Genomic DNA, 72,089 nt, shown 5'->3' on the forward strand with positions numbered 1-72,089 from the left:
CAACTAATTGGTGGCAGCCTGCCAGCCATCCCCCATCTCTCCCCATCTCTCTCTCTCTCTCTCTCTCTCTCTCTCTCTCTCTCTCTCTCTCTCTCTCTCTCTGTCTCTTTATTTCTCTTTATTTCTCACACACATATTTATTCCCTACATCTTACTCACACTCCCCCCCCTCCCCCCCCCCCCCCCCCTCATCTATTTTAACATAACATTTATGGTTGAATGATTCAATACTGGTTATCAAACCCATCATTGTAATCGCATCTCTAATTACGCTTAATTAAAACAGTCTAATGGCTGTTGCTGAGTCGGTTTTTGAAAGCGAATCAGCCGCTCTTCTCTCTCGCTAGAATTCCTCCCCTGACTTAGCATTCGGTATACTCACTCAACACCTCCGACAACCAATCAACTCAAAATTCTCTACCCAGCTCTTGTCAGGTCGTTAATTAAGCTCCCGAAGTGCCTAATGATTAAGATAACGCTGCAATCTAATGGTGAACAGGCTCTTTCCTCCCTCTTCTTTTTACAGCTTTCGATTATAGCACCCTTGAGGTGTTACTCAATCTTGATGAAATGCAGACAATTGGCAAATCAGTTGCTTTGAGCCGGGGCTTATTACCCTGCTGCATATTCATGAGTTGTTTGGGGAAGAGTGGGATGATTTTTAATCAAAGTCACAGAAAAGGATGACGGGAAAGTGCCGGCTGTGTTGAGGGGTGGTGGGCTCGCCACACCTATACCCGCCTCCCTCATCTCACCCAGCCTCTCACCACCCCACTGTGAATAACATGCATCATTCATTGGATTTAGCTCACATTTGCGTGGATGCAGCTGGCAGTGGAAGGTGTGTGTGTGTGTGTGTCTCTGTGTGTGTGTCAATGTGTGAGGGCTTGCTTCAAGGGGCCTTGGACAAATGGAGGTGCCACATGGTCGGACCAGATGTTCTGGTTTCTTATGTGCATAGCTCATCAAAAGCAACAACCGGTGCCACTATTGGGCCCCCGCTATCCAGTAAGGCCAGCCAACCCATCTGCGTCCTGGCTGCCAGGCCCAATGCATTGTGGGTCCTGGCTATTTCTGTTCTGCGTTCGCAGTTTCCAACCCGTTTTGTATCTGAAGAGAGAGGAGTGTTGTCAGTGCATCGACATCAGCAATAGCCTTCCTGCAGGACTGTAGTAATCATTCAAATGGAATGGAACACAATGGAAGATACAGTCTGTATTTATCTGTGGCTCTCAGGTTGTAACAGAATATGTGACGAACAGACAATCAAGGTACACCAGCTCACAGTTGACAAACAGGTTATTATATATGCATATAAAGTGGCAATGGTTAACCAAAATCAAATTTGAATCCAGCCCACTATTCCTTGGAATTACATCCACATTGGAAGTGTTGTAGTTGCCCAACCTAAACCATAGTTTATTTCATAAACCAACGATCTAACCCTAAAGTTACCGTAGATTCCATGTCCAGATATTGTGGAAAGCAATAATTTAAAAAAAAGATGTTGGATAAAAAAAAAGTAATTAAACATAATCCAGTGTTTGTCTGGCAATCGGGTTGGTGCTGCTCTTTACAATAAATATTCAACCACATAATCCAGTGATGACTTCGAACTGCACTTTGGAAATTATTTTGTTTTCACATTTTAGTATCAGGTGGCAAAATATAATGTTTTGTAATTCCACAATAAACGATTAGACAAAAAGACAAACTGATAAAACCTGCTCCGCACGATTCGACACAGTCTGTTTACACGAGTAATTTAGAGCTTAATTACACTGATCAGATGTGTGATTCCCTTACTGTCTGTACTCAGGTGCTTGCATATTTATCTAAGTTGTGTTCAGATAATAAGAAGGTGTAGGTGAAATCATTTTGTCCCATTTCTGTACAACTCATGACCATGTCTTTTGTAACTTGGTTTGATGGTTGGTTAGTGTTTGTATATTTTGTAACGTGTGTCTTGTAACTCACACAGTCAACTCTGTGACATTTAGATCAGGTGGATGATGCGTGTATATGGTTTGTATATGGTTGTTTTGTCATTTGCATTGGGCTGCTGTATTCTGGGCTGTGGCCCAAACCATAGCTTGAGACCTGCAGCAGATTTCATGGACAATGTTTCAACGATTAACCATTTGTTTGAATTTCAATGTGGCGACTGTGGCTCAGACGGTAAAGCGGGTAGTCCCTTATTCAGAAGATCGGCGGTTTCGATCCCCGGCTCCTCTAATCCATGTCAATGTGTCCTTGGGCAAGACTTAACCCCAAATTGCCCCCAGAAGCTGTGCCTACGGTGTGTGAATGGGTATGAATGATTAGATAGTCCTGATGGGCAGGTGGCACCCTGCCATCAGTGTATGAATGGATGTGAATGGGGTAATGACATGTAGTGTAAAAGCGCTTTGAGTAGTCAGAAGACTAGACAGGCACTATACAAGTCCATTCACCATTTACCAATGCACTTCCAACATTATTTGTAAAAAAAACATTTAGTAGAATATATTTATTATGGACAACATTTTTCATATTTGCGATAACGGCTATCTTTAAAATCTATGAAAGAACTCTGTGGATGATTGATTTGCTTTGTTACTTTTAAGCCTGTTTTTTTTTTTTTTACACTTGCTGTAATACAAGTTACATTAGAGCATCCTGAGTAGTTAGTCTACAAGCAATCATTGAACTCCAGTACAGGACAAATCCTTTTGTGTCCTGTGAAATTGAAGGACACAAAATCACAGCACAGGGCAGTTGGCAACACAAATCACAAGCAGAACAGGACAAAAGATAAAGTGATTTTCAATACACTGTTGGAAAAAAAACCCGGATGAGCGTCCATGCGTGGGTGTGTGAGAGGTAGTCTGACCTTCACACATCTCTGAAAGTATGAAATACTGGAGAATGACTTTTCACTTCCTTGGGCTATTAGAGTCCTTAAAATTCTCTCCAACTCTCCAACCCTTCACCTACTGCGAAAAAAAAGTATGTTGCACAGACAAGTGCATAAATCATACTAATATCTTCCAATAAATGTTGCACTTCAGGCTTCGTTTCAGCAAATTGCTGATGGCGATCATGCCCATGCTTGCAATTGTTATCCTCTGTTAGTCCTCACTAAACTGCTGCTCCTCCTTTTGCCTCCTTTCTCCTTGTTTCACTCAGCTCATGTGTCTCATTATGGAGTCAGAGCACAACTGTTATTATGTGCGCTGTCTTGCTATCATTAGCACTGGTGGATGTTAGCTTCACTTGGGTAAGCCCATCCATAACCGCATTTATTATTGTTGCCCAGTGAGCTGCAGTATTATGATGACTAATTGCAAGGGCCTAATCGTTGTTAGCCTGAGCTACTTGGGTGGCTTGAAATAGTTGGAGAGGATGTTTCAATACTGAGAATTTTGATATGTGGAGGATGTGCTGCAAAGTGCACAGGTATAGACACCTGCGTCTCTGCGGGTTTGCCCTTACAAGGAATTTGAGGACAAGGAAAAGTACTCCTAGTGAGGACATTCTTCTGGTTCTCACTTCATTCAAGTCTTTGGATTCAGGCTTCGGCTCAAGATTTTATAAGTTAGGATCTTGTTAACATGGTTTTTGAGATTCAGGTAAATTTAGAGTTTAAGTTCTTTACTACGTGGAGTAAACTAGATTGGCACCAAAATCATCTTTTTGTATCTGTATATAGTTCTGACCCATATACATTCTATTATCAAATACATTAAACTGAGACTTTGTAAGTTTTAGCGAACAGTGGCCACAAATTACAAATTAGGGACAATACATATATGGCAGTATCTGTCTAATGTACATAGTAATGAATTTAGCATAAGCTGACATTAGCCACCAAACACTAGTATAGCTGTAGCTGCCAAACTCCTGAGTGTATGGGATTGAAAACAGTAACTTCTTAGATGTAATAAAACCCTCAAAGTTACATTGACTTTTATAATAATGAAAATTAGCAAAAATTCTGCCTTGAAACATAACCATGCTAAACAGTATTAGTGATTACTGGTTTTGATCATATCTATCTCTCACCTGTGGTCTTCCTATCGGCTTGCATTCTTATGAGTGTGTCAGCAGATTATTTATCCTTCGTAATCGTTCCTCTTTATCCGTCTCTGTGTTCCTTCCTCACGCATAATCAGCAATTCAGAACCTGTCGAATATTTGCCCCTCAACACAAGCAGATTATTTACTGTTTTTGTAAGCAAGCAGCTCTCAAGCTCACATATAAATCATTAACACACAACTAAACCACTTGTAAACCCATCAGATGCAGCCACGAAGAAATCAGAATCCGTGTGAAAAAGAGAAGGCATGAATTATTCACTTTTCTCCCCATAATAGGATTTCAATATGTCAGCTGTTTGCTGTTTGTTTTTTTGCATGAAGTGAATTCATTGATCCATTTTTCTTTGATAACTCATTCCCTTTATTCTTTTGATGTGGTGCCACTGTCACTCCTGTCACCCACTCTCTCTTTTCTCTATCCACTGGCAGTCTTTTCTCTTCTCTCTGTTTGTGTGTCTGTCTCTCTCCCTTTCTCTTCCTCTCTCTTCCTCCAAAGATCAGAGGAAAAAGATAAAACAGGCATCCCCAACACCAGCATCTTGTCATGCTTTCCCATTCAGTTTACATCAAAAGCACAAGTGTACTACATCATATTACAGATGATCTCCTACAGACTTCGGATGTGCTTTTTTTCTATGATAAAAGCTTTCCGGAATGGCAAACATAACACCACCGAATATATCCAAAAGCAAACTCCGCTTTTAACAGTTTAACTTTGTTCTTTGCAGTTTTATACTTGTTGTTGATACACTAGGAGTAAGAACAGGTTTTAGGTCTGATAAAAGTGTATTTAAATATTGATGAGGAAAGTGTGTTTGTGTAGCTCACAAAGAGCCAAGATGGTGTTTAGGGCCAAGGCTTTGTCTTCAGCCTCTGCTCCCACAAGCCAAAGGATTTTGTTTCACACCGAGGGAGGAAACGTCAGCCTGAGGATGGAGTTAGAGAAAGAGTGTGTGTGTGTGTGTGTGTGTGTGTGTGTGTGTGTGTGTGTGTGTGTGTGTGTGTGTGTGTATATAGTCGGGTATTACGTATAACCAGTTTGAGAGATTAATTTACTCTTCAGTCTATATGTATTGCTCTGGCTTGCTTATGTTACCAGCCTGCCCTTAATAACTATTTACACAGAAGACTTGTAGAGCAGATACTAACCCATCAATCGTAGCCAAGGAGGATGTGGTCCGCGTTGCCTCGACTGACATCTGCCTACAGCAGTTGGCAGACCTTTTCACCTTGCTGTGTGTCTTTGCCCTGTTGATACAGCTTGTTCTCAGTCAGAGTTCAGCTCGAGGGAGAGATGAGTTGTCTGTTTTAAAATCCTATAAAGACCTGGACTAAGACTCTGTGTTTACCGAGTAAAATAAAAATCAACAAGGAAGGACTGATTGTATTTATTTAAGTTTTTTGTGTATCAACATTAGGATGTTAAGTGAAGAAAACAGGAGAGAAGTGCCACTGAGACATCTAATAACAACATGCGTTTCTTAATACAGAGTGCGCCAACTTAAAACTTGTGTCCTTAGGAGTTCAAACTCCTGAGAACAGGCAGATACAAACTCTCTGTTTGAGACCAACATTCTTGCTGATGATACCAACTCAGACGGGTTTTACACGAATCAGCGTAACTGTCTACACCAGTTGGGTGACAAATACAACCCAATGGTCTCCTAAAGTAGCATGTTTAGCTTCTTTCAATCACGTCGTGAGATGACGTGGTCCTTGCTGAAATGTATATTTACAAAAACAAGATTGTAAACTAAATGTTATGTGTTATACCACATGTATTATACACCACACAGCTAGTTTCTTTTAGATATATATATCTACACTTTTTTGTTGAAATGTGGCAAGATGCGTAAGAGGCAGCGTTATTGAAAATAAGTATAAAAATAACCAAAAACATCAAATAATAATAACTTTATTTATATAGCACTTTTAAAAACAGAGACAAAGTGCTTTGACAGACAAAGCAACAAAAGTAAGGCAATAAAACAACAACAGAAAGCTCACTGAGACAGTTGATACGATAGAAATAAACTAAGAAATAAATAAAATAAAATAATTTAGTAAAATCAACAAATATAAATAAAATGGAAAAGCGACGACATCACATAAAAGCCAGTCTGTAAAATGTGTTTTAAGAAGTGATTTAAAAGAGATTAGTGTTATACTGATATGTGTATGTTTAATATATTACGGAGACACCAGTGTCAATGCTTGATAGATAGGGTTTACTGAGATAGCAACTGTTTTTTGGGATGACCATGGTCACGTTAACTGGCAGGGCATCAGATTTTGAAGTACAGACAAAATCCCAAATTGAGAAAAGCCCCTCGAGAGAAATTTGTGATTTTTGATATTGGGCTCTATATAGTATAACTTGACTTGAAAGGCCTAATGTGATGCTGCCTTTTCTACAAAGCCTCTTAAACCTTAGGTGGCAGTGTTAACTACAGCTGAATGAACTGATCCACACTCTCACACCAAAGACTCCAAATAATATAAACCTTCAGGGTTTCTCACAAATCAAACTGTGGGCTGAAAATGTAAGCATGCAGCTGATTAAAAAAAGAAAACAAACCGGGCATAATGCAATCTTAATGACATCATTATATGTTTGCATTTACGTATCAAAGCTGAAAAGAAACAATTTGAAAAAAATCCATTAACCCATTCCGGCCTCAGTGCCTCAGAGAAAACATAAATAACTAAAACATCTTCCATGCAGTCGTCATTATGAGGTTGAAAGAGGCTCCTCATACAAAGAGAACGTTATTAATGCTTCAGTAACACTGAATGGTGAATTGTAAACAGTTTGTTCTCCTAAAGGGAGCTCTGGGTGCTATAAAAGTATTTTCATTATTTATTTTAAACTGTGTGGTAATACATTAGAATTTAGTTTAAAAAGTGATAATCAGTGCTGCCTCTACTTCAAATGTAATTAGTTATGCTGAAATCACAGATTCGTATACAATACATATCCATAAACACCTATAGTTGTCTGTTACCTGTGTTGCATTCCCTGGTGCTGAAGCAAGGCCTCAGAGGGAAGATAAGCTCCGTGCTACGCTATTAATCCTGGCCCTGTTTTTTCCCTGTTGTCAAAGCTCCCATGTTTGAACAATGCTGTTGTCTTCTCTGTGTTTGCTCATTTAGGAACAAACATTTGCCCGAGCGCACTGCTGCTGCCGCAAACAAGCTCTCCTAGGAAGTGTTATTAATAGGATAATTAAGCAGACGGTAATGAGCTGGATTATGCCTAATTATGACAAGATTTGTTTTGGCATTTTGTCTTGTGAGGAGCCAGTGAAGTGGTAAAGTCTACCTTGGAGTTCATTATGCTGATGTGAGTGCACCTGAGTGCACAGGACAGGCATCAGGCACCCAGGTGGGGGAGTGGGGGCACGTGTGCCAGTACAGATAGCAGGGCGGCGGACATCGGTGCTGTCTGACCGCCTCCCTAACTGGCTGGTTGGCAGTGCAACAAGGTTTGACCCCTGAGGTGCAGCCAGGCCAAGAGACCTCCGTGTGCCAAGTGCTAACCTGCAGCCGTCAGAGAGTCTTTTCAAACCTGCTAATAGTTGGTCATGTCGTTTTGGGAAACTTTCCCAAGATACAGACGCTCAAATGTATGGCTCCTTATGAAGAAAGATGGAATGTTTTGTGTGAGCAATTCAGATTTTCTGCTTTATTGTAAAAACATTACACATGACATTTATTGGAAAATGTGCAATACTTCTTCTATACTGCTGATGGTTGTGTTGTTGTGACATTGATTAACAATGTTACTACTTGAATTGTTGTATTCAAGTTATTCAATTTGTACGGTTATCACATTAGTAATTAGAAAAGTTATGCCCCCTTATGAAGTAATGAAACTGCTGTAATGCTATTTTATTATATCAGTGTGTGACATTAACATGTTAATTAAGTAAATACAAATAAAATGTGCATGTGAGGTAAAAACCCCACTACTTCTTCTGAAAGAGAAGAATAGCTATGAATATAAACAAGGATGCATTTTATTATATTAAGAAGAATATACCTATGAAAAGCCATCAGCTTTTCTTTGTATTATTATGTTTTTAATTCACACTGATAATGAACTTTACTAAATCCGCTTTCTGCTTTGCGTTAAATATAGTGAGTGTACGTCACACTGAATGTTTGTACTGATGTCTGCAGCCACACGGGAGAGATACTGACAACCGACCACGCACAGCTGTTGTGTGACAGTACGTTCTCCCTCACACCTAAATACCTTGAGCTTATTGTAAATCTGGATAAGCAGTGTGTTAATCTGACACTCTTTTTGATGCACCAGATGTGTTAAATGCAGTCTGAGAATTATGGGACCCGGCGCTGCCTGTGCTTCCAGCTTTGCTTGAAAATGTACATTTTATAGTTTACATACTTTGAATGAATTCAAAGCAGAACATCTGCAGTGGCTGTAGTTGTGTACTGATTATTGATCTCAGATAACTTTAGCCTACCCTCCATAAGGGTTGTCACTTATCAACAAATTGTGGGAAAAGATGAATTATTCAAAAATTAACGGTTTATTTGATTTCCTTCTTTTACATTTACAGTATGAACACAACAGGTCATTATAAGTAGTGCCTTGTTTGATCAGGTTTGATTGACAGTGGCCTGACTATATAAACAATCAACCTCACAATTGTCTTGACATTTTGATTAAAATATTGCCACTAGCATCTGATCAGTTCACATGAAAGTTGTGTGTCTTGTGTTGCTCATAGTAAAAAAAGTAGATTGAGAAAATGTCGTGAGGCAACTGAAAGCACAAGTTACGTTTAGAGAACGAACGCGTTATATAAGAAACTATTCTTGACTATTGCTGGCAGATGGGTTGTGAACAGCATTCTCCGGTGTCATTGTTTGTGTGCCCAACCATCCACCTTGACCTGCTCCACACATGGCTTCATGGTGTCACAACAACTAAAAGCTACTTCCACCTTTGCTCTGTGAGGACAATCGTTGTTTGCATCACCACAAGTGGTTGAGTGTCAGGGAACATACATTGATGCACACACAAAAGCAACGCAGTCATTTCTTTCCAGTGAGGACTGTCTCACAAAGGAAGACCGTGAACTGTAATCTGCCGGGCTGAGCTGAAACATTTTCAAACCTTTTTTTCATATAGTGCAGAGCTGTAAAACTGGGATGATATCTTGGTAAACGGACATCGCAACAGACACACTGCTTAGCTCATAATTGTATGTGATAAACAACACTAATTTAAACCTTTTGTATGATAGATTTCTGTATTCTGAAATACCTCCACTGACAGCAGGATGACAGTGCATCGTCAATCAAATGTATTAGAGCCGAGTGTCTTAATGCTTTATAAAAGGGTTTAGGCTTAACAGGGCCTATGCAGCGCTTATGAAATTGTGCCGGTGTGGAGGAAAAAGGAGTGTTAATGCATTTGCATTTACAACCCAGACAACACTCTCTATCACACACACACACTGCAATGCACACATCTTCTATTAAAGCGCTCCATTCGCTCCTGCAGCTTTCGATAAGAAAGCTAAGTCTGGGATTTAGAGCTTTAGCTTATCATCATCTTTACGAAGCTTTCTCTGGAAAGTGCAGTAAACATGGGCCAGCAATCTGCATAGAATTTACAGGGAATGAAGGGGGAGTAGGAGGGGGGGGAGCGCGTTGACAATAAATACATTTGTCTGAAAGCCCGACTGCTCAGAAACAGGTGGATTTACATTCCTCAGAAATCAAAGCCGGCTCGGTGGGTAAAACCTGGTACTGCTGTGGTATTTCTGGACTGGCGAGCACATTGTGTGTGTGTGTGTGTGTGTGTGTGTGTGTGTGTGTGTGTGTGTGTGTGTGTGTGTGTGTGTGTGTGTGTGTCTGTTCGAGAGTGGAGGGAGGGGGTACACATTCATACTGCACACAATACACAGTTAATTCTTCAACACACACACACACACACATAGAGAGAGAGCTCAGTTCTGTAACAGGGGACTTTTCATTTACTCAAGGAAAAAAAAAAAAAAAGATGAGATTATGGAGAAAGCTCATTTCCTGCTAAACTTGGACTCTGGTTTCCCAAATAAAATTGCTTTTATTCTTCACAACATGTGTTCCCGGAGATTAAGGCCCTGTAATCTTGCAAAGGCTTAATAAGACTCAGTATGCGGAGTGCAGGCTAAAACAGAAAATGTGGAACGAGCCTCGCTTAGCTCTGTTCTACCCAATGACTTTAATCCTGTTTATTAAATTATAAAGAACCTTAAAGGATAAAGATAAAGAATATTGAGTCGAGGATTTAAATGATTCAGGGTTATTTGATTCCCCTGTCTTAGTGCAAGTTATTTGATAGCACTGGATCATGTTTAAAGATGGCAGCAGGCAAGAGCTGTGACAGACTTTGTTTTTACAAATGGAGCTCACTCCCCTCTCAGTACAAACCTGCATTAAGTGTGGACTCAACCTTGGCGGGGTTCTGTTTCTTGGGTATTAAAGTGTAAAGTGTTTCCCACATGCTAGTGATCCTGAGTGTCACTGATCCCTGTGACAACTTATAGAGGGTGACATAAGAAGAAAAAGTATTACACGCTGAGATGTTTTCGCTCGACAAGAAAGCATCTGAAACACTAAAACAAGACAACGTTGACCCATCGCATACAGTGTTGTCGCTGACTTGTTTACAATATATCCCTAAGATGTATGCAACAATAACTGTCAGAGCCAGATATAAGAAGATTACCTTTAAGCTGTGAGAGTTAATGGCCAAGAGAGGGAGTCTATGCAAACTATGTGGACTTGTGAACATGTCACTGAGAAGTTCTTCTGAGCTACTGGGCTAAGAGGATTGCAGGCCGCTAATCCAAATCAAAAGACATACCATGTGAATTATTACATACTGAGACAGATTATTTTACCCTCAGATTAAGGATTCATGCCAGCCAAATCTTCTCATGTCTTGCATGCCTGATGAGGAATGGAATATGCACATTTGGAAAATCGGCAAGCCTCTCTAAATGTTTTTGTTGAGGTCATCGCATTTAGAGTGATCACTCCGATACCCATAATATCTCCTTGATCTCTCTCTCACGCACGCACGCACACACACACACACACACACACACACACACACACACACACACACACACATACACACACACACACACACAGTATACAGTACATATATATATATATATATATATATATATATATATATAGAGAGAGAGATATATACAGTATATCTCTATATATGTACATATATAGTCTGCTTACAGTGTTCATTTTAGGGTTTGACAACATATGGAATATATATATAGATCGATATATTCCATCTTTATGATGTGTACAGTTTCAGGCCTGTTGAAAATGTTGAAGCTGTGGCTTTGTAGCTTATTCGCACAAGTGATGTTACTGTATTTTAAACAGCACAATCGCTGTTTTAGGCTATAGCCTAACTACACTGTATTTATATTAATAACACTCGGACACTTCCTGTATATAGTGACCGAGGGCTAACATGTTTTGTGATGTTAACACATTGTCCCTGATGTTTTCCACATTTTCACTTCAGTTGAATGAAACCACACATGGTGGTCATCTGTTGGATGGGACCATTCTGTAAATTTCCATCTTCACAACCCATTTAACCCCCCACTGTATAATCTGAATAATGCAAAATAAAAATGTTGCTGCTATGACAACTATGGAGATATGAGACTTCCACCCGACAGTATCATAGTTCTATGAATGATTCAGTATACGAAAGAGTGAATATTTTTGGCACTTTGTGGAGAGGGAAGTAATCCCCCCCGGATGATTCATTCTGTCTCTAACTTTGTGGACCACAAGAGTCAGCAGAAGATTGAATAAACAGATGCAGTGCAGGCAGAGACGGTGCTCTCACTACATGCTGGATATTCTCTGTCCAGGGTCTGGACTGAGAATTTGTCATCCAGAGCTAGCAGATCGTGTCCTCTTTGTTCCCAGTCAACCCCTTGTCAGTGGCGTCCTACAATGCGGATGAAAGCGCCTACAGACATGCAGCCCGTCTGTGAGTGATTAACAGCTGAGAGGATTTTCTTTAGCTGCAGAGGCACAATTCAAGGTCCTCTGTGAGTGTACAGTCCCAGATCCAGCCTTTGTTTACAGGATGTCAGGTCAACTAGTCATTATTTAGTGTGTTCTGCTCATTCACTGTTGATCATAGACCCCTGCAGAGGCGTTCTCACACGTGATTTTGAACTCGCATAGATTTATGCAGACACGCACACAAATACACACGCTGAAGCACTCTCCAGCAAAGAGGTGGAAGTTGAGTGACAGTTCAATTCTTTTTCCTTTCTGCAAAAAAAGCTCTGCACTCACACTGAGCCGTCATACTTAACAAGAGCAGTGAGGGGGAAAAGTAGAGGAGATTTTTGAAGATGCCAAAAGGGAATCAAGGGAAAAGTGTGATTTCTGACCCGGGATTGGGGTAATACAGCTTGATGAATGAAAGTCAAATTGAACGTGATCTTTTTGTATATCCAAACCATGATATGTGAAGAGAGGATGTGTTACTACGGCTTTAAAGTAAGTGGTTTTGGGATCTCCTTGTCACCTTGAGATGTAAGGCATACACGCTGCAGAAAAACCTCAGAAAGACAAAGAGAACCCAGAAGATGCAAAGTACTTTGTCAGTTTTAATGCCCAGTTTTATTCCCCATTTGAGTGAGTGTATTTTGCCGTATCAGAAAGTGAAACGGAAATAAAACAATGGTTCCTTGTGCCAAGTACTTTAGATGTAGTGCTCCCACGGTAACTATCCCTTGTTGAAATTATACAAGACGCCTCTTTTTCATCCTGCTTCTACGTGTCTGTCACTATGACACATGAGGTCTACTTATCAACGTCATAATCAATTATGTCCTTGGGAATTCTTTGTGACACTGGAAATAATAAATAAACTGCATGACCTGCTGTCAGTCACCTGAGAGTGATTTCCCCACGTGGGACCATGTACAGCTGTCCAATGAAGAAGTTACCTGTCAGTTCGTATGACTTTATGTTTACAGTTCCTGGTTCGTTTGTAATAAGTCGGAGTTCTAGTCAAAATGGACTAGAACTAAAAGGCGACACATTTTCTTCTTTGGTTCAGACTTAATCAAACTACAGATATAAAAGCAACCGACATTTGACTTATCTGCTATCAAGATCAGTAAAATAGGCAAATGTTTTGTTGTACTCATTGTCTAAATTGCCAGGAGAACAGATGGTGGAATTCACTAACTGACAGAAGAGAGGAGCATAACAGTAATAAACTGGTTGACTTCCACCTGTTGAATGGCATCAAACGAGCAAATAAATATTACATTCAAATCTAGTCTAACTTCCCTATTTTTTTACTTTTCTGGCACCTGCTGTTCGGAAAATAAACGTGGGTTATAAAGATATTATTCTATCCCAGTTTATCTTATCATCTCAGTGCTCTTTACATGAAAACATTCCCACCGCATCCCTGCTGCCTCAAAAATGTGCATTCATACACACATGATCTGCTCTTGTTCACCTATATAAACAAACCACAAACTACAATTATCAGCTCTCTGACACAGTGCAAACAGAGTTTTTGTGTTAGAATTCACTACAGCGGCACATCATAAACTCAGTGTTTCCTTTCATGAACATAAACAATAACCAATTCAAATATCGCCAGGACACAGTGCTATTTGAGCTTTCCAAACATCATTTGCATCCTCTACTTTAACACTGGCAGTTACAACAGGTCCAACAGTCACTCTCATATACACACACGTTCTGTATATATGCACACACCACCCCGACACTAACGAACACAGACTTGCCTGCCAAATTATCTACTGCCATTACTGTTTCTATAAGAGGAACTCAAACATGCTTATCTTAATCCATTGAGCATGTGTGCGTGCGTGCGTGCCTGCGGTCGGTCTAATTCAAGTCCATTGTTGTTTTTTTCAGACCCCATGATGCTCAGTTATGACGTCATACTTGTTTGATCACCGACAGGGCAAATGCAAACAAAGTGCTTTGAATGCAAAATAATAAAAAAAAAGGTGCTGCTGGTCTTCTCGGTGCAAAGATAGCAGATGACAGATGGCTGCTAGTAGATTTTCACATAAACGGCCACTAAATACAGCAGGATGTAGCTGACACTGTTACAGGAACAGACGGGGAATTTTGAAAATAAACATTTCACAGCTACATCCTCACGCACACACACACACACACACACACAGACATGAGCAAACAAGCAGGAACCCCAGGCTTTGAAAGCACACTGACAAGGGCAGTGTCTCTCAGCATGAACACAGACCTACACAATGCCCCCACTAGCAGTCACTCATGTCAGCCATTTCTGTTACTGGCTCAATTTTTTTGTCTTTGGTTTCCATGGTACCCACATAGGCCTGTCAATCATGGACAATTTCCTCAGTGGGTGCTAGATGGCAGAACTGCTTTCTAACACTCTCTCTCTATCTGTGTGTGTGTGTGTGTGTGTGTGTGTGTGTGTGTGTGTGTGTGTGTGTGTGTGTGTGTGTGTGTGTGTGTGTGTGTGTGTGTGTTTGTGCAGTTCTGGTATTGTTCAGTGTGGGTGGGTGTTGAGTGGTCATGTCATGCATTATTGCTCATTTTGGTGGCAGCTCCATGTATATGGCACGGTGATAGAAGTCATATAAGAAAGCTCACGGGGGAAAACTGCTGTGACCAGAGTCAGTATAATGTACGTAGCACATGTTATAGACAACTTTACAGTGCATGTGTGCTTTATGTTGATATTCTTAAAAACTGGGTGTGAGATTCTTTGTGCATGTTATGGTTTAATTTCAGTCAATTAGGGTTAGGCAATGTCTACCAAATTGGAAAATGACGATGTCCACAGCGATGCATCGCAACAGACAGTGTTATAGATGTTGCTACAGGAGCTGCATCCGCCATTACGAATAAAAGGATGTCTGTATTCTTATCAATTGTGACGTTCTGTCGCTAGCGCCCTTGCAACTGAACACCCTTGGCGTGGAGGGGGGAGGCACTTTTAAATCACGTTGGGCTCAGTGGTCGATGACTCTACAATAAGTGGGCAGTAGTGGCATGAAGGTTAGAGAAGCAAGCTTGCAGAAAACATCTGGATCAACTTCTCCCTCAGTACCACCACCGAGGTGCCCATGAGCAAGGAACTTAACCCTCAGCTTCTCCAGTGGAGCTGTGCACTGGCCAACAGATCTGACTGTGGTTGGTTTCTTATATTGATATTGTCAGGCGAAAGCTTTTGCCTCAAAATCTCTTTTCAGTATCACAGAAAGTCAATCGATTTTTGAAAGTATAAAAAATTCAACATCTGGTAAACATGAAGCTCATGTTTGAAGATGAAGTCCTCATAGATTTAATCATCCTGCTTCCTCATGACAGCAAAGAGCAATATGCTTGGAGTTCATGTTTAGTCTGTAGGTTTGGGATATTTGCATTTCATAATCATTCTAATTCACTTTTTTGTGCCAACAAACTGTTTGTGACTGAACCCATGTCACATTCTGTTATACATCACTGTTTATTAGAGAATGGTTTGTTTTTTGAAGAAAGTATTAAACATTAATGCTTGATTTACACATGGGAATATAGCAATAATGTATCTCCAGGGAAAGATCCAAATCATTTGAGATTGAATGCTTATATTTAAACCAATGACCTATTGTTTGTTAAGGAACGTTTTCATTGACATTAAGGTTATTTTTATTCTACGACAGTGCAGGACTTTGGCCGTGGTTTTCTTCTCAAAGGGATTTCCAAGATAGTTTTGTCGATAGAGAAGGGAGGAAGGAAAGGGACGAGGGTTGTCTTCGCGATAAGTCATCATAGGACGAGTGAGATGGCAGGTGGCTTTAGATGGCATGAGTGTAGAGTCAGCAATGTTTTCCTAGGGACTCCTCACTGCGGTGACCTAATGCAGGCTGGCATGTAGGCTGGGTTTACCTGACTGGGCAGGGATTCAAGGGATGTGAACATTGTGGAGAGTGGATCCAGCTGATCATTTTCAAGACAAGCGTTTTTTGGGGGTATGTTTATGCCTGCTTTTAAATAATAACACCCATATTATTAACAAACTGTAGTGTTAACTAATTAAACTATTCTGCAAATTAATAAAAGTTCAAAAAGCAAAATTGCAATATATCCGTCTCCCAAACACCAGAATATATTGTCCAATATTAAGGATTCTGCTTTATGTCCATGGTGGGTGCAACATGTCCATCACATGAAAACATAAATGTTTTTTAACCTTGATTTTCAATTTGCTACATTTGGTACACATCCGAGATCGTTAGTTGTAAGCAGGAACTTACACACAACACATAATGCACAAGTATTGTGTCTGTCTTACACTTGAACTACTGACATATATTGTGCAGTCAGAATCAGAAACTTAAAAAAGGTATTTTTAAAATGAAAGACTCTTTCGTAACAATGCATAAAAAACAGGACAGGACGTGTCAGACTGTACTTAACACATATATAATCTGCTGAAGTCTGATTCAATGGAAACTCTCCATTGATGGCTCTGACCAACACATTGTGTGGTGGCCCCGCTCTGGTCTCACTTAGTTTAATCATGGTGCCTGTCCGTGCTGCTTAATTACCAGGACCAGCGTGGTGCCCACAAGGTGCCTGAGGTGAAACCGGCATGGAGCGGTGGTCGACAGCCAGGCACAGGGATTTTGGCCATGACGCTTTCTCTGTTTCATTCCAAAGTCTTTGTTTATGTAAAAACAGTAGTGAGCCCTTTACCCCTAGATAACTCCCTACTGAGAGGATAGAGATACACACACACACACACACACACACACACAGCCTGGGAACGGGCTCTGGGCCAGGGCCAGCTCAGTCCAGGGATAAAGAGATTGAGGCACAGAGACAAGAGGCTTGACTACAAACCATTTAACCTTTGCCAGAAGGTCTTCACTTGTTTGCTCTGAATTTGAATACCGGGGAATAAAAGTGTGTATGCAATGAAGCAACAAATATTCACAATATCATTCAGAATGGAAGAAGAGGGCTGCAAAAATGAAACTATTCAGTTATTCAAACAGTAGAAATGAGATAAGATGAAATGACAATCGCCAGTTAGGTGGCGAGAGCTGATGCTGCTCCCTATTGAGAAGAAAGGAGTGAAATTGAGACATTTTTGCACTCTCAAATTATAACTGCTATATTTTTTAACCCTCACTTTAATGAAACTATGTTTGTTCAGTTGTGGTGTACAGTTGTGGTGTACAGTTGTGGTGTACAGTGCCAAGGCAGCTTCAAAACGGTTCAAGACAGGCTTCACATCAGACAATTTCCCTTCTTCTCCACTCAGTCAGTGAACAATCGTTTTGTGTTAAAGAAGACATTGTTAACTTGCTTTTTAAAATGTATTTCGAGCCATACTTCCTGACGAGCACAATGGGTGTCAGGAATCATCGGACGGACACATTCAAAGCCGTTACTGCTTAAAGCAGAGGGGACGCATTCAGCACCTTGGACAGTGCCCCAGTGCAGAAAGGGTGCACTAGTTTCTCCTGGTCCACTTCATCTAAAGAACCAACAAATTATTGTTTAACTGTTTTCTATACTTTCTAACTTCCGTTTATGTTGCATGTCAGAATCATTGGTATGGAAGCAGGTGTTCTGCTTATGGCACCAGCTGCAAAACATGTGCTCAGCAAGTCTTAAGGGAATTGTGCAACACTGATTTTCTGATGGATTATTAATTGTATTAGCAAGAGAGTACGACAATTGTCAATAACTTCCTCTCTGGTAAAGGCTTAATACCAGAAAGTGGGATGGACTGATTGGTATTGAGAAGTGTTTGTGGATATTACTGTGTTTAACACACTAAAAACATGTCCCCCATTAACTTAATGCCACCAAAAATAATTATGTAAGTTTGATAGCTATCCACACCATATTTTCAACATATTGTTGGTGGTGATAGATAATTACACAGTTAATTGATTGATTGATTTTCTCTTTGGGATAAGAACAAGCATATAGCCAAATATTTTTCCAATTTCCTCACAATAAGTATCTTGTCTAGGAAGAGGGCCATTTCCACTTATTTATTAAAGGTCTATTTCATTCACTGCAGTCATATCTGTATTAGGCATATCACTGTCCAATAAAACTTCCTTGTTTCTGGGTCAGTACTGAGAACCAGAGTTAAATTACTGTAGACGTGGTTCAGTTATACAGCAGGTTTTTAAATGAGTCGGTAAATGCGGCATTGAGGTCAGAGACAAACAGAAGTGTCTGCTCACCAACATCACAGTTTGAATAATGGGTGACGTGACCACAATGAACTGAACAAAATAGATATTGACTGTGCGGAAAAATATGCTTAAAGACAAATAATAATTTTCAGAAAGCTGCATTATTTGGTTCTGTCAGGTGAACAGCTTTTAACATTGTGATTTCTGAATTACCGATACTTAAACGCCTCCCTTTTGCTAGAAAAGTACTGATGAGCCTTTAGTGAGAGATGAATCTCTGTTCAGCTCTTTAAAATGCATCCATGCATTACAAATTATATCAGCAGGTAGAGTTTAATTTACAAGTTCCACAGGCTGTAATAATTCAGTTCAATTTCTCTTTAACTCAACATGTGTATGTGAATGATGATGAGAGAGATCCACAATTTGTTTTCTGCTCACTGGTGGCAGTTGTGATCTTAGCAGCTTTAGAGGATTTCACTAATTGATGTAAACGCACTGAAGCCTCGGCTTTCAGTTTCCAATAAAGAACAACATACTCCATCTCATTACTGCTGAGCATTTACATTAAAGCATACATCTATCATAAAAGGAGTGAGTCAGCGAGCAGTGGAAGGTGTTTTCGGGGGGTTTGAAGTTTGCTGATGTTTCCCAATCTAGTTAAACTCACTGAGGGACAGAACCATATTTTTAAAGACCTGTGAGGTACATTAGTATAGTATATCTACTACTGTCCACAGTGTGACTTATTGTTGAGTCACACGTGGTATCACAGCAGTTGGAAGATAAATATATTATATTAGGTCATAATATTTATGACCTATGGGTCTTCAAAAACAATCAAATCTATGAAACTATAGAAATAACAAATACATTTTGTCATTATTACATTATTGTTGCAGGTGGTCTAGCTACTCCATATCTTTATTAGCTTGCTTAAACACCATCTTTTTATAGCTCACTTCTATCTGGTTTTAAACTTCTGGTTTCCAATTTGAAAGTGGAACTCTTGTCTTGGCAGTACTGCGTACCTGCCACCCTTTCTTCACCTCCTCATCTCCCACCACGTTACACTACACCCAGCTAATCTGGGGCCGACGCTTCGGTCTCTCTAGTCCTCTAACAGCACCGTGTTTGATACCTCAGGGATATGCAGCACAACTCGACCTCCCGTACTTCTCAGACATGACAAAGCTAGTCCATGTGGCCTCCAGTCTACCCCCTAATCTGCCTATATAATTACAAATACCTCTCCTCTCAGACGCCGCAGCAGTCTACCAGCCAATACACTTAAAGCTGGAGGTGGTTGGTGGCAGAAACCCGATCAGGAGACCTCTCAGTGTTTCCCTATCAGAGACTAAAGACTTGAACAGTGCAGGGTCACACATACACACACAACAGTACATTCTTTCTCCCAGATAGATTCAAATAGACAAACACAATTCTAACAACCAAACAAAGGATGAAGAGGAAGGAGTTAAAATAATGAATAATTCTATTCAACAGCACACCGACAGTTTTGATGATGATTGTCGCCAGTGCTGATTGACCGATAAATTCATGCAAATCAAAACCTTTTTCTGACTACCATTTAAATTGCTGTTTATCTCTCCCACTGGGATGGAGTGATGGGAGGAGGGTTCCCAATCACCCACCCATCCATGCTTGAAGCCTCTGGAGGGAAGAGAAAAAGAGGGGGAGGCTTAAGTAAACAGAAGAGAACAAATGAGCTCTGTGACGGCTCAGCAAGCACTGCCTCCCTCCTTGCCTGTCTGAATGCCCGTCCTTTGTTGATGGCTGAATAGGGGGCTAAATATCCCTTGAAATCAGAGCCAGAGCCTCCTCTCTGGATGCTATATTCTGAGGCTAAAGCCATTCATATGCAAATAGTAACTGGGTTAGGATTGGTTCTACCCCGATGGTTGGTGTGCTATAATGGACATCACATTTGGGGTCAGAGGATCAGTGATGGGGCAGTATTTGGGCTTCTCATCTGGCTTTTGGAGTCTTTGGGTTTTCAGCGCTGTGTGCTTATTCACGCTGCTTTGACAAGATCTCTGTTCTTTTTTATATATATTTTTTGAAGCGAGGACACCAGATGGTGTTCCATGAACTGGTGTTTAGCATGGCACAAAGAGAGGTTTGGGGTGAGAGCAATGTTTAGTTACAATTCATTGAAGGATTAGTGTGTGTGTGTGTGTGTGTGTGTGTGTGTTTGATGAGGACACATCTATGTGTGTGTGGCTTGGCAACCCATTCATTAGGACCTAAATCACCAACTAATACCCTCTGAATTCCCTAAATGGGTTCGGTCCCAGCACAAGCGGACAATCTGTGGTGACTTTGGTCTTGACATTGTTAAAAGCCAGCAGTCCTTTACACTGAACACACGCATACGCTTAAATACACCCTCTCAATAGTTGGAATTACACCTACTGTACCACCTTATTCTGAAGCCATTTTCACTCCGAGGTGACTCCCATCCAAGCCAGCTTTTTCAGGTGGTTTTCATGAAGTTGTCTGGCAACATGACCATGGCAATGAGCCATCACAGAGAGATCAACATTTCTGCTGCACAACACAACTATATCTATATCTATATCTATATCTATAACTATATCGAGGACGATTGTGGCTAAGTGGATAGCAGGGCCGTCTTTCAATCAGAGGGTCGGCGGTTCGAACCCCGGCTCCGGCTCTGCTAATCGCATGTCGATGTGTCCTTGAGCAAGACACTTAACCCCAAATTCGCTCCCGTAGTTGTGCCTACGGTGTAGATAGACTCTGAATTGTAAGTCGCTTTGGATAAAAGCGTCTGCTAAATGACTGTAATGTATATCTGGTAAAACCTGTCATCATTTTGGGGAAATTCTCTTTTTTCTTTCCACACTGCAACCCAATACTAGTGATTTCAGATTCATCAGCTCTGAAAATGAAAGGAAAAGCACCATTTTTGGGTGTGATAAAAACCGTCTGCCTGCTTGTGTGTTGGCACAAGGCCAAACAAGAGAAGAACAATGTCTTAGCCTTCTCAAAGTCTTCAAAAAGCATAAAAAGTAGCAAACAATACCACAACTTTAGGCAGTCAACTCAGATCCAACCCCTACAGTCACTGCGACACACATCTAACACACCTTTTGAATATGCCACTGTACTTAAGCTGCTCTGCTGGCTGTGCTGCTACACTGCTTACCTGAAAGCTATGCTGACACTTGCTGCTGCTGCTCTCATAACATTTCAAAAGCCCCGCCTCCACCCTAGCATTCACCTATAGGGAAAACATTATGATCCCTCCACCATCCATGCTGGGCTGAACATGGTGCTTCTTTGTGGGGAGTGAAGAAGTCAAAGCGTAGGAAGCAGCATGTGACTTAGTACCACAGAACATTTTATTTGTGCGCCATCCTCTATACGAATACGAATATGAATTGCATATTTATGAATACATTTTAAAAGACATCAGTGCTTACATGTGTTTAACTTAAGGTTAAAATCGTATGTAAATGTGTGCCGCCAAATATCACTGCTGGACATATTCTATATTTACATAATAATCTATTCTACTCGAGTTGTCTGAGTTAATTGACTTCATCCACTACTTGGACACACGCTGCAAACTGTCCACTAATGTCTTTCTTTAGTTCGTGGAGTATGTTCTGGAAAGATAATTCTGCCCAAGCAAAAAGTCATTATCGTGCAATAAAGAATTGTCAGCACAGTGTGAACTAACATCTCTTGAGCTGCAGTTGCAAATGTTATAAAAGCAACTCATCCGTCACACAGAGAATAATGAATAAAACAGGAAGAAATGGATTAAAAATGATGTCTAACATCAAGCCAAAGATCATCAATTCAGCTGTCTCAGAAAGAAGAGAAGACAAAAACATGTTTTTTTTCATACACTGTATTAAAATTGCAGCAATCTGTCAATCCAAGGTTCTTTGTAAATGGGGAGACGTATAATATCTTCAGATTGGTTGTAGTCATGGGGAAAAGAAGACCCTTAAAATGTTCTGCAGCCTTGAAGAATCCTTGACTGACACTCAACAGTTTACTTAAGAGCAGCCGGAACATTAGCTTTTGTCTGTGGCAGAAATGAGGGCAATTACTTGTGCCTCTTATGGTGCTCACTGCCGTCTGTGATCTCGTTGTGGAGAAGCTGAAAGGAAAATACAAGGGGTTGCTTAGGTACATCTGCACTCTGTCAAGATATCAAGCAGAGAGTTTTTTGGTTTGGTCGAGGTAGAATAACAGGGGTCATTGGGTTCCTCACCTGAGACACATAGACACTCATCTCACTGTAATGTACTTTCTGAGGCTTTGATGGAAAGCTTTTCCATAATCTTGTGTTGTCTAACTGTAATGGACGAGGCTGCAACAGAATGTTTTTAGATTTTTACGTCGATTGAAACTGGAACTGTTTCTCAACCTTTCCTCTGTGTATGTAGAATATCTGCAGCATGTATTGAATCATGGCTGGACTGGGAAGTGTCTTGACAACAGAAAGGTTGACTTATTAGAAAGCCAATTATTTGATTCATAGCTGTGGAATTCATAGGGAAAGGTTGAGAGGTTTCAAAGAGTTAGGTATGATATCATATTGGGCCTCAGCTCTGCTTCTCAAAAACATCTTGTGAGCCTTGTACCTACCAACAAACCAACCATTTCTTCAAAAATATTGTGATCGTAAAAAATACCTTGTAATAAGATGATATGTTTTCTTGTGCAGCACAATAACTCCAGTAGAAATGACCAAGTCTCCCTTTGTTAGTGTGAGGACTCGATTCTAGTGTTAATAATTACAACCATTTTCCATTGCATAGATGTCTTAACAGTTGTGTGTGTGAGTGTGTGATCATCATGCTCTCAGATTGTGAATAATTACTGTAATACCAGACGCACATAACATTTATATATAAAACATCTCAGGTTGTTGCTATTTCTGATGCATCTTCTTAATTAGAGCTGAGTGGCAGATTTGAATTTATTTGCATTTTGAGTGGAGGAAAAAGGGGCTCCGAGATAAATATGTGTTAACATAAGACGACAGCAGACTCTTTCACACAACACACACAATTTACTGTTGAATGGAATTCAATTTGTTCTGTGATTTAACTGCATACACGCTGACATTACATGCACACTATAAATACTAAGTAATCTATGTTACAAAGAATATTCAGTGTCAGGGTTGCTGTTATATACCCATTGCTATAACATAGTGACGACCTACTTCACAAAGAGCACAAACAAACCATATGTTTACCACTGGTTGGACGGATGGTTCAAATGAAGGGAAAGCTGTGTTTACTGTAACATCAGTGCATGAAATGTAAATTGTTTAAAGATCTTACATGTATGCTGTATGGCTCATTAGTATGTATACATTTATGAGTTTTAAGGGAGTTGCACTGTTTATCTCACTAATTAAACTGTAGTGTCCTATGAGCAAATCTAATCTCTCATCCAAGCACGGCAGCTGTAATGAATAAGCATCTATATGCTTAGCAGTCTCTTTTTGAATAATTAATTTCTATGAATCCATTTTGTCTGGTGCACTACATGCTCTGTACTGTTTTTAACGAGGCCCGTCGGGTCTGATGAAGGAAATCTTAATGCTCCAGCATAATATTTTAGACTGTAGTGTACTTTCAACTTTGTGGCAACAGTCAAGAGAAGACCACCTGCTCTCTCAACATGGGAATGCCCTCGTTCACAACATTACATTTACATTTACAAAGCCAGCTTCATCAAGAAATGTCTGTAGTAAATATTGGAAATGCAAGGTTATTAGAAAGCCAATTATTTGATTCATAGCTGTGGAATTCATAGGGAAAGGCTGAGAGGTTTGTCAAGTGATTTGTGTGTGTTGAGTATTTGAACCCGAACACACATACATGATTGCTGTCTTTTGACACACACACACACACACACACACACACACCGAAAACCTCTTTTTCACGCTTCCTGAGGACAAAAGCTGTGCAGTGAGGTGAGACTGCAAGAGGAAAAGCATTTATCCTAGAGGAGTAGTGCTGATGACCCTCCCTGCTGGCTCTCTTTCTCCCTCAGGGATAACACAGGAAGCTTTTGTGTCAGCTGGACGGATCCTAGGAGGGGGGGGATGGGGGGGGGGGGGGGGGTGGATGGGGGTTTGCCGGGTTAGCGGCGGGCGGACTGCTGTCACACCACACACAGCTTTTTCAGGACACAGGCTGTACTTTTGACATGTGTCTACTGACATTACCCATGATGCCGCCCCACCTCCCCCTCTCCCCTGGCTAGGGTTGTCTCCTGGCCTCACAGGGGTAATGGTGTGTGAGACAGGTCGAGAGAGGGAGAGGGAAAATGCTGCGTCTGTGTGACAGAGAGAGAAACTCGGACAGAGAAAAGGGGCAGATAGAGAGAGAAGAAGAGCTTGCGCTTCGGCAGCTTTTGCCACAACTATCGTCTGATTTTAGTGATTACAAATGTGCTAATGCCCAGATTCCTCTGAGAAGAATTATGTCTGTATGCGTGACTCTTTTCAGGCTTATTTCCCCTCACATCTCCTTGATTTTTAACACGGACTGAAGGCATGCATGTTTTTTGCTTTTGCAGACACTTCCATAATACTGTGCATCAACAGCAATTAATCTGAGCTGTGACGTAATTACAACTCGGAAACTTGTAATTGCAGTAACTTTAATACAACGTGAATGCAGCGTCACTCAAGCTCTTTCCTGGTTTGTGTTGATCTCTGCTTAGGCTGTGCCTTGTCACTGATTCTGATTATCACGGGCAGTACCTTGAGGCATAGGCGAGTAGTGTCCAGTCTCTCCTTTTCGACAGTATATCTGCTGGCTAATCGGACTGTAATTGCAGCATGAGCTTTGGTGGTTTACAGAAACATTGGATGAAGGTCAGAAACTCCGAGGAACAGAGTACTGCTTCTCCTTTGTGTCAAAAGCCTCCAGCTGTGGTTGCTCAAGCATCTGATCAGGACGTCTCTCGGTTGTCTCCCTGTGGAGGCATTCAGGGCACGTCCAACATGTCTGCGTCTGGGTTTACATGTGTAGTTGTGTGTATGTGTACACAAACACACCTTTCAGTCAAGGGAGATCTCCAAGCGAATGCTAACTTGAAGCTCAAAATACAAAACCTCAACGGAGAGTTCGCCTTTTATCTGATGAAAATTCTTTAGAAGTGTTGTGCCTGTGTTCTTTATAGCTCATCAGTAGTGAGTAACTACAATAGTCGTGTGTCTGAGTATATTTCTACTGATTCACACCATCATGTATTTGTAGATCGTGTTGGATAGATGTTTTTTATTGCTATGACTAATTGAAAATAGATATAGATACTCCATCCAGACATTTACAAAACATACCAGTATTAATCACCAGTGACAGAGTTGGCTGATTATTTGATTAAATACAGTTTTCTTAAAATAAACAGTGTTTTTTTTTTTCACCACTGCTTTAAGCCTGTGTTGGTTGGAGCCTCCCTCCTCCTCTCTGCTGCCACACTGAATGGGCAGTTTCCCCTTTCGCCTCTCGCTTTGCATAAAGCCCATAGAAATCCCAGGAACAGGCTCACACTCATTTGCCTGTCACATTAACTTGGCACCTTACTTTCCTCTGGCTCTTTTAACCACTGTGACCCACCCAAACAAATGACCTGTTCATACAGCACAAAGCCCTGTCAGGCTTCCGGCTTCATTTCACCTCTCCCTCTCCTCGATGACCTCTTTTAACCTTCCCTTCCTCTTCTTTTTTCCGCCATTGTTTTCTTTTCGAAGTTACTTAACGAACTACTTAACTTAAAACTTAAACGTTTTGATATAAGGAACTTCCTTCAAATTCAAGTTGGTTTAAAAAACACAAAAAATATCTCATTCATATCAAAAACAATTATAATCATTTATTTTTTATTTGTTAAATCTTCTGTCTCACTTTTTACAAAATAAGACAACAATGCTACAATATACTACAACTTTGTTTGACATTTTAATGGAATACTATTTCATGACTTCTCATGAGATACTGTCTGTGATGTGTTGATGACATACTATACTATAAATGTTTTATGACATTTATCAACAAAATGTACAAGTTAGTTTTTTGACATTTTAATGGCACATTAAGCAATGACTTTTTATGACAAATAGAACTATACTATGACTTTCACATTTGTATGAAATACTATAATATAGCTGTTAATCTCTTCATGTCATACAGTATATTATGACTATTTAATATCAACTATAGTGTGATTTTTTTAATGACAATAAAGACTTTGTGACGTACTATACTATGTATTTTGCAAATCGTATCTAACCTACACTTGGAAGTGGTGTGAAATGCAATTCCAATCGGATTTCTTCAGATGTGTTTCAGTCCGGCCGCTCAAATTGTATTTCAAAGTGTAAAAGTGCCGAGCAGAACCCATGCTACTATAGCAGAGCGCTGTGGAGGACAACAGTCTATGGACAGACACATATGTAAATAGTCTGCTGGCACTTTCTGCTGGTTCCCCGCCGCAATTTTTAAAATCAGTTTCTATACCTTTTATACCCCAAACGATTGCAATCCTAATGTAGGCCAAACATCTGAGGATGTATTTTATTTTTATCCTGAAAATGTTTCTTTTTATAATTTATTACATTTACAATGAGAAATTTGGATATTTTTTTAAGTGTTCTGACCAAAAGATATGTGTCAGCAAACAATTACACAGTGACACAAACATTGAAGTTGTGTTTTAGGACACATGATGAATGTAAAGTCTCACTATATCTGGATTGGTATCTGCTGTGGTATAAATGGTGAGATTGATGACAGTGGTGAGTCTCAAGAATACAGTCAGAGTAGCTGGAAAACCAGCAGAAAATCATATGTGAATCATGATTCACAGTATACAGAGTAAATCTATTTGGAGTTATTATAAAACCTATTCTGTCTTGGAACTCCGTCTAAGTTGCATGGGAAAGATATGTAAACCATCACATGAATGTGTGAGATTGACAGTATTTTGTGTTCGACTCGACTGAACATCTGAGTTTCTCTTAAGTGGCACTTCTGATCTGTGATCCTAATTATCTCCGAGGACCTCGTTACAGCTCCAGTTGATGGAGAAGGAAGGGAAGGAAGTTTATAATTATGTTCAATTAGTGCTCCTTCACATTTTATCTGAGCCTTTCTACTGTGCTAATGACTTATTTGTACCAATTATTTGCTTTGCTAAGCTTGTTAACCCCTGTGTTCACCTTGGCAGTTAAAGCGATTGCTGTGAGGAGTGTTTCACACTTTCCCTTTTTACAGGTCCCACGAAATGCACAAGTCATTTTTTGTTGTTGTTACTTTGTGTCTGTGAGCCATTTATCTGCTGTCTTTCACTTATCACAAGATGCATTTTAAACTATTTAACTATACTCCAGACCTCAATACTCAACATCCTGTCTGTTGAGACACCAGCTTGGGCTCAGATTGGGCCGATGCAGGTTATTCCCTCATCACCTGTTTGCCTCGATATAAAGTTCCCAAATCTTCTTTATGACGCATCAATGCACATATAACACAATAGCATGAAATGTATTTAAATGCTGCTTTTGTGCTTTCACAGTAATGTTCTTCCATATAGGGTGCTGTTAGCGTGCTACAGGAAGCCTCCTCCGCCGTTTTATTTTTTACCTGAATCCTTTCAAATCCCCCTTCAGTACCTCCCAGACAAATAATTTCGAGTTTAGGTATTGTTCTCGCCAATCTGTGTGATCAAAGAACAAGGGGAAGGCTTTTATAACTGTAAAAACATTGAATTATACATAATTATGAAAACTCAACACACTCACACAAACACACAAAGCCCTTCTCTAATTTGAGTCCCTGATTCTGAGTGGGCTCTCGTGTCCGTCAGAGACTGATGAAAGCTTCTCATCTTCAGGACGGGTCAGAAGATGGAGCGAGGCCTGAATGCTATCAAAGGGACCAACATGACCTCTGGGAGCAGAAGCACCAGTGCTCTCTGCCTCTCTACAAGCTCCCTTTAATCTCACACTGCTCTCCACAAGCACTTGGTTATCCAGTGAGAGAAAGAGAAAGAGCTTCTCATTTTTTATCTCTTTAAAAGAAAAAATATTGCGCCCTCATACACTCCTCTCCATTTATCTGAGGATGGAGGAAAGGAGTCAGTAGAAGATGGAAACATAAAAGGTCTGTCTCGATGGAAAAAAAGGGAGAGAAAGGGCTCATCATTTTGCCCTGCTTTTCTTCTCGCGGTGCTATAGAGATGAAATCAGACGGCTGTCAGGTAAAAGGAGAGTAAAACATTTGCCTCGCTGCTGAAACGGACCGAGCAGAGAAAATGGAGAGGAGTATGGTAGAGAGCCTTGCATTACTTCTCCTTCACAGCAAAAGCTCTCGACTGTCAAGAGAACAAAAAACATCTTCCATCAGGATTTCTACAGGCCGAGTCTGTGGTTGGAAGCGTTTTACTGCAGCACAGTCAGCTTTCAGCAGATGAGAAGAGAAAATGTTTTTTTATAAATTGGGTGTAAAAGCTCTTTGACAATGAAACATGTTCTTTGGTAATATCTCAAATTTAGGCAAATATCTTGACAATCGGTGTGTCTTTTTTCATGTCAAGGCTGGATGTAAGCCACTGTCTTTCCTGAACTTCAACCTCCCTAAATTGAACCACATGTGATACACAGCTTGATTCACCTTGTTTTGACTTGTATGCATGCTTAGCTCAGCCGTATGTCCAGAGCAGATATAAGAAATCTCCCCATATTGCATCTCTAACTACCGCGTCTCCCCACCTCTCTCTCACAGCCTTACAGCCAGCACCCCCACACGAGTGAAAATTAATGCTCTCCCCACCTGTGGTGGGAAAGGAAGACGCAGAAGAAATTGCGGTGAGTCTGTAACACAGACACTCACATTAATAGTATATATATCATGGGTAATCTATGGAAGCCTGTGCTTGGCAAAATACACAACAGAAAAAGCCAAAAGTTTAAATATCACCTGCTGGTCGTTATTGGGATGCTTTTAATTTTATCCCCAAATCCTATTTCACAATCATCACTGATATCAGCACAAAGCCACAAATTCCCAAAGTAGTTTGTCATTTTCTGAGGGGTGTGTGTGTGTGTGTGTGTGTGTGTGTGGGGGGGGGGGGGGGGGGGGGAGTGTGAGGAATGGGAGTGCTACTGAATGTGTCTCTACTGGTTCTGTGATTCAAGTGTGGCAGCAGAGTGTGTGTGTGTGCGTGTCTATGTATGTGTGGTTTGGCAAACCACTCAGATCCTTAGCTGTGTCTCATCCCTCCCACCATTGCTCTCGTCAGCAGGCCTGAAACCACAATCCATCCCATCTGGAGACAAAGCCATTAACTCGCACCTTTTTACTTCAGTTTGAAGATCTCCCCTTTCATACCAGTGTGAGCGGTGACCAATATATTAGTCTGTGTTAGAACCACGACATTTAACAGTTCCCATTACCAGAAATGACACCTACAATAAATACTTGATTTCTCTCAGCGGTGGCAGTTGGTCCCTCATTTTAACATGTGAATTTACAGGCTAAACACCAAACTAGAGTTTTCATGGGTTGGATACAGTACTGAGGAATGCATTGTTTCAATCGACTACATTTAGCATAAACACTGATCTGACATGCACATAAAGTAAAGGATCTGAATACTTCTTCCACCGCTGGTTGGCAGTGAAGATGCTAGCTGATTAGCTTTTTTGCATTAAGTGTTATCACATGAACTTCAAAAAGTACATGTTTTCTGAGCTAATGTGTTTATTTTGAGTCTAAAATCAAGTTTTAATTAATTTTATCCGCACTTAACAAAACACTAATACCGTTCATACTGTTTTCCTCTTAACACGGAAGTATTAGTTGCCAAAGCCCCCAAAATGCTCCGGGTGTTACGATTTTCCAATTGGCTTCATATCTTGTATTTTCTTTTGTTTGGGGTGGCGGGTGGATAAGAAAAACCAGACCCGTTTCAGAAACATTACACCACTACAACATCCTACAGAGGACATGATCTCAGTGTCCTGCACGGTGATGAAACACAGTCAGACGCGGGTCAATCACAAGGAAATGGGCCATTCTACAAAAACTGTTTTATTGATTTATTAACAACTGTACATTTCTTTTCAGTGCCGACAGCATTTGCTACATACTTTGGTGTGATTCAGAGGGCCAGCGATTATCGCTCCTTTAGATTTTTTTTTGTGGGAAATGCTGACAGGATCAGGAGCAGTGTACAACCAGAACTATTCACTGTTTCTTACCGTCGACGTGGGAGACCCGACTTATTCATTTGTGTTTACATTTAAGTGCTGTTCCCTCCGTCCCCATGAGCATTTACATGTCTCCGCCAACCAAACATATTCCAGGAATATTGATAAGATACAAAGGGCAGAAGGATTCCAATAGCGCAGATTGAACTGTTTGAGTTTAGTCTGTAACCATGAAATCAATGGTACTTTTTCATCCAGTTTGTGCCTGCTGCAGTGATCTGCTGCCAACTGAGGTCCAAGGGTTAGGCTAAACATTAAACGTTTCCCATCTCCCAACAAGGTAAAACAAACCGGGAGAAAGATAGCACAGACAGAGCAGTACACTTTAAAAAGGTCTTTTGAGAGAGAGATATATATATATATATATATATATATATATATATATATATATATATATATATATATATATATATATATATATATATATATATATATATATATATATATATATATATATATATATATATATATATGTGAATTAAATTTACATCCATTTCTTTTCCTGAATCATAGTGTCCCGCTCCATCCCACAGTGGTCCAAACCAGCCGAGTCTCTGCCGGAGTCAGAGGACTCCACGTATCCATTGTCCGGTAAGAGCACTGTGACAAAAAGGCCTTTTAAAAATCTCCACAAAACGTCCTACTTACAAGATTCATGCTCCTCGGTTTGATTTCTGAAAAGGTCAGCCCGGAGAATGTGCTTTAAGAAAATCAAGAGTAAAATTGTTAAAAAGTTCTAATCTATGTTCTGCTTTCCCACTCAAATATCATGGCATAAGACAGAGTGGGCAAAAAAAAAAATTGATCACAAGTACACCCAGGACATGAAAATATATATATTTTATAATATATATAAAGAGTCTTTTATTTAATCCGATATGTACACTTTTCACAAGACGTCTGGGGGAACGAGGTTCTCACAAATGAAGCGCCGCTTCATCGGGTTACACCCAAATATTCTCAAGGGGGAAAAATGTGTAACCAAAAAATAAACCTTCCACAACAAGTACAGAAAAGCTTCTTTCCAGCACAAGCATCCTTCGGCCAAACGGCTCCATCGATCACCGCCAAATCTGTAGTTCATTTTAGCGTGTTGTAGTCCACAGACGGATGGTCGGGAGGGGAAAAGTAAAAGTCATCTCATCAGTGCTGAAGCAGGAGCCTCCTTTCTCTCTAGTAGATGACCTCGTAGACGGTGGCCTTCTTGTCACCGGATCCCGTCACGATGTATTTGTCATCTGCGGAGATGTCACAGCTCAGGACGGAGGACGACTCCTTCGACTGTGGGAGTAAGGAAGAAACTCAAGTTAGAGGACAAGCTTTCTTTATATCTGGTTGTTTTATGGAAGATGCTTAATCAGCCTAATGAATAGGGGTGAACAGGTGTGTGTATTTATCCAGAACAGTTCGGTACGCAGCTTTCTTTAATAACAGTTGAATTAGCATGAATAATGTCTTTGTGATACGTTTTTAGCTTGGCAAAAGATGTATCTGTCTGAATTATCTACATGATTAGTAAGACAGCGTTTTTATAATATGACCCGAGACTCTTGGGACTAATCGCTATTTTGCACGGTTTATACATACCTTTAAATTGGTTGTGAAATCACAATAAGGTACCTTTTTTTAATGTGTGTGCATGTGGTTGTTGTAGTTACCTGGAATATGCTGGCGCCATAAGGAGTCCTCCATGCATTCAGCAGATTGTCCTTCCCTGTGCTCACAAACCATTTACCTGCAAACATAAAACAGACGTCTTGAGAATATATTCTGAACGTATGTATGCTGATTCACACACAGTGCCAGCTGCCATCCAAACAGCTGGCTACTAAAGTTAAATTTGAATTATTAACTGCATGTATACAATTGGGTACACATCAATTAAGGTCAGTGTATATGATGGAAGAGTGGCAGTAGAATGTGCCAGAAGCCACCACATTTGGGATTTTGTGACAAAAAAATCTTTCTCTAAGAGGGGGCATCTGAACCTCCTAACTGGCTACTTTCATGGAAGATTCTGCACACACAGCGTGTCTTCTGTAGTCTGAGAATAGATTCACACCATACCTCCAACCCACAACATCAGCTAACTAGTGACTCTGTTAATGTAATGGTATTTCCCCCGATAAGGTTTTTACAATCATAAAATGCTCATAATGAAGACGACTCACACCATTTCCACTCTGATAATTATTTAAATCACCCTCTGATTAATTACCCAACTGACTAGTTGGGTAATAATTTAATTAGTGGCAGCAAGAGCTCTGAAGCAGTGAGTGTCATTTGAATTAACCAGTTCTGCTGTGGGGGTCTCGTGAGGAGAAATGAATACTGAGTGAGGCGAAAGTGAAACCTCATTTGTCTGAGCCTTAAACTTGACACCAGCTGGTCTGCCCAGCAGGCACAATGATCTAAACCCAAAAGCAATGACAAATTTAATGAGCATGTTGTTATGTGCAATTCAGACTGTACAGAATGACACGTGCAACTGCGTTTTTAAACAAATTCTCACTAATAAACAGCACTTTAATCGTATATCAACCTGCAAGTGACTAAGTCACAGTTACTGAAGGTTCAGATCATTTTAACATCTACAGAAATAGTTGCTTCCTCATTTTTTGGTGCAGATAAGTTGTCTCAAACACAACCAACCAGTAAGTCTGTCCGATACTACAGATAATACTCATCTAGACTAGGAATCAGACACGGCTCTAGGAACTGGTTTCTGCCTAGATGCCAAGATTATGTTTGCAAGACAAGAGAAACAGATCTGGAGAAATCCATGTTCCCCAAATTTAACAGCAGGGCGGTATTTAGGATTTAAGGTCTGGAGTCAGATATTCCCCCAGCAAAACTCCACTCACCACTCTTTTACACTTACAGGGAAACCTTTAAATCTCCTTGCAATGGAATGCCTAAATATTTTTTTTATTATTCCCCTTAGGTCTGTGTTAAGGAGCCGGTTACTTACCACAGTAGGCGAACTTGAGTGAGAGGACGCAGCTTTCGTGCAGGTGCAGCTGGTACTTGTCAGGCTTGGTGTGGTGAAGCACTTCCACGTTACTGCTCTCCATGCCCACAGCCAGCCATTCTCCAGTGGGACAGTAGCCCAACGAGAAGATCTGCAACAAGGACACAGTATTTAAACCGAGAATCACTCATTTGTGCGTCTTCCACAACACTTGAGATGTAGTTGGAAAGGGAACTTTTTTTTTTTTACAGCCTTCTCCCTACCTGTGAGGTAAAGTCGTGTTGCTGGAGCTGTCGGCCTTCCCTCAGATCCCAGGAGCGGACGGTGTTGTCGAGCCCTCCGGTCCACAGTTTGGTCCCGTCGTGGGAGATGTCGATGCAGCTGGCTCCATCTGTGTGGCCCTGGAACTGCCTGGAACACCCCAAGACACCAAATATCAAGTTAGAAACAAGAGGACGTAGCCTTCCATCTTGTGTTGATGGCCAACTATTCCATTTCGTCAAACACAATGAGGTGTGTATTAAAGAATGCAAGAAGCACACATACACAATGTATTTCTGTCAGTGCTTGAAACAAAACCATATTGGTAAAAATATGAATTACTGACCTAACGAGGGTCTGGTTATGGAGATCCCACACGGCAATGTTTCCATCCGAGCAGCAGGAGAAGCACACCTTGGCGTCGGGGCTGATGGCCAGCGCATAGCAGGCCGGAGCAGAGGAAGTGAGCTCGGCCTTGATGCGGGGCGTCTGCGAGGCCAGGTCCCAGATGGTCAACGTGCTGGCCTCGCCACCCACTATCAGGGTGCGGCCGTCAGGCAAGAGCTTGCAGGAGCGGATATAATTGTCCCTGTTCTGGAAGAGAAACAAGTGTCATCACGATCTTGATGTAATTTAAAAATGTGAAACATCTACTTGAATAGGACAACGAGGTTAAGAACAAACTCAATTACAATTCTGTTGAGAAAAAGAGATTAGCAGCATGTCCACGTCGAGACCATCTCTACTTAAACTTCAGGGGAGCTTTTCTTTGACAAGTGAAGTTCTCATGCTGCTGCCGTCTGTTTTTTTTGTGTTATAGTGAAGATGTGGATGTCAGCTTTAACAAGAGATGCAGGGAGAGAGTGAGGCTGCCGCTGTTGGCCAGGCTCCAAGAGAGCAGGAAGACAGATCAATAAGACTGTGGAAGCTCTTGGTCGGATTAAATCGGCACCCCGATGGCTTTATAAGACCCAATTGCACTCTGGACGCACCTTAAGGGTGTTGGGGGGCCATGTGAGTTGAATGGCATGAAGCCACAGTATCAAAATGAGAAATAGGAGGCAGTTGGGAGGAAGTAATGAGCTGGGTAATGGCAGACAGGGTCAGCCAATCAGAACATCATTACTCAGCAGGCTTTTTTTTTCCCCACCAAGGATTATTTCAGCACAGCAGTGAGACACTTTGCTGAATTATTCACATCTCTGTCTGTTGGGATCTGGAGTCAGGCTACATTTGATGCTCAAAAAAAATCTTAATGAAGGAGGCCCATTGCAGAGACCTCATGAAATGAGTACATTATGTTTCTGGTCGGATGACTTTGAAACATCCACATTAATAATACAAATCTAAAACTCTTTAACAAACATCTCCTTGTAAAAACAAAAACAAACAAGATGCAAGTTACCAGGCAGTCGAGTTGGGACACTGGGCTCTTGCTGCCTGGTTGGCTGATGTCCCAGATCTTGACACAACCCTTGCCGCCGGTATAGACGTGACGTGTGGGGTTGCTGATGGTGACAGCACACACCACTTCCCCGTGGCTCAATGTGTTGATCTGGCGAGCGTGGCGCGGGATGCCCGGGCCAATCAGTGCATCTGGAGGGAAGGGCACGGGCTGCATCTGACCATCTGCACTCACGTGAAAAGAATAAGCTCTGCGGAGGACAAATGAAGGGAAATATGGTCAGTTGGAGCCTGGATGTATATGCTCTCTGTTATATAGCTGAATCCAGATACTCACGGTTTTCCTCCAGAAATGGACGTGAGGCTGGCTGGTAGGCCTGGCCTCATGTGAGGATGGGGGTCAAATCCTGCCTGCATGACCAAGAACAGCCAGGAGTTAAACAACCAATAACCTGCTAAGATGAATTAGACTAAGCTAATATTCAAATTAACATGTATGCCTCACTTTAACCGCTAACGCCCTGAGGAACTCTCGTTCTATCTTTTCCAGGCAAATCCCTTGAAAGGCGCAGACTCAGCTTCATTGCATACAGAGAAGCTTTACACAAGGCTACAACATCCCACTTGCTAATGCTAATGAAAGCCTGGGAGATTTTCAAACACGGAGAGGCATTTTATTTTAAAAGCCTTTAGAATGCTAACTAACCAACATCAAAGTAAGAGAGCTAGGCCGTCTTTGTACTATCTCATTATGTACACACACAACAGGCTGCAGCCAGCCAAGCAGAAATATTTACAATGAGTTGTGGAAATAATGCTTAAGTTTCTCAAAGTCATTTTTGCAAACAGATTCCACAACCTGCAGCCATGGAGGATAATTCATACAGACGCTAGTGAGGGTTTGTTGTGTCAAACTGATGGAATAAATCAATATATGTGAAGAGGAGCTTCATTGGATTCATACATTCTATACAGAAGCTGAAATAGTTACAATTGGTGAGCGTCCATAGGCGGCGGCAGCAGCTGCAACGCTCATCTGCGGTGAAATGAGACCTGGATAGACGCCCGGGCTGGTCAGGGATCCGTTCATCTCGTGATGACCCATCATTGCAAACGGGGAGGCATAGGAACCCGCAATGGACAGAGGTGTCCGCAGGGCCGGGGCAGCTAGAGAAGAGAGAAGAGCATTTTAATAGAAACTCTGCAGACGGGAGAGACGATAATAAAAAAACATTATAAAACACAGAACTATGGTTCATTACAGATCGTGTGATACGATCAAAAGCTCCAGAACTACTGCTAATGGATTTTTTATTTCCAAGGACACGAATCAACGCTCAATCTAATCATTATTCTATCATCAATTCATCTGCGGAGTACTTTCTTCATTGATTGTCTGGTCTATAAAATGTCACAAGATAGTGAAAAACGGCCATCACAAGTTGCTAAAGCCCGATTTGATGTCATTTAAATGCTTATTATGTCCGATCAGCATTCGAAAACCTAAAAGTATTCTGTTTATTATCACATAATAGGAAGAAAAGCACATTATATGCCTCTTTGGAGAAGTATAATCTCATTTTAACTCATTTTTAAGCAAAAGCAGTGAAGGTGTTTACATACCCAACGCCTCCATGCCGGGTGGTTTGCCCATTGTGAGAGGCCGTAGTCCCGGAGTGGTGCTGGTTCCTGCCGTTGGAGCCTCATTCCTCGGAGTAGGTGTGTTGGACTTCAGGCTGGGTGTGGACGACTTGTCATTCTAAAACACAAATAGTCTTTAATCTCTGGGTGAAACCTTATTTAGTGTCCACTTAACTGAAAGTTGTGAGTTCACTTACTCTCACTCTCAGCCACACACAAAATGAAACACACCAGTGTAAAAATAAAAAATAAAAATCCCCAAGTGAGTCAAAAATACCCTCATTTTCAGAGAAATCCAGAGTGACAATCTGAGTGGACGGCTCAAGGTAATCCAATCCAACACTGACACTGACACTGACACACACACACTGTGTGTGTGTGGTAGAAGTCAGGCTTGTTAAGAGCGACTAAACAAACAACATGGTGGCCCAAACACTTCTCTCATAATGAATCCATCCATCTTTCTTTCTTTGCAGATGGAGTAAGAGGAGTGGAGGGTTTAGTCCGGTGACACACTAATGAGGGATGGAGAGAGGCTGGGTGTCACAGATGTGGAGGGTAGTGATGTGGACTATAAGTCTCTCTTAATCCTCAGAGAAATGGTTTATGTAAAACCGATGATTGAGGATTGTTTTAGCCTGGTAAGAGAGAGCTTCGGTATTAGGAGAAAATGGGGGAGAGGATGAGGCGAAGCAAGAAAAGAGGGAGACAGCAGTTCCCTCGCTGCTGTGTCTCTGGGTTATTTACAGCCTCAGGCCAGGGAAGAAATGACCATTTATTGGGTAAGCCATAAAGGAGATTGAGAGGAGTGAGCCACAGGGTTTGATTTCCTGAGAGTGCATCTCTGCCCCTTCAAGCCCCTCGTAGCAGCCAACTGCTAAGCCTCCTACGCATTAGTCCTGCACACAGACACCCACTTCACTTGACAAATGCCCTTTAGTCTGTCACTTCACCCTCCACTGTAACTGCCCTATTTCATCTTCTGTCTAGTCTCTCGATGTGTCACTCACATGGGCGTGGTCCTTTGCTTTGGAGGACGGCGTGCTGCCCGAGGAGGCGACGGAGGCGGGGCTGTTGGGGGCAGCGTCCTTCTTCAGGACTCGTGATTTATCCAGGCCGTTTTCTGGAGGAGAGTGAGCGGGGCTGACTCGAGGGGTGGCCGGATCCTGTAGAGTTAAATGAGACAGACGGAGAGCGAGACTGAGCAAACAGAGCGGAGGAAAGCCACTGGCATGTACATGTAGGTCAAACAAACTGGGGCCTCGTGTGCAAACACAGATAAATATACTTGTGCATGCTCATACTCTCCCTCACACATATACACACACTTTTCATTCACCTGTCACTCCCTTTTCTCTTTGTATTACTTTCTGCATGAATAGCAAAAGAAATACAGCAAGTAAGCACACACTCACACACAACCAATATTATGACAGACTTTTTGGCAACGCTGTGAAAGGTGTTGAGGCTTCTACAGACAAAAGAGCGCTGTGTTTAGTTTCTGCGCAGCGTTCACACAGGAATGTGGCCAAGCAGCTCAGTTCAAACGAAGTCTTACTTCATTGGAAACATCCACCACCAAGTCGTCACTTTTGTCTCCGTCACTGTCCTGGAAAACAAAAGAGGGACATGCTTAACATTACTGGGAGATCACAAACAGTACAGTGTGCAAAAACCAGTGCAGTCCAATTCCTTTGAATACTAGATCAACATCAAAGACCAGATTTGTAACCTTCTTTTGGCGTTGGTATCTTAAATAATAATAAACTGTGTACACAAATAAAATGAGACTACGCAACACTTTATTTTACAGTTTTTATTATTTCCTAATAATTACAATGCCTTGAAAGTTTCCTGGAAAGAAGTGTGTGTAGGTTGGCTGTAATTAAAAGGGAGATTTTTTTATTTTAGTCGGTTGTTGACATCCAAAAGAATTTCTCTGAAAGAACTGGTCCGTTTGAACCCAAGTACATTCATATTCATTAATTATAGTAAACATTCTTCATCACGGATGAATTGTATACTCGCCTCTTGACAATGTTCAGCTGACGTGCTGCGCACTGACTAAAAGACTCAGGGAGGCACTAGCTTAGCATTACATTGAGATTGATCAATTAGAAGTGTATCAATTAAATACTGTCTGTTATTTTTTAATTAGAGCCAAATTACTGTAGGTACTCCTTTCCAGGACACTTTCTATTACATTATTAGGAATTCAAAGACCCATAAAATAAATCACTGACAAAACTGTGGTGGTTATATAATAAAATAAAAGGGAAATGAACTGGTTTGTTTTTATATTTTGGTTTGCTCACACTTGACTTATGTCCTCAGGATCCCACCCACAGCTAGAGTGGGAGCGCTTCAAACTGATTAGCTCGAACAATAAAACCAATAAACACTCACATATCGGCTCATGCTGTCTTTGTCGTCCACTTTACGTTTCTTGGAGTCCAGGCTGTAATCTGAAGAGCCTCGGTGCTTCTCACTCGCTGCCCGCAGGCTGTCTGATGGCGACACCGAGTTATTCTGCCAACAACAAGATGCAGCCAGACCACGTCAGTACCCTCCGAGTGTGTTGCACCTTTGCGTCTTAGCATCCTCAACATACTGCCAACATAGGAAATGTCATCTTGCTCCATTTGAACCCATCTTGACATGATATGGAGTAACAAACCGTGTGACTCTTGTAAATAAATAACACTTAGTGCAAGAGACTAAAATAAAAGAGTAAGCACTGCCCTGCCAGCATATGCCCCTCATTCAAGTGAATATGTGGGAGCTTAAATGCAGCAAGAAGAGTCAGAAAACCAAATGGTGCGTTTAAGTCCAGGCATGGCTCTGGAGCCTTTTCCTTTGTCAGAGCAGTGACAATATTGACTGTAAAGCTAAAACACACAATGCTCCTGTACTGAGCTGGACTGATTTGGGACAGAAGGTGCAGAAGAGGATTCTGGGACAGCTTAGTCCTGCTGTTGCTGCTGCTGCCAAGGCAGCGGAGCAAGGAGGAAACAGAACTAGGCAGCTGAGCAAACCCACAAAACGCCTCTGGAAGACAAAGGCATGAACTCGCAAGCGAGGGGATACGTAGGACAGATTGAGGAGAGGTGGAGAGAAAATGTGAGGTGGGAGCAGAGTGCAGCATGGGATATTTGGTACACACACACACACACACACACACACACACACACACACACACACCCTGACATCTAATCCTCTTGAAGACCCTCATAGTGACCTGGTCAGGGACACGCTTGAGGCTACATTAACAATTCAAACCAAACACAGCTTACATTCCTGACTTTATGTTCGTCTGTGACATGCAAGTACATGCAAATAAAACAAAAGTGACCAAAATATCTCACGGTGTAACTGTAAAACCCACGCTTATGACTGCTGGAGAGACCATGAGTGTGGGCGTGTGGGCGTGTGTGTGTGCTGTTGCAGGTCGGTGACTAAATGGCAGAAAATGACAGCAAAATCAACCAGAAGAAAAAAAGAGGAAGAAAAGAAAGAGGCCATTGAGGGAACCAGGACAAGAGTGCAATGTGAAGACACAGAGAGGGTGTTGCCAGCAGAGAAAAGACCCATGAAAGAGGCAGAGTGAGAAAATAAGAAAAAGAAAAAAAAAAAATAAGAGGAAGAAAGACAAGAGAGCAAAACAGGAAAGGAACTTGGCAAGCAATGAGAGCGTAGCAGTGTGGCAATGAGTTCTCCCCACTAGTGGAAATGCCTCGACAGGCTGGCACTCTCTCAGAAGCTGCAAAACGGGGTTTTTGTAGTCTGGGCACTGGTGGGGGGGGGGGGGGGGGGGGGGTGGGGGGGTGCACTGCCAAACAGGCCGACAGGCAAGGAGGGAGGGAGGAAGAGGAGGGGTGAAGGCGAGGCAGTCCCCGAGGCCGGCCGACGCTGGCAGACAGCTCAACAAATCCCTGCCTCCATCAGAAACTGACAGAGATGGTGAAAGAGGGAGAAGGAAGATGTCTGACTTCTTGACTGCAAATGACAGGAAGAGAAAGACAAGCAGCAGAGAAAGGTAACAGCTTGAGTGAAAGGACGACTTTTTTAAGCCGAGTGCGACGTAAAATAAAAAAAATAAAAACACTGAGGTTGGACAGTTAATGGCACACTTTCTGCCAATTCCACATCCCTTCTTGTCAGGTCAGAATATGGAAATGTGTTCAGCTACTGCTGTGGAAAAGAAAGCCACACAGAGAGTTTGGTGTGAAGATGCTTTCTGACAGACAAAAATCTCCTACAGCGCTACAGCCTGTCTGTGCGTCTGAGCCTGTGACCTTTAAAGGATTGCTTAGACTCAATAACCCTGCAGTTGCCTCCAGCTCTGGTATCAGATGACCTGAGACAACATTACAGGAAGACACTGTGTGTGTGTGTGTGTGTGTGTGTGTGGGGAAAGAAGAGATGGGGGAGGGTGGTGAGGAGATCAGGTAAGGCAGTATTGGCAGCCGTCTCGTCACCATACGAGATGGGGGACGAGTTTGGGTTCCCTTCAGACCTGAGTGGTCCCATTCAGGATGGCCAGTCAATGGGAACTCAATCTGGCCGAGCAGATCCAACAGAGCGTTACGCTCCAGCTAACAGAGAGCTTTAAGCCAGTCCAATAAACAAGGACTTTAACATGAGAAGGAGGAGAGAGATAGCGAGAGACAGGGAGGGGAGAAGCGGTGGAAAGGAGTAAATGAGTGAGATAAGAAGAAGAGAGAGCAGAAAATAAAGAAAGTATATGTGAAAAGGAAAAGAGGAAGGTAGATAAAAGGAGTCGAGTACTGGACACATGCAACACTCTAAAGTGGTGAGCGAAGAAGAGAAGGAGAGTCAAAGTCGCTTTTAATTGTGCTGAAATTAAAGGAGGTAGCTGACTACTAATCCTCGCCCAGTGATTGGAGTCATTTTCCACCTGGATTAGATGGCACTGGCTTATTTGGCCAGACTTCATTATAACCCCCCCACCCTGCACAGAGTACAAAAATGTGTGTCTTCCTACACAGAGAGCACGAATTTCTATTGAACAGTGGGCTTAAGTCTAGGTAAAGCACACCTAATCACCAAACACGGTGAGCCAGAGACGGGCAAAGTCAAGACACAAAGGAGAAGGAGAGTCAACGTACCGTGCTCGACTCGCGCTCTTTCAGAGGATTGGCCAGAGGCAAGTGAAAAGATGAGGGGCCAGGAGAGAGACAAGCAAAACACAAATTAGTATGGGTGTCACCACGACTCAGCAGTCGTATCAGATAACAGGTATTCAATTATTAGCTGAAAGATTACTCTCATGTCTGCAACGCTGCAATTTTTGCAACACTTTCTAATGAGTTGCTTGTAATAAAAAGGTTCATAAGTTGTAACTAATAGCTTTTTTTTAATGCTTAAATTCTTTATCGATGCTTTATGAATCAATTATAAGTCATTATTGAGCATCTTAGACTTTAGGTTGTGCAAAAAAACAACACCAATTACATAAATGACTTGTAACTGATCTATAAAGCATTAATAATTATAAAGCCATACGTTACAACTTATAAACCCTTCACATAAGGTGAGATATTATAAAGTAGAGCATGATTTCTAATAACACAGAAGGTACAGAAGGTAGTTATTATTTTATATTAGACCAATCACCTGCAACATCTGCACTGAACCTTTCTACACTGTAGTGTTTCCTGTTAGTGCAAACTAAACGTGTATGTCCTCAGTGGTGAGGCCAAGAAATGTACTAAAACCTGTAGGAATAGTTCCTCCAACAGTACATAAACATTTGCATTTTCAAACATGTTTCTATGATAAATATATCCGGCTGGTAAAAGTAGTTCTTGGCCAAAACAATCGGCCATCATTTCTAAAATGCTGCAGGTGGTGTGTGTGTGTGTGTGTGTGTGTGTGTGTGTGATCCTCACCTCGGTGCTCCAGGTCGTGGTGGTTCTTCTCATCCTTTACAGGCAGGTGGGCCTGGCTGCCAAGAGCACCCAGAGCCAGCAGGCCGGCGCCAGCGCCCGTCACCGGGGGCATGCCGGGCGGCTGCAGGCCTGAGGGGTGAGGGGGCAGCTGGACGGGCGGGCCGTGAGCCGCGTGAGAGAGGTGCTGAGCCTGAAGCTGCTGCTGCTGTAAACAAACGCAGGGAGACAAGACAGAGGACAAGTGGGTCGGCTGGGAAGTGTATCCATGAATGACCGCACTCTACTCATGCATTAGAGCTGGCTTTGACAACATTTAGTTCAAGGCCAAACCATTTATGCATAATAGCAGACTGACGGTGACTGCCAACATGCTGATCCAGCTCATTCACTGTCTGAGGGGAAAACCGATTCTGTTCATAGCTGTAGATGCACAGCACGGTTATGTCTGGTTGAAAGAGTTGGGTAACTGAAACAGAATTTATTACTACTTTATCTTTGGCTGTGCAGTTTCATCCCGAGACAGACCACCGCTCCCATAATGAGGCAGCTGTATGTCACATTTTAAAGACACAATCTAGCTGATTTATCACATTACACTCAAAGAATCAACGTGTGCCAAGACAGCAGTGCAGAGTAGGGCTGTGGTGTCTTCAAATCATTGGTTTTGTGTTACCAACAGTCTAAAACACAAATATATTCTATTTACAAAAAGATATAAAAACAAAGAAAAGCGGCAAATCAGGAGGAGCTTTAACCAGAGAACACTTGACATTATAGCTTGACAAATCAAAATCAGAATTGCTGTTGATTTATTTTCTGTCTGAATCAGCTCCGTGCAAAGGTTTGCACACGACTGAGCTGTTCTTGAGGGTCTCCAGGTGCATCTTACAGACCTGGTACTCTTTTCACACCATGAACTTCACTTATTACAACCCTGCTGCGCCATTTTAAAAAGTGCTTATAATTTCTTATTATAGTACGAGACCTTTATGTGACAACTATGTTTGGCTCGACAACACGTCACCTCTGGTCGTCGGCGATGATACAGAGCGTTTTCTTGCTCTCTCCCAATCCAGCGTGCCTCAATCACAGTTGGGTCGCTTAAAAATCAATAGTTCTACACTTGAAAACCTGAAAACCTTTCAACACTCTGGGAAACGAAGCAAACATGCCTGCTCCTCCAGCAAAATGCTGTTAAGCACAGACACAGTGGAGAACACACACACACTTCCCAAGAGGCCGCGGATGTCTGTGTGAGAGAGGCAGCCGGAGAGGAGCGAGTAGATCGACAGGAGTTAAATAGCCACTCAGGCAAGAGGGAAGCAAGTGCTTTAAAACAAGGTTAAATAACACTTAGCACATCCATCAACTGCCTCTCCAAAGAAGAAAAAAAAAAAAAAACATGATTGCTATTCTGCTTGCTGGATAGAACTTCAATAGCCTTATCCATACATTCATTACATAAAATGGAGAAACTAGACGAGGCTATATCTAGTGGCTTACCACATTTAAAGCTTTATTTAGCAGCTGGCCATTATTCAGTCAGCTCATTATGTCGAGCTGGACCTGAAACCGTACGATGGACAGAAGCAACTGAAGGGCGGCATTGTTAATCGATATTGTACTGGTGTGCCGAGCAGCCTATTTGTTGAGGAAAAGAAAAAGAAAAGGGTAAAAAAAAAAAAAAAATGCGAGAGAGGGGGGGGGGGGGGGGGGGGGGGGGGCAGCCAAAACAAGAAACAGAGGGAGAGGCAGAATCAGAAATAACAAGAGAATGAAAGGGAGAGAGAGAGAGGGATTGAGTCAGGGACGTCCCTATTGAGTGTGTCTAATGAGGAAAAGCGTGCAGGGATCATTATCAAGAAGCCTCATTAACGAGCTATGGCTGAGGAGAGGAGAGAGGAGAGACGAGAGACAGAGACAGAGACAGAGAGAGAGAGAGAGAGAGAGAGAAAAAAAATTAAAAAAATAAATTGCTTCCAATTCAATATTCATGGATAAAGAGCTGGCTTCCTTTCACACTTATCTTTTTTCATTATGTGTAAATGCCGCCACAGCTCAGGCAACTTCCACAGGAAACAGGCAATTAAAGTTAACTAGGCGAAGCTGGCTCCCAGCAGAACAGTACTGTCAGGTGGAACAAGCGTCAACAGCACCAGCACAAACCAGCTGGCAGACTGGGCTTAATAAGTCTGGCAATGAGCGCCGCGTTACCTACTTATCCCGTGCTTTACGACAGCTTCTGTGGATCATCATATTTTCTTCAGATGTCGCGACAACGATTAGACTACATCATTCGCTAAAGTATTGAGATTCTGTAAAAATGTTTTTTGAGGCTAGAAATAACATCAAATCTGAGACACCTGAGAGAGGCAGACAAAGGACAGGATGCCAAAAATATCCAAAACACACCCAAGACATGCTTCGTCTCCAAAAAGACACCAGCCCCACCTTCACAAAGACACATGTTAGACTGCCAGCAAGCAATGGAAAACACTTGGTAAAGACAGATTGTTTCTCTATGTTTGTTAACCTGAACACTGACCATGAAGGCTGGGTAGACACTATGAGGCGGCTGCTGCTGCTGAGTCAAAGGAGAGAGGAAGAGGAAAGGTTCAGCCAGAAATGATACAAGCAACACAACTGAAGAGGACAATAAAAATGTTCCACAGTGCAAGGTGATGTCTTCAAATTGCTGGTTTTGTGCAATCAGCAGTCCAAAATGCCAAAATACCAAAGTAGTAACTAAAACCATCAATTATTCACATTTATGACATTTTAGCTTTAAATAGACTCAATCATTCAATTATCAAAATAGTGAACATATTTTCTGTTGATTAAAGATACAGAGGAAGATACAAAGCTCGCAATTTGTTACAACTGCAAGTCCAAAATAAGATTCAAACATTTGGAACAACTAACTTATTTAGACATATATTATATTGTAATTCATTCCCATCATGCTGCTCAGAATAATCAGTGACCGGCTCGTCCTCAGACAGCACGGAGCTAAACAGCTAACGTTAACAGAGGTTGCATTGAGGTGCGTGAGTATCGGCCGAAGGTAAATTATAACTCTATCACAATGTAATCTTGTAATATTTAGGTTTTGGCGAGGTTTGAAGATGTTTTTACAGCAATATGAAACAGATATGAGAGGAAATTATGACGTGTTATGCAAATAATCACTGTAGATGACAAAAGCAAAATAAAAGAACATTTTGTTTTTAAAAATTGGAATCAACCAAGAAAACTACAATCAGTGCATCTCTACTGTTGATCAACTAATTGATTAATGAACTAATCATTTCCTGTAATTGAAATCAATACTTTAATACAACAGTAAGCTTGATTCATTATCTAATGGCTCTCATAATAAAGCAGGTGATCCCAGGCTAATGTCTTATTGTTAGATAACATCAAATATAAAGAAAAAAAGGACCAGCTAAGAAAGAAACAATATGCTAGCTCCATGTAACAGACCTCAATGTGTGGATGCTGATAAGTCACACCATGTGTACATGTGCAGACTCTTACTTTATACAAAGCCTACACACTCAAACTGGATGAAAATATGACCGTTTTTAATAAAGTAAATATACACATGCAAATGAAACATGCAAACTTGTGACAGAGGAGATCACTGTTGGCAAAAAAAAAACAAAAGAACCAGGCAGTGTAACTTTACATTGGGTGTTCCACAGCATTTGAATAAGGTGATAAGCAGCACACCACCTGAAACTGACTCGTTAAACATTATCAGAGTACAATCTTTGCCACAGTTGACATCATGGAGAGGAGTGTGATAGAAAGCACCTCTGTCAAATCACACCCAAATCATGCGTCGCCTCATGCAAAACATACTGTAGCACGGACGAAACTAGTTTGCATCTTTGTCTTTACGCAGTTCAACCCACTCAAGTTGTAGGTAACTTGTGTTTTTGTAGTTTAAGATGATGGAAGCAATTAACATTTACAAAAGGCATCATATTATACTGTAGAGTAACTACTGGTTTACTCTGAGTTCACAGGTCTTTATACAGCCAGCAGTCAGACATCACATCATCAGGTGAATCGACTTTCACTTTGGTGAAATACAGGTGGACCTTTATAGAAAATATGCTGCATTTTAAACTAATAAAACATATTTTTTATAAAAATTTAAAAAAAAAAGGATTAGGGCTGTAACAAATAATAATATAATCATTTTCAATCAATACATCCTTCCAGTCTATTAAAAATCAGAAAATCGTAATGAATGTCCATCTTATGTCCCAGAAGTCCCCTGACATCAGTTAACTCCAGCTGGGTTAGGAGACTGTTGGGTGTTTGGGGGACTTTAATATAATGTGTATATATATATATATATATATATATATATATATATTGCATCACATAGGGAAATGCTTATCACGTGTGTTAGTTAGTGTTTGTAAGCGTGGACTCAAAGCTAGTTTCTGATCTAGCTGCAGTAGGAAGCTGCCAGAGTCTGGTGCTCTCTGAATATCACTTTAATGACAAGACCACTACAGCAGCACCGCCCCTCTCACACTGTGGGGACATGGAGATTGATCACCTGCCATGTGTCTTTGCCCCTATAATTAAAGTGTGTTTTCCTGTCTGTGTGTGTGTGTGTGTGTGTGTGTGGCCCTGCCCACCCTTAATGATGGCAGGGTCACTCCTGTTGTTTCACTGAGCTGGTTGGAAAAAAAAAAAAAAAAAAATAGAAGAAAAGGAAACGGGAAGTAATTACTTTGAAAACTGGAGGTTGTGCTCCTGGCTCATTTACCTTAATCGAATTTCGATATCTGCCTCTCATTAGACTTGACCCCTCTGACCAGTGGGACTAGCTAACCGCTGACTAACCTATAACTACAGAGGGCTAATCAAAAGGGTCAGCTATCCATCTGCGTCCAAGCTGGCGATCATAAAGCAGCTAGGCTGACGGCTTTTAAATAAAAGCAGATGGAAGACCAAATCACTTAAAAGTATATTTGGCCAGAGTGGATTTGGTGTGCATGTGTTTAGGGTTTTGGCTACAAGTAAATAATCAATTACCGATTTTTGAAGTGCACTCCTTTCCTCTATTAACATTTAGACTGATTGAATCAAACATAAGAAAATGTACTTTAAATATAGCTAGGGTAAACCAAAAGTTGTTCTTAAACCCCCGAAAATATAGTGAGAAACACATTAATGCTGGAGCAGACATAATGCTGTGTACACTTTATACTGTTCACAGCATAATTACAAGCAGAGATATCCAGGACTTTTAACAGATACGACATCTCTCACTTGGCTACAAAATACAACAGAAGTGTCAAGAAACATCACAAAAATAATATCATCATAATCACACTAACAGAATCAGTTTGTCGATTGTATTTGTCTTATGCGATAGTAAACTTAACTATTGGACTGTTGGTCGGACAAAATAACCAATTTAAAGATGGCACCCAGGTCTTAAGGGAACTGTGATGGGCATTTTGGGTTATTTTCTGACATTTTATAGACTAAATGATTCATTTATTTATCAAGAAAATAATTGGCAGATTAATCAATGAAAATAATAGTTGGTTACAGCCCTAACAACAACAAAAGTAGCTAATTTAGGCTGTTTATAGGGTGTGACTTCAAAGTTAGCAGTGTGTGAATACCCCTAAGTCAGAATAACAGGAGCTTTTCTGCCCACATTGTTTGGATACAGCCTAAATCCATCACCCTCTACACCTTACAAAGGTTCAGTACCGGCTACGTCCACACTGCTGTAATCTCTGTTACAATCACAATGCTTGTCCCAACCTGACCACTCTAATTCCTCCTGCTGCTGGGTCAGAGGTAAAGGTAAGCCCGTTAGCTGGAACCTTTTAAGTGCGGCCAAAGTGAAATCAGAGAAACAGCATAATCTGATCTCAGCCTGGACCGTGTTACTGTATATCAGATGTTCTTTGACTCTGAGGAGAAGGGAATCAGAGCACAGCTGCTGTTATGAACTGCACGCAGCGTGCCGACAGGTCATGGTTAACCAACAATCAGAGACATTACACCAGTGAAGACCATATTTACAGCATCATTGCAAACTTAAATAAAAACATAGCAAACCACTGGGAACAGGGGCAAGTCTGCACAAGTGAGGAGGACATGGGACGCTAGTTTGTATTCTGAGTGTTCAAATGCCACAGACAGGAGGGAGAAAATGGCTGCAGATTAATACACTAAGCTACTCCCTTTTCCCCTTTTCACCCCTATTTCTCTGCTGAATCTATTACCCTTTCCCCGGTTATCCTTGACATGCAACACTTCAGCTGAGGCGCAGAAAGCTGAAATAAACCCGTAAGCTTAATGTAGCACGCTTAAATAGTAGATAAGTCTGTACTGGAGTGCCGGCCCTCCTCTATGAGTGCAGTTTTGCCCCTGGCCTCGGGTCAAATGAAGTAAGAAAAGGGGGTATACACACAGTGAGAGGCAGATTGGGAAGTCCACGTACCCCGATGATCGCATTCAGCTCAGTCATCGTGACCTGCTTGGCCCGTTCAACAGCCTGAGCCACCTGCTGTTGATGCTGCAGGACACAAAAACACAGATTAGATTCCTAATGAAGAATGCATCAGCACATATCCGGGCTACAGCAACAGTTAGGGTAAGTCTGCCTTATCATGAGAAATGAACAAAAAACTGTTCAACTGAAATCTTTTGCCAGGAGATCTTGATAAGGGTTTTAAAGTTCCTTGCCCGTTTAGCTTCACATTGCAGAGCAGCACTCTTGAGTGACGACGTGGTTCAAATAGATCACTTGTCTTTATTTAATTTATAAATGCAAAGCATTATTTCGTGGGGTTGTGCTGCTAATATCCAGCCTCACAATTTCCTGTACAGTTACTGTTGAAAACATGCTGGAGTGACACTCACCTCTTGTGATAAGAACGGCATGATCTGAGCCAGAATTGCATTGAGACGTTTGGCAATCTCAGTCTGTCGGAGAAGAGAGAGAAAATGATAGAGTGAGTGTCTTTCTGTATACCGCATGCTACAGGCAACACTATGATCAAGCACTTTAACTACCTTTAAAACAAAACGGTGTGCTTTTGTGGACACACACACAGAAATGTTTGCAGCGTCCATCCGGACAGACCCTGTATTTCTTAACTAAATTGGAACCGCCTTAGAACAAATGTGCTTCCCCCTCTCTCCTGCCTCCATTAGACTCGGGCCTTATTTCATTATGAGGCTGAAATATACTAATAACATCTGGCTGGAGAGACCGTAATGAGGTCCATACTTCATAATTACGGCCCATGGAGAAGGGTGGGGCAGACTGAGGCAGACTGGTTAACTCTCTGGTCCTATCTATCAGAGGCATCTTCGGTATCGACCACAGAATATTAGCCGGGAGAGTAAGATGATACTGCAGGACTCGACGCACATAGAGCACTTTACAGCGCTACATTTGGACAAATGGATATGCTGCGCTGCCCACCTACCGCACTCCAATGTCCCAAGACATTTTGCCCAAACCCCATTTCCTTTTTTAAAATCTGTACTTTCCACACAAAGGGGAGGGGAAGGAGAGGAACACAAATGTAGAAAGAATAAAGGAGAAGGAGGGGGGGGTGAATGGTGAAGGGAAAGTCTGATTTGACACTAAAGTAATGTAGTTTGACTGAACCGGGGGAGGTGAACTAATTGATTCTGAGAGATTATGGGTGGAGGCCCAGCAGGTGTGTGGGGAGGGGGGTGGAGAAGAGGTCCTTCCCACCGTTTTATACGCTGCTGCATTCCACTCATTTTCTCCGTTAACCTCGTTTGACTGTGAAAGGGTGAGGGAGGAGAGAGGAAGAAAGTGGACAGGAGGTGCCGGTGGCCTTTTTGCACAGCTCTGTGTGTCACCCTTTTCATTTAGGAGGAGGGTAGACAGGAGAAGGAGGACAGACCTTTGGCTGGCCTGTCAGGAATTATCTCACAACCTCCTGCGTGACCTTCGATGCACTGTGCTTTCTCTCCATCCAGACTCCTCCCCCCCTCCTCCAAACACTCCTTCACACCCCTCCCTACTAATCCTCACTACTCTCCTCTGTGTCCTCCCTCCTTTTCGTCTATCATCCCCTCCCTCCCCTCTTCTGTTGCCGGGGCAACGCTATCTGGCACGGCTGATCGTTATGTAAATTGGGCCGGGGCCCTGACCAGAACAGCCTGTAAAATCATATTAGGCACAGCAAAGAGGCAGGTCATTAAATTGAATTTTCGGCCTGTCGATCTGATCGGCACGGGAAATTAATGAGGGATAACTGGGAGTGGGGAGGGGACTGTACTGGGGGGGGGGGGCTGACAAGAGAAAAAGGAAGCTCTATGGAGACTCATAAACCATCATCATTAGCGGGGGCTGGATACAATGACACAGTAGGATTAGAGTGTTTCAGTATCACACCACTTCTCTGGAAATGGCTGCAAGGGGAGCAACATGGGGCTTGTAGAAAACAGCGGTATGCTGATACACTCTGCTATTAGAGCAACAACATTACAAACCCTCACCACAATCGGGTTCCCAAAGAAAGGCATCCATTTGTTCATAGAGAATCACCACTCCAGAGCCACCACTGGAAGCCAAAAACATTCATGGAATTCAGGCGCACTGCTTTGTTCGTTGCATTGTTTAGTGTGATGCGCTAAAAAACAACAACAACACAGGTTTCTGTGTGCGAGGTTCATTCTGAAATGCCAGCTGGGGCCTCAGATACTTTGAGAGCTGAGATCATGTTGAGCTTTTTTTTTTTTTTTTGGTTAAATGTTCCCGAACCTTTAACTTCCTCTGAAATTTACCCCAGAGTCAAAATATTACTTTGGAGCCAGGAAATAAAACAATGGAACAGACTTCCTTTGCATCCATTTTTGCTTTTCTTTTTGTGCATTTTACAGCTACACTGTGAGAGAATGCGAGGGCATGACTCGCGCATCAACTGTGAAAGTGGTCAACTGAATCGCTGCCTTTATCAGCTCCATCTTGTCCTTCCTTCTCGGATTGAGTCACTCCACTCTGTTCAGACAGAGTTCACACATGTTAGGGACGGCAAACGGGGGCACACGGCTTATTTACACGACTTTTTCACAGCCATTTGGCTGAGAAAAAAAAATAATAATACTCACAACACATCAAATCCAATGACACGCGGCACTCTTACATTACTCCCGCTTCACTTCGGAGGAACTATTTCCCACAGTGCGTTTAGTGGCAGAGACCGGCACTGGAAAGAGTTTATTATCACTTAAAGCCACTGAAAACAGAAGCCTTTGAGCCAGCTGAAGCTTTTCGCTGCAGCGCCACAATCACAGGTACTCAGGGTTGTCTAGTAGCACCAGAGCTTGGAGAGGCTCTCTATCTCCATTGCATCCCTCCGTCAATGGTGCATTGAAAGCCATTTGGGTGTTTGTCGCTTCAGGCATTAGCCCCCCCAAGTGGAGAGCAGAGTCTCTGACGAGGATTCAATTGGCGAAGTAACCAAGTGGCATATGATGTTGGGGTGAGAGGGGGGGGCAGTTTGGGAATTATCTTCTCAGCCAGAGAAGAGGAAGAAAGAGGCACTTAGAGGTATCGTGTTCATTACAAATGCATGAAAAATATTTTGCATGTCATTCTATTTTGAGCTCATTCACACAAAACTGAAGTGACGTCCTTTTCTGACAGGAGAAGCATATGGAAATGAGTTGTTTTCCAAAAGATCACACCTGATTTCAAATCATCATGTGAACAATATCTTTTACAGATTCTATTCTGAATTATTCACTTTATACATGTACAGACACAACTTCTTTTCTTCCATTTAACCACATCAAGACTCACAACTGGTTGAGTACACACACACCAAGACACTAATTGTGTAACACTGTTCTACCAGCCCTTCTAGCCTGCCTATCAAAATAAAGCATGTCTCACAGCCTCCAATAACCTCGTCAAGCTCCCTTGAGAGAGAGTGTGTGTGTTCTCGTAGTCAGTTTGTTTTGGCTTAGAGACAGGTCGGCCATCATCACCTTGGCAAACAATTCCAGGAATCCTCTATAAATTATTCATTTGCACAAGATCTTTTTCTCCCCCCCCCCCCCCCCCGTTCCTTCTTGCATGCTCTTCCTCCATCCAGGAAACTGACATGACACTCCTCCTCACACTTTCACCACTTCCCTCATTCACTCAACAAGTGAGGAAAAGGACACATGCGTGCTACACAAAATGGCTACCTACGGTGCAACAAAAGTCTGTGCCCAAACACAATGATATGGAATAGAAACCGTTGATCCCTTTTGCTTTCAATTTACCAAAAGAGAGAACTGAAATCAAAATGTAGGTGAGCGTACAAGAGATAAACATGGACCACAACAGAGAACAGACGTAGTGGAAAAAAAACAAGCAACCCCCACCAAACCCACACCACAAAGTCAGCAGGGCATGTTGCTGAGGCAGCCTAATGAGCTGCGCTAATTAAAATCACTTATTGACAGCAAGCGAGGGTGATTACCTCCACCCTGCACTCTTTGCCATCATAAGAGACACTGTCAAAACAAATTACCCCCCCAGCAACCGCACAGATCCCTTCGCTAGCAACCATCCAGCTCAGCATCAGCGTAGGGGAAGCTGTGCGTCTGTTGGAACTTCAATTACAGTGTGTCTGTGCGTGTGTGTAAAGACACGACCACTGTTACCATGTAAGGGATATGAGTATTTATTTATATGCGCATACGTGTGAGGTTTGTGCCCGTTCCCCTGCTTTTTTTCAATCCAGCTTTGCAGCGATAACAACACAACGTGAGATTTTCTCATGTCTTATTTCACACTGCAATAAATCTCCTACACAAGCCAAGTAATGTGCCTGCCTGCATCCAATAATCCAGCCTCCCCCCCCCCTCCCAATAACAGGGACCGCTAAGAGCTGCCTGTTTAGCTCTCGCTGATGTCATCACAAACACTCATTTCATCGGGGAGGGCAGAAGGGAGAGATGGGGAGGGAGGTGGCAGGAATCATGCATTATTCAGAGTGCTCCGTCGACTCCACCGGGCTTATTGATAAACAAAAGGAGACGCACAGGAGAGGACCAGTCGATTAACCCATTTACCCTGAAGCCTCTCACTCCTTTCCTGTCTCCATCCCCCTTTGTTTTGTCCACTGCCACCAGCATCCACCCACAACAACCAGCTCCACCCCCACCCTGCAACCTCCTTGTTGGTGATAAGTGCATGACAGACAACGCAGAAGAACAGGGGGTGGGGGTTGGCTCTAACAGCTAGTTAGCACACACACACACACGCGCCTACAAAAAAACGTCTACACCTGATGAATTGTGCAGGCTCCCCTCCCACTGATGCCATTAACCTTCTGGATCTGAGGGCCATGAAGCCTCCGCCCCGCCTCTCTTTCTCCCCCTCTGACAGACTCACACACTCATACATCATATCACACAGCTAATGACACAGGGGCTATCATTCACATCACATCGCTGGGGTAGGGGTACAGACGGAGGAGCGGGAAGCAAAGGAAAGACATAAGGGCACGAGGAGGAGGTTGAAAAGGAGAATGGAGGAGGCAAAAGGTGACCGAGGGGAAACAGAAGGCAAGACAGAACCAGAGAAAATGGAAATGTAAGCGTAGACAGATAAAAAGAGGGGCATCTCGAGATCACGGTAATCTTTATTCCTCTTTTCAAGTGAACTGAATAAAAGATTATGCTAATGTCTGTTAATAGAAAAGCAAATGTGGGTTTCACACGGCTGACTACAAGGCCTCAGGTCAGCTCTTTAGCTAGACAGAGTTGTTTACAGGTGTAATCTGACTTTTATAGAGGATCCAGGACTACGGTGCCTGCAGTAGCAGATGTCTTATCCTAACCGCACCAGAAGTTAGCCAGCCAGACGCCATGCACACTGCTTATCAAGTGGACACGCTGAATCACTTCACATGAAGTGCTCAAATTCACACCTCGAGACTTTATGAAAGAACTTATACCTGCTGTCTGGTTCAAAGCAAACCGTGGGCTGCAACCAACTACTATTGTCGTCATCATCAGAGTTATTTCTCGATTTGTTATTGATTGTTTCGTCCATAAATGTCACCAAAAGTCCCAGAGCCCAACAGAACATCCCGACAGAGCTCGTTTTTGTCCAACTATAACCGGCCAAAAGACTAAGATATTCAATTCACAATGACAAAATAATAAAAACACAGAATAGCAGCAAATCTTTGAGTGAATTAATGTCTATTTGTCCCTCTATTAATTGTTTCAGCACTACAAATGAAACAGACACTCAGTGAGAACACATATTTCGATAAACACCATGATGGTTGAGTTCTACAAACGCTAAACATCACCAAAGATCAACTGGAAACAAACTAACAAAGAAGCCTGATATGAACCGCAGCCCTTATCTCTAGGGCTAAGATGATTTTAACATATCTGCCTGCCCCCCCCCCCCTCGTTCCCTTCATGCCTCCAGAAATGGCTTCTTGGGTGGTGTAGAGGAAGCTGCAGATATTTTGCCCTACTCATCTGTAACAGTCTTTCCACTGCAGCATGATGCCCAGCGCCGGGTGGCAGCTGAACTAATGAGCTTTTAGCTCGGCTGGCACTGGGGAGGCAGACACAGAATAATGCAGGCACACACACGCGCACACACACACACACACACACACACACACACACACTCAGACAGTCTGCCAAATACTTCACTTTAATCTTATCAAACCATCCCCATCAGGCAACGTGCCCTTCGTGTTGTTTAGCCTGTCAGCATTTTTACTACAGGAAGCCAGCATGTGTATGCCTCTTAAAAGTCATTTAAGGATGAGGGTAGAGAGTACGGGCAGGTGTAAGTGTGTGTGTGTGTGTGTGTGTTTGTATTCTATAATCACTAGGGGAGAAAAAACAGCAATGTTTTGGCTGTACACAGACCATCCCTGATATGGCTACATACCTGTTTGTGCATCTCAATGTTGAGCCCATAGGACATCTCATAGTACTGTAAAATAGAGAGGAGAGAAAACATTAATACACAATAACGCTGCCCTAAAAACTTTGTTTCAAACATCTTTCACTGATGCATTTACTTTGAGTCCAGACATGATACAATAAGTAACCCAAGTTACTTGTGACTTGTCTCTAATGAGGAACAGACTATTTGTTAGTGCAACAAGGCAGTACAAATAAATAAATGGTGTTTGACTGGTATGACATTTTTATCCTTCCTCTAAAGTACCCAAACAATAAAATAGACAGGCTGAATACTTGTTGCAGCACAAGGGGTGAGCTATTTTAAAACACACTGACATAAACCAAAGGAGGCTGACAACTTCATGTTCTATGAGCAACCACAGCCGACAGACGAGTGGCTGCTCTTCTCATTCACTTCTATGGGCACAGCCAGTCTGTGGCTTCAAAAACACAGGAGAACGCCAATACTATCACTGAAAACCACATTATCTGCTGATGATTGCCAAACGATTGTTAGCCCACCAACAGATAGAAACTAAAGCAGAGTAGTTTGTCCGTCTTGTTTATCAAGCTACTCCCACCACCTTCTGGTTCCTCACAGGGAAAATAATATTTAACAAACGTACTGCTGCGTTTAGTTAGAGTCGTTCCTTTCAAGTACAAACAAGATAAGCACGCGCATACACAAACTAAGAGTGAGGTTTAAGTTACAACATACTCGGATAAAGATTGTTCTTTTTCCACGCACACAATGCAGCGGTACAAAGAACCTTTGAGTTGGGTCGTCTTTGCAGAGGCACGTATTTTTCTTTTGTATCATTTGATCACCAGGGAGCTCCGAACTGTAATGTAATGTTTTAGTTACAGTATTAGAAGAGTTTTAAAGTCCCCCTCTTCACAGCTCTTTGATAGGAATCAAGCACCTATCTTAGCTTTCAAGTAGGGTTTCCAGGAAATGGTTTAAGTGCTGGCACACAACAGCAAAGTAGGGGCTTGGGATTACTGGTTACTGACTTTTAATTGAACTGTAATGATATTAGGGCTGCAACTATTACTGTTATCACCGATTCACCCGCCGACCCTTTTTTTCATTTAACCGATTACTCGTTTGGTCAAAAAGAGAGAAAATGCGCATCAAATTTTCCCAAAACCCAATACGACGTTTTCAAATGTCTTGTTTTGTTTGACCAACAGTCCAAAATTATTCAGTTTACTTTTTAACTACTAAGAAAAGCTGCAACTTCCCACATTTGAGAAGCTGGAACCAGTAAATGTTTGACATTACTGATTTAAAAATGACCTAAGCAGACTTAAAAAAAAAAAAAGTCTTAAAATAATGGCTGATTAAGATCACATCGTCATCTTAACAATTAGCGATTCAACGGTTTGTTTTTTGAGTTACACAAGTACAGAGTTTTGTGTGGTTAAATGGTTAAACAGTGGAACATGTGTAGTTCATTGCACTGAACAACAATTTGATTATCCTATCTGAGGTGAGATTTTGCATCTATTTCCCATATGGTGATATCAGTAGTGGAAAAACATACTCATATATTTTGTGATGTTGATCGCAATGAAAATTCCTCGTCTCCACAAGAAGTCTATTATCTTTACAGTTGTTCAGAGATGAGAAACCCCCGGGTGTGTTCGAAGTGTCTGAATCACCCCATGGTTCAATTTGGCTGTTAAGAAGTAAAAATAATAATACAGGAAACCCTCTAATTTATGCACAAAGCCAGCAGACCAGTCATTAACCCCCATGTGGGTCATGCTGGGTGTGTTAGGGAGGGGTGGTGGAGGGTCATAAAGAGGACCCCCAGGCCATAGAGGAAGGTCGTCACACCTCACAATCAATAGTTGGACATTTGACCCCTGCTAGAGCTTCAACAACCCCCTCCACACATCCCACCTGCACCTTCTTATCCAATGAAAACAGAAAACACGGGGCGTGAGTCAATAATACCAAGCTAGAGCAAATGCTAACATGGCCTTTGCAAAGCACCAGGGCTGCACCACCTGTGACTGTTCACCTGAGGCTAAAGGGAGGATACGCCATTAAATCAGACTCATAGCTGTACGACGACTGCTCTTACCATGACATAGTGACGCTGCATCTCTGTCTTTTCATTGGCCAGTTTATCGTACTCCACTTTAAGACTTCAGGAAGAGAAGAGAGAAACAAAATGATTATTTTTTTTTCTACGTTTGACATTCATTAAAAGCACATTCTTGATTTGGAGTGAGTATATATATAAAATTCAGGACAGGTACATTTATGAGCGCAACATCGGTGTAGACATGCATGAAGCAACAAAATTGGAACAAGACAGAAGCTTCCTCTTCCGTTTATTTCCAGGAAGCGAACGCTGTTTACAGCCGGCCAGTCATTACCTGTGGTACTGAGCCTGCAGGAACTGAAATTCGTCTTTGATCCTATCACAGGACTCTGCCACGGTGAACTTGAAGCCAGGCTGCCCTGGCTGGTGAGGTGCCTGAAAAGTGCAAGGTAGGAGATACCACAGGTGTAAATAACGCCATCACAGTCAAGATAAATAGGCTCGTCCACCTCCTCCTCTTTCTTAGTGAACTGGGTTTTTTGTTTTTTCTCTCTTTTGATGGTTTGTTATCACATTCCCCCTGACTGGCGGAGGAAAGAGCCGCTTTCACACAACAACATCTGCTTAGACAGAAGTGGGTCGCTTCATTTGTCCTTAAAGTAATGTTACATGGTAGGCAGAGGATGATGAGAGAGGGATGAAGAAAACAATAAAGATGTGGGGGTTTTTTCAGTGTGTGCTGCACAGAAAGCTAAATTCACATTCAAATTCAGTGTAAAAATGTAACTATCAAACTGCACTGAGAAATGAAGTCGCATTACAGCACGAGGGTGATGATCTACTTTCCTGAGTTCAACCTAAAAAAGCTCTGATCGGCTCGCCAATGAACACGAGCTCCCAGTGTCTCTCCTACCAGAGAGAAGCAGCTCAGCGGCACCGATGCAGACCATAAATAGTAAGGTGTGGATCAGCAGCTCCACTCTGACGAGCTAATTAGGCTATACTTTGAAGGGCGCGTGCAATTTGCATCAATTTACAAAATAGTGACAAAGAGAGCTACTTACCGGATGCCGGCCTTGTGGATACATGTCGCGTCCTTTACGCGAGTGAATTCGCTGTTTTTCCCTCTCCTTTTCCTCCTTCCTTAATCCCAGTGAAGGTGCGGTAGATCACCGCCACCCCCTCCCCTGTATACGCAGGATGGCGGCGGACAAAGCCCTGTTCTCGGCTGCGAGGCGCACACTCAAGAGCCCGACCACTGGACCTCTCCTTTGTACCTAAAGACAAACAGACAACGAGGTACAGCTGAGGAGCTGAATCACTTTCGCAGCAAGCGCCCGTATAGAGAGTTAAAGCTTTATTATGAACTTAACCGGACTGATTGTCTGTAATCTACTACTTGACAAAATGAGAATAAAATGTGTTTTGTAATACTCAATGAGGCATTGTTTAAAATTCATATATTCCCCATTTTTTGACAAAAAAATAGAAATGTGTCGCTTTGATTTGCATGACACACAGTGGAGGAAAAACACGGACACCAGAAAAAATGTGTTTGATCCGATGTATCAAAATAAATCCCAAAGTTGATACTTTTGATCTCAACATCAAGATGCTTTGTAAATGTAACGAGTTGACTTCCACAAAGGGAACAAGAACACACACACACACACACACACACACACACACAACGGGGTTGTTTTGGTGATCCGGGGGAGAAACAAAATGAGAAAACAAGGAGCTGCTGCTTTGAAAGTCGGCTGCCATGAAGCACCACCCGTCTTGTTAGCGGCTCTCCTCATGTCGCCCTTTTTTTTTTTTTACCTTTGTCTGGGCGGATTCCTCCCCTCTCTCTTCTTCACAGGTAACAAAAACAAGAATAGTATCCAGACACAAAAAGCTTAATATCCGTCACTTGTAACCGTCACCACAGACTGATACGTGCAGGAAATGTGCGTCGCCGTGCGTATTTCTTCTTCTTTGCCCCTTGAGAGTCCTTTAAAACCCCGGTGATTCCGACGCGGAGAGCGTCTCTCCGTCCGGTCGGACGTCGGAAACCCCTCGATCGGGACTAGTTGTTGACGGCATGCAAACTCAAAGAATATTACAATCCAGTTAGCGAGAGGACACGAGTCTTCCAGTAAGTCCAAAGATATATATATTTTTTAGTGTGGCGAACAAACGGGTTTACTTCTTGTGAAAAATGTCGGCCGTTGTGAAATATACCACGAGCTCACTGGTGGGTATACCCAGTTCCTACCACACACAGACTGTGCACTGACACGAGGAACCGACTGTCGAGAGAGGGCCCTGCGCTGACCAATGGGGGTTCTCCGAAGGAGTTTAGCTCCGGTGACCAATCACAGCCCGGTGTCCCCCACGTGGGGGTGTTGAGCGCACGGGCGTTCTGATAGGGCTGCGATGTGTGACCTCACATGTTCGCCATTTTGAATTTGTAGTGACATTCGGTGCTTTCAACGACTTGTTCAAAACAAAAGGCAATGATTTATATATTAGCGCGTTTGAATCGGTGTCTTCCGTGTTTTTACATTCTGAGTGTTTACCTGCCAGTTGTATCATTAAACATATGTTGATTCGGAGACTATATGTGCCGGTGTAAACAGGAAATACCCCCACTAACCAAATACAGAATGTATCCTCTTAAAAAAACAGGAGCTCATAGAATTTAATTCAAGAACCAAAATGTGTAGAAGATGTGGATACCGCTTAATCTACAGCAGTGTACTTTGAGTGACTTCAATTGATCGACCTATTTCTAACGAGACCTCAAGCAGCTACAAGCTTCCCTATCAGCAGCACTAGGGAAGCTACAACACGTCTGCGCGTGAGGAATATCAGCCTATCAAGCGTGGCTCACAGTGCCCGGCCCCCACGTGGGTCCCTCTTCCTACCTCGTCACTGCTTTCTAAGCCAATGGTGTCGCGGCTGTCTTCCTGCGCGGCTCACGATTGGCTCAGGGGTTGAAAAGCTGTCAGTCAGGAGGCCGGGTTGTCAATTAAACCCACGTTGGGTACGGCGCTGACAAATGCCTGTGCTACTCTCCCTCCTGCCTGCGAATAGTGCCTGGAATGGCTGCTTAATTAGCTTTGAATGGCTTTTCCTTTCAGCTCAAACAATCTGTCACTACCATGTGGTAAAAAGAGCCTTGCATAAAACAAAAGCAGGACAAAAAAAAAAGCCAGTAGGGGCTAAATATCAGTTTGATTCCCCCCCCCCCTCTCTTCAACCCCTCCTCCATGAAAACATTTGCTGCAAAACAAAGCTTTTACCTCAAACATGGGCTCGTGTTCACTCGTCGGTTTCTGCACATATTGTCTTCTAAAATTATTTTTTAAAGTGTAATCTTTTGATACGCGTGTGTTGACGTCAACAGGGAAACTTCTACTAAAGTCTGTGAAGAATGTGTTGCAAAATGTTGAATGAATATTTCCCTGTGACACAATCCAAAAGAAATAAATCGGGTATAAGAAAGTGTGAATCATTTGTGAATCTAAGTTTGCAGTACCTAACTTACGCAATAATAAAAATGAAAACTGTATCTAAGATAATTATTTAATTAAAGCAAGGTATTTCTAAAATGCAGATTGAATAGAACTACTCTGGGACTCGCTGTAAACATGAGACCTCAACTAAATTTAAAATTATGTGTAAAATTAAAAAAGTGCCCAAAGCTTAGAAGTCCACCAAATTTTTGAACATGACAGCATACTGCGAGCTTTAGCTGTTGCTAAGCAACAAATGCATCCCCTCCTGCAGATGCTCTGACACGAGTTTGGGATATAATAACTCATAAATGGAGGGCATGTCAGTGAGCTATACACTCTCACTGGGATACTTTAAAGAACGTTTTTTTTTTTTTAAACAAAGCCTCCCTAATGATAGTTTATCTTCCTGGTTGTAATCATCGGCCTTTTTAGCAGGAACAGACCGTAAAACAGTTTGAGCGACAAACTTTTTACACTTCTCAAAATCAAAGCTTCCTGAGGGAACCTTATTAGTTCTCTCAGCTGTTCGTGACAAGAGCTGATTTGGAATAACCAACAGCAGCATGTTCTTGATTCTCAAAACATATATTCAGTTGGTAACTTTACTTGTCATTATATATTTATCTTAATTTATTCTTATTATGTATAGTTTAAAACATAAATGTCACCACGTGATGCCCAGCACCAGATAATAGCTTGAAGATCATTGTATCTGTTAAAAAGGTCACTTCATTTACAATTTCTTGGAGTGAAATAGTAAAATGCGCGACTTTGTAAAGTGACAACAAATAGCCATTTTTAAAAAGTTTGATCCGGCCGGTGCTCGGTTTTGGCTCGATTGTTTTCAACATGGCGGCCGGGTTACAAACATTCTCATTCCACAGGTAAACAGTACTTAAATGTGATTCTGAAAACATTTGACGGGATAAATAGGCAATACAGTAACAGCATCGAGATGCATTTTGAATCAGCGCTGCCTAGTTTTAACAATTTGAATTCCTCGAGCAGCGATCGTCACTGCGTTAGACGCTCCTCTGCCCTGATTGGTTGTTTTTCTTGCAAATGCTTTAGAAGCAGGAGGCAGAGGAGCCTGATTTTATCACAGAATATCTGTCTCATGTACTATTATCAGGATATAGTGACGAGTTTGAGCAAATGTGACACAAAGGTATCTTATATTAAAGTTAGCAACTTCAGCTTTAACACACGTAAAGTGTAAGTCGGTGCAGAAAGGCTTAAATATATAGATTTTACAAATAAGGCTTTAGTATGACGCAGCCTTTGCCAAAAAGATGAGGGAATTAAACAAGAAAGGTTGCACAAAAGTTCAATATTTAATCCGAGCTATAATATGGTGATGTATTCCAACCTTTAATATGCTTGATATATTTAAATAAAAAAGTCTGAAAGGTTCATTATTGAGTTATGGAGAACATTCTGACTATCAACTCATCTTTCTGTTTAAGAAAATATATCGCCGGAAATAATTTCCTCTCTGTCCCGCCGTTGTGTGACCTCTGACCTTGCAGACTGCATGAGTCCGGCTGCACGTGGAAATAAAATGGACCAACACAAGAACACAGACGAATTCAGGCTCCATGAGCAAATTCGCTTCTCACTTTGTGCAGCCTCCATTGTAAAGACCAGGGCATCGTTGCCAAAAAAAAAAAGCATCTTAAGGCTAAGAAGATCATAATATCCATCTTACGAACCCTCTTAAGCATAAGAGGTGTTCCTCAAAAGAATTGTAAGTGAATAGGCTCTTAGAAACGGTCGTAGATTAACGAGTGCCTCCACTCAAAGGAGGTTAAGGGCATCTTAAGAACAGCCAACTTGTAGGAGGAACCAAAAACGACGTGTTCTATTAAAGTTGTTACAGTTTATGTTCATTTTTAGGTCTATACTTTCATCAGGAACACCAATGTCCAGTTCGTTTGCATGATCAATCTGCCAGTTTATGTTGTCATTCTCTTCCTCTTCCTCTTCTCACCTGGCTGAAATGTCACTTTCCTTTTTTCCAGTTCTGTATATTCTCTATTCATACGAGTGTGTTTGTCACACACACAGCGAGTCTAATGCAGAAATGATGACAGAATGACATTCACAAATCACAATAGATGGCGTGCTTATTTGTGAAAAGTACAGGAACCATCACTGTCTTGCTCTAGGTTTAACACGAATTAAAGCGTAACACTTTCCTCGAGCAGCAGCTAAATCAAAGTTTACTTTGTTGAACTGACATCCACCTTGTGACATGAATCCTAAAGCACAGCGAGCTCTGTTTTCATTCGGAACCATTACAGGTGAAAGACGTCTTGTTTTGTAATGGATGTATTTTGTAATAAATAACATGACTAGCAGACAGTTAAATGTGCCAAGTTATGTTAAAGTGTATTCAGTCTCACCTTCAGAACCAGAGACGGGCGACGTTAAGAAGTGCTTAACAGCGCACGCGTGGACTTACTCTCAAAATTTAGGAGTGTGTCGTAGAAAACATTCATAACTACGGAGATTGATCTTTATTGCAAATCGTTTTTTGTTTCAGACGGTGGCAGCACAGCAGTTTGTTTGTGTGTATTTCTGCTTGCTCCAGTTTCCTCCACCACAACATGCTAGCCAGGTGTTGTTAGAGATGAAATTACCCAAATGTATGAGTGTTACGGCGTCTCTATCAGAATATGGCGACCTGCTCTCTACACACTTATTTTGTGGTATGACTGCGACCCTTGAAGTGATTACATGTCTATGTGTACCTTTACGTGTAACCAATAGTTTTAGTTTTTTTTTGCCAGACTGAAGTGCCCGAGAAGAGTGGCAATGCTAAAAAACCTCTTCCTTCACCTCAAATATGCGATGTCGCCACGTTTAAAGAGGGAGTAAATTACTAAGTATTTTACGATCACTTGTAAGTCACTTGCCAAGGCAACCCACTAATTATAATGTCACTATACACAGAAATGGCATTGAGATGGTTTTAGAAACGATTACTGTTCTATACTTTCTTCAGGTTTCAGACTCGCACCTTTCTTTCATCTGGCTTTCTGACAAGCTAAATTATTCATTGCATTTTGTATAAAAACACTAAAAAACATGCACGTCTATCTTGTCATTTTAACATAAATCAATAGAAAAAGTATAGTAGGATATCCTCTGATGTCATCAAACGAGCCACCATTGTTTACACACCGCTCAGTCAAGTAAAATCCACCAATCAGAAAATGACCAAAGTCCAAAATTAACTCATGGAAAGCTACCCGAACCGGGCCGCATTAGTTCATAAGAACAAGAGACCAGATCAGAAAGAAGAATGACAGGAAACGGCCCCACGTGCTGTGTTATGCGCCACCATATTAACGAGCAGCTGCAGGTAAAAACAGAAGCAATACATGTCATTTTCCTCTAAATGTCACAGTTCACACTCACACACATTTCCCTCCAGTGATGTTACAGAACACGTGATCGGATAGTTTGCTCACTTTGATACACACTGAGTACAATTTAGACCCTTCTCAGTTCAGGTCCTGGGTCAGCTCTCTGTGGGCAAGACCTGTGATGACCTCTACTTTGTACGTCAAGTATGACGTCCAAAATCAACTGCTGGCATTTCAACATCACCTTCTATTCATCAAATCTCAAGTGGGCGGGTACTGTTGATTTATGCAGCAATGCTGGTCAATTGTGCTGATACTTGTCAGTTTGCTCTGCGCCGAGGATCCTGGGATTGGTATGTGTAGGTGCAGTGTAAGGATGTGGGTTATCTGGGAACTGGCAAACACAGCGGCGGTCTCCACAGGCCCCGAGACTCTGATTCAAGAACCACATACAAACACACATTATCATACAGCTTCATCTCACACATTGAGGACTGTGATTATGTCTCTCTCTCTCTCTCACACACACACACACACACACACAAAACACACACACACAGATCCACTTTTCATCCCACTCAATAGAGAGTGGCCCAGATTAGGCAGCAACAAAGAAAGGGGCTTCACCTCTGGGATAAGGGGGGCCAGTCCACCCTTGTAGACCTCTGCACTGTTTATTTGCACTGGAAACCCAGACGCTGTGAATCTCCCACTCTGAGGCACTACACAAATATTGGAGCTATTTGCAGAGGTGGTTTTAATTCTTTACAGAGCAATGATTGGCTCTTTTCATTCCCATCTCTACAAGGGCTTGGCCAATGGATTCTTTCAACCTCTTTCAGCCCTACACCACCAACTCACACCAGCCCCAAAATAAATACACCTGATGTATATTTTCAATGACTTTAGTGGCCACTGAAGACTCAAATCCCATTTATTCTGCTTATGGTATCGCACCCTCTGCTCAAACAGCTCCTCAGTACCAAAACCACAGCTTCTATAGCGAACTGATTCTTGTTCCTGCTTCTGCTGTACACAAGGATCTCGATACTTCCTGAGTACAGGAACCGTGTTCGCTCGCCTCTTGGAGGCCTGCAGTGTGAAAACAAGGAGGGGCTGTGCAGAGCAATAAAGCTGTTCTCGACATATTTGGTGTGGTGTGTGAGAGGGTTATAAATGAAGAGGGGATTGCATACTGCTTCAAAGGCTTAACATTGATTAGTGCTTTTCTTCTTGTGTAAGTAGTCTCACCTTTGTGAAGTTGTTTGATTATCAGCATCCATCAGATTAATTACTTCATCCATTCAAATGTTCGCTCTTTTCAGCCATCCCAGTCATTTTTTTTTTTCTTGGAGGAGTGCAAAATGGGGCCTATTTCCACCGTGGTCCGTTTGGTGGGACGGTCGTGGCGGCATTGTGAAGCACCCACTGCCTGGGGATTATTGACATGCTTTCACGGGCGGGTTCAGGCCATGAAAGGAGACATTCCTCGCCACAATGGACCCAGTGTGTGTCGCGGGGGCTGCAGACATGAATAGGGCCCCCGAAGTGTATCACTGTGACTCGTCAGCCTGTAATCAATGCAAACAAGATGAAAGGGCTTCATCAAAAGAGACAAACAGACATGAGCCATGTCTGAACAAAATAGGTGAAGGCTAAAGTCCATGCATTTGTTTGTCCTGTCGGCTGGTGTATATACAGTATGTGTGTGCGTGTGTGTGTGCATAGGCCTATGCACGTGCATGTTTGGAGAAGAAATAGTGGAGCTGAACCCAAGCAGTCTTTTCTCCGACGTTATTATATTTCATCATGCCTACAGAATGTATATATAGTGTTGTCAAAGCCAGTGGGCTGACTAACAGGTATAGGCTACCAGCAGAAAACAGGAGTACAACATATTCTCCAAATTGTATTTTATTCATTAACGACATAAGCAGAGTTATGGAGAACTGAATTTCAAATACAGAGAGGATGTTGAGGAATTTCTTGCCCTATCCTCTGCAAAGAAAACCTGTGACAAGTAAGCTTTTAAAACACACAGCTGTCTATCAGGGCAATTCGTTAAGGTACTAAAGGTAAACAAGAGTGAAAACGTGAGAAAAGACAGGACGCCCCTCAAAGTGTCTTGACACATTTTCCTTTTGTTCCTGTCTTTTACGAAGCCTGGAGATGTAAAAACTCGGAGCTGAAGGGCGGCCTTATTCCAGCTCGTATGAGAGGTGAGAGATGTCCGGATTTATTATTGCACACACTCTATGCGTCAGTAATCACCTACAACTGGTGTGGTTAACACAAAGATGATGATTCAATTATTTATAAGTTTAAAAGCTAAAATAATAATAGCGTGTGTGTGTATCATTTGAATTTGAGTCGTTTGATTTGTAGCTGTAAAACCAGCTTACATGTGAATGCAGGTTAGTTTGGAGTGTTGTTGTATTCTTTGGACCTATCGCCCCGGAACGTAATATTAAGCACTCATGCATTTTGAGTATTTGTTGTACACAAAGCGTCAATTTGGAGTTCACAGTTGTTGATACCGAAAACACGATTGTTTTTTTTTTCTTCCCGCAGACTGCTCTGCCGAGCATTAATGAATTAAGAATGGCTCTGCTTCTGGTGCTGTGTGTGATTAATGAGCTCATTTAGGCAGCACTCGTTGTGACCGGGTCTACAGGCCAGCCCGCTGTAACGCTCTTTAGTGGGTTGGTGTTATTTTTTGTGATTACCGTCCAAGTGGCTGCTGTAAGAAGCAGGTCACCAAAAGGACCTTATCCTGTCCTTCAGCTGGAGAGTGACAGGGAACCTGGTGATGACGGCAACGCCCACTTTGCCTTGACCAAGTAAATGCTCACACTACTATTCCTATATATATATATATATATATATATATATATATATATATGTATGTATACGTATATATATATATATATATATAAATACATATGGACATTTTCTGTGGTAAACAAGAACACAATCTTTAAGTTTATCAAACTTTTATTCAATAAAATTGGATTATTAACCTATGGAAAGTTTAATAAATCATTGTTAAAATGTCCATAGACTTGCAGTTGCAGTGGTCACTATGAATAATATCACATGATTGGATATATTGGCAAAAATATGTTAATATCACTGCCGGATGTTAATTAACAACATTATGTTGATAGAAAACTTAATAAGTCCGGCTTTACATCTCATTGCAAATTAGTCATACGTATATAAACAGGTTTGATCATATTGTGACCAAATTCTTATATTGAGATATTGTGGTTCAGAGTAAATTCGACCACAATCTTTTACAGTTTGATAATCCGTTTCCTTGAAAGCGTTGAATTTGTTCATTATTGGCGGGTTTGCGCTCAACTGCGTGCCTTCTTGTCCCAACGTAGAATTTCTATTAGAAACAAGGGGGAAAAGGGTCTACAAGTATGTGAGAGTAGCCTGAAATCTTGGTGGCATTTCAAATGTCTTCTCTATGTAATGATCTTTTTTTTTCATCAGTCGCTCGGCGGGAAACCAGAATCCATTATGGACCAGAGCAAAATATGGTTTCCAAGGGAACAAGCCCGTACACGCAGTGCCTCAGGACTGTGGGAAAGATGAGATTTTTGCACTCATAAATACTTCAGAGGGAATTGTGTAGCATTTATGTATGCTTATTGAGAGTATGCGTGGCCCTGTGAGCTGTTTTCGTGCATGTGGACCCACTCAGCCTTGCGAGATAAATGGAATGAGGTAAATCACCTGGGAGATTGCAGCCAGGACATGGATTTTGTGGGTCATCAGATAACACCGGGGCATGCTGAGCACATGCCCTTCAGCACGATGCGAAGGCAATCATTTAGCCAGATCAATAGCTCTAATTACCCCGCTCCACCCACTGCAATGCATTCAGAACCACATTGTCTTCAAGGAACTGGAACGAGGAAGTACAGTATCACTGATGCACCAAAGATAGTGTTGTTGACTAAATCATGTTCTAAAAACTGTATTCTTCTCAAACTGTCTGACTGAACATACCTGTATTCACCTTCTGTCTGAAACACTTCGTTTTAGCATTTTCCAACGGAATTAAGTTGCTAGGCAACAGTTTGGGTCCATGCTTACTTACACACACACGCACACACACACACACACACACACACACACACACACACACACACACACCACAACTGGAAATAAACTTGGCAGTGGTGGATAGAGTAGCCAAACAATGTACTCAAGTAAAAGTACTGTTACTTTGTAAAAAAAAAAAAAAAGTACACAAAGTAAAAGTTGTCATCAAATTTAATTTACTTTAAAAATGACTTGAGTGGCGAGTAACTTTCACTTATCACTTTGACCTGCTTTACAATAAAAAAAAGACGTGAAAATCGCACTATTTACAATAGGGGACCTTTAAAGTATAGATTATTTTGCTTCATATTTAGACTGAATCGTAATTTCATAATATTATTCAACCAACATTAGCTTAATGTTAGCTGTTTTTGGTCAGGAGAAGGTTTGCTTTTGCTTTAACCAGTCTGGTTCTGATTCCTATTGTAGTCAACATGGCACCAGCTAGCGTACTGCTCAACATAACATTTCAGAAAACCCAAGTTTAAAAATGAAAGTTGACACTGAAAATAGACATTGCTTATTTAAGCAGATAGACACCTTACAAAGTGTCTTAATGAAGGAAAATAATAAGATAAGGATGACTAAAAGATGACCACAAAGCAAAATAAGAGTCCACGTCATGTATCAGCTAGCCAACTTTAATCCTGCTCACTTGGTTGCTTCTTCTAACATTATGAAGGGAATGCCAGGCCTTTGAGTCACCATGGTCAACATATGAAGATGAGATGATTCAGAGGTCTGGAATACGGTTGAGAATCTGGCACTGCTGTGAATGTTTGTTGACGTGAGAATGGGAGCATACAGTTAAACACACCCAAGGAAGCACCACAGGGCGTGTCCAAACTCTTGTTGATCGAAACAAATTGTGGTTTTATAGAAGTTGCGTGGGTTACGACCTAGAACACAAAGTAACCGTGAGATAAACACGCCGCTCACAACTAGGTTCACACGGAACAAAAAGGAAATATGTGACAGAGTTACACCTTCGCTCGCTGGTCTAGTTAGATTTCCTCTCAGTACCACTTCTGCTTGACGTGTCATTAAGTCACACTCACACAGCCGAGCAGCATCTCGTGTTAATATCTTCAAGCTGTCCACTTAAAAGCAATGCTGTTGTGAGTGTTATGCCCTCCCTCCGTCTGTCCCTCACCTCCAGCATGCTGAGTGCTGCCATCCTGATATCAGGTTTCTCCTCACTCATAGCTCTGCAGTGGTCCACTTATCACTGAGGCGGGCACTCTGCCCACTACCCATCACTTTCTGTCTTTCACTCTCTTGTCAGACAGAGGAAAAAACAGCTCTCTCATATCACAATATATATATTTTCCTTTAAGCTTAACATTCCCCAAGAGTTATTTGAGCTGCATACAGAGATTAATCAAATAAATGTAATACATAGAAATGAACAAAAAGCTTGTCAGACTAAATCCTTATAAATCACACAACATTGACATCACACAACATTGACATCTCCCATCTTAGATGAGCTACATTCATCATAATCCTGCATGTTTGACCTATTGGCACCATGTCTTTTCCCATTAAATATGTCTATAAACACAGGCAACAGCAATGGTGTGGTTTGCTGCGGGCTACTTGTTCCAGGGGATGGGTCTAATTTCTGGTCTTTGAGACTGTGTTCTTGCACTTTGCATTCTTTTATTAGATGCTGATGCTTCATGCGAAAAGCTTTGTAATATTTTCCATCTTCTCATCAGGTTTAGTTAACAGTTACCACCAATTGGTCCAGTGTCAGACTTGCCGCACCATCAACGTGTAGTTAAATCTTTTTGTGAATGTTGAGCTTTGTGCGTCGATACAAAGGTTTATTTAGAGTGAGCACTCGTCTCTTTCATCTATTCGACTCCTCGCTGTGACTAATTTGGGAAGGGGGCTGTCTGTGGGGTTAGAAATAACTTCATCCCAGTGATGTGATTGGTTGTTACTACGTTGTCAAGCAATGTAACAAAAGTGTGTGGATTTGCAGGAGCTTGGATGCATATATTTTTTGAGGGGACCTTAGTAAAGCCAGCCACTCAAAAAGGTGTCACCATTCGTCATGTGACGAAAGCCAATAATATTCATCGCGGATGTCAACGAATAAAAAGTACAGTTTTGTTCAAACTATCGGCCGATAACGACCTGTGGATGATCGACCAGAGCAGCCGTGACCTGATCAAAATGCAGCAACAAACTTCAGCAAAAAAATGCAAAACATTAACAACACATAACATTTAAATGGGATGAAGTGCTTCGAAAGATCTATGTCTCTGTGTGTGTAAATGTGAGTGTTTGTTCATCAAATTGTGCTGCCTCCATGCTGGCAGGCCATCGCAATGCAGGCAGATATCCAAACACATCCAAACATGTCCAGCAGCTGGCCTCAGGGCCGGTGTAGCCGTTTAGCCCATAATAGTGACTGATTAAAATACCAGTGGCGAGAACTGAACCCAAAGCAGTTGTTGACAAGGGATATTAAGCGAAGTGGGGAGTCTAGCCGAGGGGATTTGATGATGCCACAAGGGAAACATGTGCTGGCCCACACAGCAGCTCTCTTTAACGCCATAGCATCCAAACAGCTGATAACTTTATCCGAGAGACCGGAGCAGGGTTACGCTGCTCCACCCCACCGCCCTGCAAGAGGAAACTGAATGATGAAGCGCCATGACAACACTGACAACGCTCTTCCATGATTTGTTTTTTTTATTGTTTTCACCACAACCACCACAGCAAAGTGAGGCGCTTTGGATACAAGCACATCACAAGTGCCAAACCAAAACTAATCAAGTTCCTCAAAGTTCAAGGGAAGAAACACTTAAAACCACACTAATTCATTTGTTTGTGTCACACTGTGTCTAATCGCTCAGTGAATTGACACACTTCCGCTGAGCCTTTCAGACCCTTCATACTTCTCATTTAAAGAAACATAACGCCTCCCCAAATTTAGCTTTTATCTTAATATGGAAACATTTTTATTGAACATATTTGCAGAAGTGAGATCTTCAACACAACTAAAGGTAAAGAGTCTTTATGGTTATGTTTAGGCAACTAAAGGCTCTTGATTGAATATACAGGTCTTGGTTAAATATTACAAAAGTCAATGGTGACAGACACAAGCCGGCTCGTGTTTATACTTTTAATATTTAACTACAACAACAATCTGTCCAGAACTTTAACATGGGGAACAAGACGCAAACCCTGGTCTCCAGTGTAAAAGGATTGTGTTTTAAATACCA

General features: G+C 41.8%; 1 protein-coding gene across 14 annotated transcripts; it reads right to left on the minus strand.

Annotated features, from left to right (window-relative positions):
• Positions 1 to 31,463: 31,463 nt before the first annotated feature.
• tle3b (TLE family member 3, transcriptional corepressor b) lies at positions 31,464 to 60,141 on the minus strand. 14 transcript variants are annotated; one of them, XM_076078532.1, is made up of 22 exons: positions 59,682 to 60,141; positions 58,922 to 59,134; positions 58,192 to 58,292; positions 57,894 to 57,957; positions 55,784 to 55,828; positions 49,741 to 49,803; positions 49,319 to 49,393; positions 45,377 to 45,412; positions 42,831 to 43,033; positions 42,049 to 42,106; positions 39,326 to 39,448; positions 38,478 to 38,528; positions 37,930 to 38,085; positions 36,902 to 37,037; positions 36,270 to 36,445; positions 35,616 to 35,689; positions 35,280 to 35,529; positions 34,221 to 34,468; positions 33,877 to 34,024; positions 33,614 to 33,764; positions 32,301 to 32,377; positions 31,464 to 31,923 (listed from the first exon to the last, which is right to left on the minus strand). In XM_076078532.1, exons 2-22 carry the CDS (start codon positions 58,943 to 58,945, stop codon positions 31,816 to 31,818), a joined length of 2,367 nt encoding a protein of 788 aa, XP_075934647.1. In that variant the 5' UTR covers positions 58,946 to 59,134; positions 59,682 to 60,141; the 3' UTR covers positions 31,464 to 31,815. The 14 variants fall into 14 exon arrangements, with proteins under 14 accessions (XP_075934647.1, XP_075934645.1, XP_075934646.1 ...); XM_076078530.1 differs by having other exon boundaries at positions 42,831 to 43,036; XM_076078531.1 differs by having other exon boundaries at positions 45,377 to 45,415.
• Positions 60,142 to 72,089: the final 11,948 nt, after the last annotated feature.

Source organism: Anarhichas minor, unplaced genomic scaffold (assembly GCF_050575085.1).
Source record: "Anarhichas minor isolate MPS153535 unplaced genomic scaffold, ASM5057508v1 ptg000067l, whole genome shotgun sequence".
Lineage (NCBI taxonomy): Eukaryota > Metazoa > Chordata > Actinopteri > Perciformes > Anarhichadidae > Anarhichas > Anarhichas minor.

Bases quoted from the DNA above. Each gene is read 5' to 3' on its own strand.
- tle3b (XM_076078525.1), bottom strand. From the start codon at position 58,945: ATGTATCCACAAGGCCGGCATCCG. The intron at 35,530-35,615 runs GTGAGTATCTGG...TGTCCTCCGCAG, and splicing joins TCCATTTCTGGAGGAAAACC to AGCTTATTCTTTTCACGTGA. The intron at 32,378-33,613 runs GTAAGTAACCGG...TTATGTTTGCAG, and splicing joins ACTCAAGTTCGCCTACTGTG to GTAAATGGTTTGTGAGCACA.